The 70,459-nt window shown below is 41.7% G+C and overlaps 5 protein-coding genes across 7 annotated transcripts in view; 3 read left to right on the top strand and 2 right to left on the bottom strand.

Moving 5' to 3' along the window:
• LOC117480602 (ATP-dependent translocase ABCB1-like) overlaps window positions 1-6,796 on the top strand; it is an 11,211-nt gene extending 4,415 nt beyond the window's left edge. Inside the window, exons 2-10 of the mRNA XM_034127974.1 lie at window positions 1,658-1,741; window positions 1,847-2,050; window positions 2,171-2,271; window positions 2,391-2,531; window positions 3,453-3,609; window positions 3,717-3,914; window positions 4,435-4,641; window positions 5,218-5,364; window positions 5,791-6,796. Of these exons, the coding sequence (XP_033983865.1) occupies window positions 1,658-1,741; window positions 1,847-2,050; window positions 2,171-2,271; window positions 2,391-2,531; window positions 3,453-3,609; window positions 3,717-3,914; window positions 4,435-4,641; window positions 5,218-5,364; window positions 5,791-5,997 (1,446 nt within the window). The 3' untranslated portion in view covers window positions 5,998-6,796. The remainder of the gene's footprint in view (window positions 1-1,657; window positions 1,742-1,846; window positions 2,051-2,170; window positions 2,272-2,390; window positions 2,532-3,452; window positions 3,610-3,716; window positions 3,915-4,434; window positions 4,642-5,217; window positions 5,365-5,790) is intronic.
• Window positions 6,797-8,248: 1,452 nt separating this feature from the next.
• On the bottom strand, window positions 8,249-13,027 carry LOC117480600 (peroxisomal carnitine O-octanoyltransferase-like). Of its 2 annotated transcripts, XM_034127971.1 has the most exons (16): window positions 12,904-13,027; window positions 12,479-12,603; window positions 12,197-12,378; window positions 11,953-12,077; window positions 11,729-11,837; window positions 10,945-11,038; window positions 10,700-10,825; window positions 10,478-10,579; window positions 10,258-10,341; window positions 10,041-10,148; window positions 9,825-9,955; window positions 9,607-9,730; window positions 9,443-9,521; window positions 9,193-9,286; window positions 8,844-8,963; window positions 8,249-8,523 (listed from the first exon to the last, which is right to left on the bottom strand). In XM_034127971.1, the coding sequence occupies exons 1-16, from the start codon at window positions 13,016-13,018 to the stop codon at window positions 8,403-8,405; spliced, it is 1,839 nt and encodes a 612-aa protein (XP_033983862.1). In that variant the 5' UTR covers window positions 13,019-13,027; the 3' UTR covers window positions 8,249-8,402. The 2 variants fall into 2 exon arrangements, 1 of the variants encoding a protein (XP_033983862.1); XR_004555668.1 differs by lacking the exons at window positions 8,249-8,523; window positions 8,844-8,963 and having other exon boundaries at window positions 9,255-9,286; window positions 10,478-10,557.
• A 13,413-nt stretch (window positions 13,028-26,440) lies between these two features.
• LOC117480604 (ATP-dependent translocase ABCB1-like) lies at window positions 26,441-29,961 on the top strand. The gene is made up of 7 exons (XM_034127975.1): window positions 26,441-26,666; window positions 26,787-26,887; window positions 27,007-27,147; window positions 28,060-28,216; window positions 28,322-28,519; window positions 29,038-29,244; window positions 29,821-29,961. Exons 1-7 carry the CDS (start codon window positions 26,478-26,480, stop codon window positions 29,959-29,961), a joined length of 1,134 nt encoding a protein of 377 aa, XP_033983866.1. The 5' UTR covers window positions 26,441-26,477.
• Window positions 29,962-37,888: 7,927 nt separating this feature from the next.
• On the bottom strand, window positions 37,889-42,844 carry LOC117480601 (peroxisomal carnitine O-octanoyltransferase-like). 2 transcript variants are annotated; one of them, XM_034127972.1, is made up of 17 exons: window positions 42,825-42,843; window positions 42,543-42,666; window positions 42,118-42,242; window positions 41,836-42,017; window positions 41,592-41,716; window positions 41,367-41,475; window positions 40,583-40,676; window positions 40,338-40,463; window positions 40,116-40,217; window positions 39,896-39,979; window positions 39,679-39,786; window positions 39,463-39,593; window positions 39,245-39,368; window positions 39,081-39,159; window positions 38,831-38,924; window positions 38,482-38,601; window positions 37,889-38,163 (listed from the first exon to the last, which is right to left on the bottom strand). In XM_034127972.1, exons 2-17 carry the CDS (start codon window positions 42,655-42,657, stop codon window positions 38,043-38,045), a joined length of 1,839 nt encoding a protein of 612 aa, XP_033983863.1. In that variant the 5' UTR covers window positions 42,658-42,666; window positions 42,825-42,843; the 3' UTR covers window positions 37,889-38,042. The 2 variants fall into 2 exon arrangements, with proteins under 2 accessions (XP_033983863.1, XP_033983864.1); XM_034127973.1 differs by lacking the exons at window positions 37,889-38,163; window positions 38,482-38,601; window positions 38,831-38,924; window positions 39,081-39,159 and having other exon boundaries at window positions 39,321-39,368; window positions 40,116-40,195; window positions 42,825-42,844.
• A 16,973-nt stretch (window positions 42,845-59,817) lies between these two features.
• On the top strand, window positions 59,818-65,913 carry LOC117480506. The gene is made up of 15 exons (XM_034127851.1): window positions 59,818-59,899; window positions 60,222-60,312; window positions 60,467-60,774; window positions 60,900-60,965; window positions 61,143-61,241; window positions 61,418-61,516; window positions 61,636-61,748; window positions 61,853-62,020; window positions 62,116-62,205; window positions 62,365-62,493; window positions 63,266-63,430; window positions 64,294-64,410; window positions 64,500-64,611; window positions 64,977-65,044; window positions 65,144-65,913. The coding sequence occupies exons 2-15, from the start codon at window positions 60,224-60,226 to the stop codon at window positions 65,273-65,275; spliced, it is 1,755 nt and encodes a 584-aa protein (XP_033983742.1). The 5' UTR covers window positions 59,818-59,899; window positions 60,222-60,223; the 3' UTR covers window positions 65,276-65,913.
• Window positions 65,914-70,459: the final 4,546 nt, after the last annotated feature.

Genomic DNA, 70,459 nt, shown 5'->3' with positions numbered 1-70,459 from the left:
TGCCAAAGTCACCGCAGAGGTCATGATGAATCACATATTCAGGATCCATGGATTCCCTGATGACATTGTTTCCGACAGGGGTCCACAATTCATTTCCGTTTTCTGGAAGGAGTTTTGTCGACTCATAGGTGCCACCGTCAGCTTGTCATCAGGATATCATCCTCAGTCAAATGGACAGTCGGAGCGTCTGAACCAGGAACTAGAGACTACGCTACGTTGTCTCGTCTCCCGGAACCAGACTACCTGGAGTGACCACCTCGCATGGGTCGAGTTTGCCCACAATACTCTTCCTACGGCAGCCACAGGTCTCTCTCCATTCCATTGTGTCAATGGTTTCCAGCCTCCATTTTTCCCTAACAACGAGGAAGAGGTGAGGGTTCCATCGGCTCATGCCATGATCAGACGTTGTCGACGAGTTTGGGCTGGTGCTCGCCAGGCTCTTCTCCGAAGTTCAGCTCGGATGAAGGCTGTTGCAGACGTCCATCGCAGGGTCGCTCCCTCCTACAGACCAGGCCAAAATGTTTGGCTTTCCACTAAGGACTTACCACTCCATGTCGCCTCAAAGAAACTGGCTCCGAGATTTGTGGGTCCTTTCCCGGTGTCCAGAGTCATCAACCCGGTGTCTGTACGCTTGCAACTCCCCAGAACTATGAGAGTACATCCGACGTTTCACGTCAGTAAAATCAAGCCGGTGTGCGAGAGCACACTTGTTCCCGCCTCCAAGCCCCCTCCACCGCCCGAGTTCTTTGAAGGGGGTGAGGTTTACAAGGTCCGTAAGCTACTGGAGGTCCGTAATAGGGGGAGGGGGAAGCAATTCCTGGTAGACTGGAAGGGTTACGGTCCTGAGGCTAGAAGCTGGGTAGCTGCGTCATTTATCGTAGACAAGACGCTTATCCATGATTTTTACAATCATCCTGGGCCATCAGGAGTTGGCCCTAGAGGGGGGGGTACTGTTGTGCACCGACAGAAATGCTAGAGAGATGCATGTTATTTACGTTTGCTTTCTCTCATTCCAGGCTTCCTGATTATTTTCACCTGTGTCTCCTGTGCTCATCAATGTCAGCCCCGCCCCTGATTGGTCCCACCTGTGTCTAGTTACCCTGTGCTTATATTCCCCTGTCTCCCAAGTGTTCTTTGTCAGTTCGTATTGTCTCTTGCTATGGTCAGGTCTATGCTCTTTGTACTCTTGTAAAGTTTGATTCCTCACTACGTGAGCGCTTTCATTTTGTTCCTCTATTTTTGTCATCTCGGTTAGAGATTTGATAGTTACCTTTTTTGTTGTTCATTGCTGTATTTTGGAAAATAAAGTATCTTACTAATACTTTACCTCTGTCTCCCGGGTCGTGCAATTGGGTCCTACATCCTAAGTGTCTGAGTTCGTAACAAGCTTTGATGGGATAAAAACTAAAGTTTTATTTACAAAATGTATGCTAAACTGATTCCAGTATGCTTTAGTGTTTTAAGAATATTATGATGATTATGCGGAAAATATTGTCACCCACAAGTTTGTCCAGCACAATCGTGATACTTCCATATTATCCCAGGCCTAATTAAAACAATGTGGCACGTAAGACATTTCTGACTGCTGTTGTTTATTTAACGTTTTTAATTACGAGTTAATGTATAGTATTTATTTTTAATACACATTTGTTTAAAGGACCTTGGCTGGTTTGACAACCCCAAAAACAGTGTTGGAGCGCTCACTACGAGACTGGCCACAGACGCAGCCCAAGTGCAAGGGGTAAGTCTCAACAGCAAACACACATACACACTCACAAAGACTAGAACAATGAATCGTCCAAGAAAATCAGGGATCTTGTCGTCTGCTTTGTTCCCACCTGCTCAGGCTACAGGAGTGCGTATGGCCACGCTGGCCCAGAATCTCGCCAACATGGGCACCAGCATTATCATCTCCTTCGTGTACGGCTGGGAGCTGACGCTGCTCGTCCTGTCGGTGGTGCCCTTCATGGCGGTGGCCGGCGCTGTGGAGATGAAGGCGCTCACTGGACACGCTACTGAAGACAAGAAGGAGCTGGAGAAGTCTGGAAAGGTAGAGATTCAGTGTGTCACAGTTCCAAGTTGTAATGACTCTTGAGCACATTGTTTTAAATCACTAGCCTTTTGATATTCTTTAGAGTACATAACATGTTTTTATGATTTGTCTCTACAGATTGCTACAGAGGCCATTGACAATATCCGTACTGTTGTCTCCCTTAACAGAGAACCAAAGTTTGAGTCTTTGTATCAGGAAAACTTAGAAATACCATTCAGGTGTGTTAGATTAATTAAACCAAATATCCAACATGCCCAATGGATATATGAACACAATTCAATGTTTAGTAATATAATTGGATAAATTAAAGGAGTAATCTCTCTGATTCACTGTGCAGGAACTCCCAGAGAAATGCCCACGTGCACGGTCTCACCTTCTCCTTCAGCCAGGCCATGATCTACTTCGCCTACGCGGGCTGTTTCCGCTTTGGAGCTTGGCTTGTTGAGGAGAACAGAATGGATATTCAGGGAGTATTCCTATGAGTAAACAGACCAAGTGACCTTTTCTTGTCCCTTAATCATTAGATAAAGTTTAGTTGTTTTATATAGACTACTTGTGTTGGCGTGCAATTGTAGGTTACAGCAGATCAAAGCATTCCTGTTGGCCGGAGAAGATGTTTATATGGCTTTTAATCATTACCCCGGCCTGTAGTGTGCGAGGGGCCGCTGTGAGTGGGTTGGCTTGTACTGTAATCCAGATGACATTGTCACGCAAGACACCTGTACCTTTGGTGATGTAACAGTCACATGCGTGTTTAGGATGCTAACATGACTGTTACAAAGAGAGGAAGTCCAAAGGTCATTGCACCTTCAGCTTCTGAACATAAAACCATAAAACACAGAAACATTAACTCCTCACCCCCATACACCATGTTATGCAACCTTGTGCAGTGAGTTAAGTAAGTCAATTAATTTATAATGATGCACAAGACATCTATTATAAAATGTTGATAGTCTGGAAATGAGACAAAATATCTACAGCCACACAATCAGCCGTGTGATGCTTTTCTTAAACATAATGTTGTTTTGACCTAAAACATGCTAGTGTTTGCAGGTACTGTATATCATGTTCAGTTTAGCGTGTTAGCATGATAAATGAACTAATAAGCACTAAACACAAAGTGCAGCTGAGGCTGATGGGAATGTCATGATTAGTTTTGTGTCGTTTCATGTTCATTAACCAAAGTAATGGACAAAACTAAGAGAAAATGTATCTTAAACTTGAGAAAATGTCTTTATACATATTGGATGACTGCTGTGGAATTGGGTCATGATTTCTTAACTTCTGTTAGATATATTTAATATATCTATATGCGCTTGTAAAGCACTTTAAAAATGCTTGTCCTGTGACTGTGAAAATATGAATGATAAAACTAACGTGCATGGATTTTCTCTCCTAGTGTGGTTTCTGCTATTCTGTACGGAGCCATGGCTCTCGGAGAGGCCAACTCCTTCGCTCCAAACTACGCCAAGGCCAAAATCTCAGCTGCCCACCTCATGGCACTGATGGGCAGAGAGCCCGCCATTGATAATCTATCCCAGGCGGGAGAGTCACCGGTACATTTTAACACAAAGCCAAACCGAAAAAACAACACTCTTGTAATACCACTCTTTAGACAGATGCTAACATATCTCTCTTTTGTGTCATCTCTTTAAACCCCCAGGACACATTTGATGGTAATGTGCAATTTGACAGTGTTATGTTTAACTACCCGTCACGCCCTGATGTGCAAATCCTGCAAGGGCTGAATCTGAAGGTGAGGAAGGGAGAGACTCTGGCCTTGGTGGGGAGCAGTGGCTGTGGAAAGAGCACCACCATCCAGCTGCTGGAGAGGTTCTACGACCCCAGAGAGGGGAGAGTGGTAAGAAGACAAATAGACGTACATACTTTGTGCAACTGGCTCAACACCTTTATCTACTGCAACTTGTGTGTTTATGGCTACTTTACAGCACTGACATGATGAGAGGAAAATAAAAACTGTCTGAAGCTGGTGTAGCATGTGTGTTTTTATCTTTACTGCACCAGCCATTTCATTTTATCTTGATGGGATTCATTCCCGTTCATACTGACAGTCCTCTGAGAATGTGTATAATTTTATAACTAAATTCACATTTTTGTTGAAAATGAAAAGCTATTTTTTTACTACACTGAGAGAACCCTTTGCAAAACCTCTCTGTACCTGAGTATGATGATAATAAATATACTTTTATTCTAAAAGGCACACAGACATACTTGGCAACTATTTGATGACCAAAGTGGAGTATTCAGCAACTATAGATCCAAATTATCTTAGGATTTCTTGGATACCAAAAAAAAATCAGCATGTTATAGCCCCATCAATCCTTTTACAATAATGACTGCAAACTACTTTTCTCCTTCAGCTTCTGGACAATAAAAATGCACAAGAGCTGAACATCCATTGGTTGAGATCTCAGATAGGCATCGTGTCCCAGGAGCCCGTGCTGTTTGACTGCACGATAGCCGAAAACATCGCCTATGGAGACAACAGCCGCATTGCATCGCAGGCGGAGATAGAGGAAGCTGCCAAAGCGGCCAACATCCACAGCTTCATCGATAGCCTGCCACAGGTAACTGCTGAGGTTTCAGTGAGGAGATATGTCCAGACAAAGCCTGAAATTAAAGATATGTCGTTTTTGTATGAGCAGTTTTATAACTTCTCAAGGCCCTCTACTGGGCGTTTGGGAAATTGTTTCTCTAGTGGTACTTGTTTGGGCTATAGTATACTGTATGTGACCAGGTTTAGAGATATGCCGTCTGTCAATACATCTGATTTCTTCCTCCCTTTCTGAACAATGTCAGTTAATGGGATTTGTTTGTAGTGAATCTCACAGAATTTACATTACATCCATGTTTATTCAATTTAAACAAAATCAACAGAGAAATATGTGTAAACTCATATAAAAGTTTCTCAAAATTAATAAATAATGGATCAATATTTCACTTTTAATCTTAATTTAAATAATTGCCTCACAACTGTCTCTCTGTTGTTTTGGTATCAATTAAATTATTCTTTCTTGGAAATGACTCTACTGTAAGATAATGTTTAAGTATTTAAAATGGAAATATTTCAGCGAGGTGTTTGTTGGCTTTTGTCTTTATTTAGCATGTATAACGATGCACCTCTCTCTCTCTGTGTTGAGCAGAAGTACAACACTCAGGCCGGTGATAAGGGAACGCAGCTGTCAGGTGGTCAGAAGCAGCGTGTAGCCATAGCCCGAGCTATCCTCCGCAACCCCAAAGTGCTGCTTCTGGACGAGGCCACCTCCGCACTCGACACTGAGAGTGAGAAGGTAAGTGTTACGAGCACCAAGACCAATGAGCAAGAAAATGGGGAGAACTGGCGTTTTACCAGAAAGGTCCTTTTAGATACAGTAGATTGTGCCTGGGAGATGGGCAGCAAAGAAACGTTTCATATACACAAAATGACAGAACACATCACAAACAAAACGTAACAAAAAAAACAGACACAAACAATACAGGAATTGTACAGCAACAGTCTTAAGCTTAAAGTCGATTCATTAAATGTACTTAATCCACTCTGGAAATTAAGTGCAAGTTATTCAAAATTACATACAATTGAATGTGCATTATCCCTCCACGACACAGGAAGTATTAATAATTAAAATCAATAGAGAAAGATGGAACAAGCCACGCCTTTCTCCAAATGTTTTTCTATAAGTCCATGTGATCTCACTGTCATCATGCTGCTCTTCCAGGTGGTGCAGGAGGCGTTAGACGAGGCCAGTAAGGGCAGGACGTGCATCATTGTGGCCCACCGTCTGTCCACCATCCAAAACGCAGACCGCATTGCTGTCTTCAAGGGAGGAGTGGTGGTGGAAGAGGGGACACATCAACAGCTGCTTGCCAAAAAGGGATTCTACTTCATGCTGGTCACCACACAGATGGGACACGGGAGGAAATAAGAGGACATAGAGAGCAATACAACACTGATGTCTCCGGAAATATTCATGTTTCCCTGTCCTGCTTTAGTAGAGCAATGAATGTGATCATCAGACAAGTCAAAAAGCCAAGTCAAACTCCTGTATTACCGTTCATTAGCTGTCACTTCTAAGGGCCTTTTTCACAGGAGATATCATTTGATATGTGACAGTAGGAGATGTGCAGATGTTAATAAGACCACAGATACTTGTATTGTGCATGCTGGCTTACTGAATATTTTTAGTAACACCTGCTCTTCTACTATCACAAGTCAAAATGTCTGCTGTTTTTTCCCCCCAAGTTTGTGCCTTGAACACATGGACTCCTGTTTTCCTTTCTTTATAAAGGTGGACCTACTTGTTGCCAATACGCCTTAGCTGTTGATTTCTGGTGTCATCTTCTGTTAAGCGTTAAATACTACTGATGTAGAGAGATTAAAGATAGCGATACACTGGATTTATTATGCATGATAGGGCATTAAGTATACATCTGACACAGGGATCATCTTTACAAATGTTCTACAGGATATGTATTTGAGCGATTTTTTTTATAATTACTATGTTGATTGTCATGATGGAGAGTATCTTTTGTGTTAATAGTTGAATATAAGTGCCTAAAAAAAGAAAAATATTGTACACACAGGGCTGTTCAGAGTTTAATTTTTTATTGTCACACTTTGGTTGCAACCACAAGGAATCCTATTGTTTCTACAAATGCAAGGAAGGACTAACCTTCTTGTAAAACTTGCCTTTATGTAACTATTAAAGTTTTTTCATTCAGTAATTGAATCATCCACTTACTTCAACATCAGATTACAGTTCGCAACTGTAGTTGTCTAAACAACTACGCAACATTTCCAAGATCAAATACATTTATCATTTTGAATAATAAAACAAAAGTATTAAAAATGTTAATTATTAAAAGGTAGGGTAGGTAAGTTTGAGAAACCGGCTCGAGATCGCTAGAATTTGAAAATACACAACCGGAGAAAATCTGCCGCTTCCTTACAGAGCACATGACCAATGAGGGCACGAGATAAGTTTGTGCACAGATGGAAGGCTGACAGGCAGGTAGGCCATCCAGTTATTTTAGCCGGGCCGGCTAAAATGATTGGTCGTGCTTTTTACAGTATTACGGCTTCCACAGATGAACATTTTTTATGGATTTTTTGTCAAAGCACTTAAGATATTCATTGTTATCGGGATGTTAAGAGCATTCCATGGAATATAACAAAAAGTGTATCTCGAGCCGGTTTCTCAAACTTACCTACCCTACCTTTAAGCTAGTGTTCATTGTATGTTTAAATGAAGTACAATCTTATTCACATTTTGCTATTTCCAAAACCTTTGTCAACACAGACAGATTTGTTTTTAAATGCAGAGGAAATGAGGGGATGGAAATCACAGTTTTTTGGGCTCATTCACGTTTTACAGCAGCAATCCTAATATACATTCGTATTAACATTTAGCAATCTCAAGCGTGACGTACAGATAAAGGAAAGCTGCATAGTGTGTAGGCTTTTTGAGGTGCAGTGACCAAGCAAGTAAGGCAACCATAAGCAAACCAAAACTTTTCAACATCAATAGATCTGAAGGCCACTCTTAGTTTCCAAAAGTCAAACTGAAATTTGATGGTTTGATTAAAAAGTGGAAGCTAGCTAAATGGTACGTTACTTCCTGCATAGCTTGGTAGTGTTAGCCGTCTTTCCTACAGTATATAGGGTGAATGCAGCTAACAGCTTAACCATACCTGTGTTGCCCACTACAACTATCAACACTGTAATTCCTATCACGATTTTGATTGTAGGCAAACATCAAAACAAACAGTAAGACCATATTAACTGATTTCTTCTACAAAAATCATTTCAGTCCAACTTTTAAAGTTATGTGCTATTCTCTAGATTTTTACTAATCCATAACATGAAACAAATCAATTATATTTAACTTATAAAGTTATTTTTAATGAGTTAAATCGGAATGCATAATTGCAAAATAATTAAAGGACAACAACTAAAAGAAACAGAAGCTATTTTCTTCAATTGTCCATGGCTCACAGCATCTGGTAAATATTTACCCCCTGAAGAACCAACACCATAAAAAGGTCTTGAGCCATAGCATTAGCTTATCTTAAAAACGGATTAATACTGTCAGAATTTTAAATGAAACATTCTCCAAAAAATGTACACAAGAATCATAAGGATTTACACTAAAAATTATAAATCAGTACATGAACCAGAAAAGCTGATAAGATTTTATTGAATGCCCAAACCAGTGGCTATCAGCAGATCAGATTCATTAACTTTGCATTGATCCGTGCTCTGAACAAACATGACTATCGCTAGCTGTCAGCTATTACCAGTGTTGGTAAACCGTGAGGTCAATAAAGTTACTTATAGCTGAGATGTGGTGGCCAGGTGGAGCATCTCATGCATGGAGCTGGAGAAGTTGTTGAACAGAGTCGCAGCGTCTGTCTCACGGCAAGAGTTCCACGCCGAGACAGAGACCACGATCCTGGGGAGAAATAAGGCAGAGTGTGGGTATTATTGAAATCGCTGAAAATGCAGGGAGGCTACGCACAAATGTTCAACTTTTAAGGTAAAAACTATGTAAATAAACATATTCAGTTGAATGACAAAGATGCACATCATTAATATTTCTAAAACGTTTTTTCAAGAACTAGGAAAAGCAGTTTATAATTTAGCAAATAATCTAATTAATAAAACTAATTAATCTTGTGTTTTAAAAGGTTGCTAAAACATTACAGTTGGAGCAGAACGATTTTCAGAAGAAAAAACAGCATTATGGAAACATGCGTATAAGCCTTAACCCACCTGTCGTCTCTGATGCGATAGAAAAAGCCGTAGCCGTGGTGCACCATGGGAGCCACGGCCCCCATAACTGTGGTGTAGCCCACCAGGCTGGACGACAGCACGAAGTTACCACCTCCACCGCTGCATACACAAACACAAGTCAGACAGAAAGAACTCCCAAACAATACTGCAGTTTTTCCTTATTAGGACATTGTCAATGTGCTTTTCTTGCTACGACTATATAAAATATATGTTGTAAAAAATAATGGAATTTGGAGATGGGCATAGTGGGTCATCTCACTCCGTAAATTAAAAGAATAGGTTTTAAAAACAGCATAGACACACACAGACACAGCTTTACAGGTAGTACCTCAATGAGTAAAGGGGATCCATGAAGAGGTCTGGAGTGGGAAGTCCCTCCTCTCTGGCGATAAGATACAGCCCAAGAAGATGCCTGTCAAAACCTGGAAACATTGTCAGAAAATGACACAGATAAATATTTGAGACATAAGCGTCAGAAAACAACATGTGACCCTGATCATCCAAACATTAATACTCCAATTTATAAATAGGAGGAGATACCAAGACGCATTTTATCGTGACAGGAAAACTGAACTAACCTTGTCCATCCTGGGCTTCAACCATCAGGTTGTTGTGCGTATTGAAGGCTGCCAGCATGGCTTTGCTCCTGCTACCAGCCTGACAGAAAAATAAATGGATGTACCCTGTAAAATGAGCAAAAGCCTGATTTTGCCACAGTGCAGAGTTTCAGACGTGTACTTACATCACACGAGGGGTCCATCATGGCTTTACACCAGTTGACAGCCTCCTGGGTGCAGGGTCGCACCGTCTCCGTCCGGCCGTGGTAGAACTTGCGAGTCATTGCGGTCTCATAACAACTGCCCGGCCTGTGAAGGTTAAGGAGAGAAATGAAGGGCCTTTCACTTCTTGGACATCAAACATCAGTAAACACATGGTACTATTTTTTGTATCATCTTGTACCTTTTGTGCATTCGCTGGAAGGCCAACTGCTTTGCTAGTTGTACAAAAGTGTCTGGGTGCAGCTTCTTCTGTTTGATGGCATCTTTTCCAAACGCTGTGAAGGCGTAACACACAATCTGCAGGTCCTGTGCCTGAAAAACCACGACCCACACGGCTGTGACTAAGTGATTCTGCATCAGGCTTTTTCTACTACAGTTTGGTGTAATCCTGGCTCACCGTCTCCAGGTACTGCTGTTTGGCGTGGCGGATGTCACTCCGGACTTTTTCGTCCACAGTAAACACCAGCTCCTCAGGACGGTGCACGGCTCTGACTGCCTCTGATCCCTTCAAAAGCATAGACATCGTTATGTGGAGAGTTGACATATACATTTAAATTGAACCACCAAGAACTATTTAAATGGATGTAAAAAATAAAGTAATAGTCAATATTTACCTTCCATTTGCCTTCTGTAGCTTTGATTTGCTGGTCCAGATACCAACACATAGACACCAGCACCATGGCATCAAAAGGTGCATGCTGCAAAAAAACTATCAGTGTTATGAAATCTGTTTTTTCTTATCTTAATGATAATGAAATCTTTCACATACAGTATACATGTGTCATATAGTGTTTCTCAGATTTCCTTTAGCATGACACACGTATACAAACTCACATCACAAGTGGTTCCAAAGGTTCCATCTGCGAAGCTGAGTGAGTTGTACGATTTGTCGCCCCAGCGGATTGTGGGGTCGCCTGTAAGGGCCGCCGTGGTTATCTTTGTTCAGAATTTCAAAGTCACGCAATCAGAAACAACTCATTCCTTGAAAAGATATATATAAATTCTAGTGAACAATAGGTCATACAAAGTAAAAAATATACTTTGTGATGCTCTTACATTTGTGTAGTTCATTGGAGAGGAGTAGGGTTTTGTTTCATCCAGAGATAAGACGAACAGGCTGCTCTGGATGGTCTCCAGGATGTTGCTATTGTGTGGATCAATGCTTATTAGATGCTCCCTGGTCTGCAGAGAAAGATAAATACTGACAGTACTGACTCAACTATGCTTTTGTAATATAAGAACTGTTTTAGATCTCATTAACAAAGATGGACACCTAAATATTGAAATGTGAACACCCATACCTGCGCCCAGCGAGTCCTCTCTTCTGAGGTGAGGGCCGACACTCCGTCTCCCTCTGGTTCCCCCTCACAGCACTCTTTCACATAGCTCAGCTGCCTGTACATCAAATAAAACAAGGCAACATTGAGCCCTCTATGCTTCTCAATCACCTAATAGAGGCTCATAGTTTGATCAAATACCTTTTTAATACCACACAGAATGCAATTTTAAACATTTTAAACAAATAAAGCGTCATTAAATGTATTTTTTAATCCAATTATTTCAGTACTTCCCAGGAGTATATAGCATTAACCTTTCACAGCTAATTATGAATTATATGTTTATGGATTTTGATCAATGATATGATCAACTTGGAACCCGATAACCAGTACAAAATGGATAGATTCATTAAAGAACGAAAAATAATTACCCGGTTTTAATTAGTACAAGTTCTTGCTGGAATTAACACCGGTTTCCCTGTTAACACAATTAACACATGTTTCCCTGTTGCTTCTGTAATACAATTATTTTAAATTCCTGCTGCTCTGGGGCACAGTAAAAACTGTTATTTTTTCATATATATTTCTTACTAGGACAGTTAAGATTCTGACTAATGGTGAAAATGTATCCTCACATCTCTAAAAATAGAATCAAATGAATTCAAACTCAGTGGTAGGATGTTTACTGTTCCTCCATGTTTTATCAGAAGTACATTTAGCACTATCAGCAGCAGTTTGTTCATGGACGGACCTTTCAACCCTCCGTTGTTCTGTTAAATGTTGTTTGTACTTGTGTGTATATCACTACCTGAGTATTTCTGGAGGAGTGAGGATTTGTCCATCACACACTGCATCAAATGTGAACATCCGTCCACGACACATCACCACCACATGGGAAGGGCACGGCCCCTCACTCTCTGTGGCAAGGAAAAAAACGCACAAAAACAACGGTTATAATAAAAAGCTGAGAAATTGTGCTAAAGCTATCGGAGGTGTGTCTGAAGGCTCTAGATAAGATAAGATTATTTCTACCTGTCTTGAAGTAGTTACGGATGGTGTCCTTCTTCACTCCAGGTACTTTGCAGGTGCAGAACAGCATTCTGAACTGGTCCATATCTAACGGTAGTTTGCCGGCTTTCTGAGGATGCAGCCTCTCCCTAAAAGGAAAACAAAACAACACATTTCATAAATACCCCATTTCATATAAAAAAGACCAGCTTTTGATTAACAAAACACAAAAACACAGCTTGTAAAAATGTGTTTGAACAAGTCTTACGTGCGGATCAGGTTCCAGTACTGTAATGTGTGCCATGTGCTAATACTAGCCCTCTGCAGCTGAGATCCCTCTTCGGGGAGCCAGCAGTGCTCCAGGTAGGGCCCCGGGCCGGCAAAGTTCACATTCAGCTGAGATGGGATGCGAACCTCCAGATACGCAACATCTAACCACCATTCTTCCAGCTGAGGAATGTTATTTTTGTTTAAAAAACATATAAGTAAGGATGAGTAAAACATCTAAGACTGTAGCACCCAAAAAATAAATGACAGATTCATTACACACCCAATTCCTGTTTGTTCTGGCTTTCTGCAGTAGCTTTTGGTGCAGCTCTTGGCCAACACCCTCTTGAAATGTATTCACAATGTCCAACGTAGCCTTAAACTCTTCCTCAGATGCAAATGGACGAACTGATGGAGACATGGCAATACAAAATAAGTCAGGTAAGAGCCTCAGCTGCTGGTCATTGTGAACATTAGGCATTTTTTACTGTAAAAACTGAAGATTTCATGAGCTTGCGTACATTTTACAAAATGAGAACATATGCAACAATCATACACGCAAGCTAAAACATGTGTATGCTGTTATAATATTAAGAGTTTGACATGATTAAAACACCTCAAAGTTGCACATTTTCTTTTCAAATAGTGAGTAAATTCTGAAACAGAGGAACTTGTGACACAGCAGGTTGTTCAAAGTTACTATCCTACCTGCATTCAGGTACTTTGAGAGGCTGGTCTCCAGTGATGGGACCGGCAGGGATGGCAGGGCGTCTTGGTGCTGGAAGGTCGTCTCTGGGGGAGCCTTTGACAAATGATTATCCATTTCTTTTCCCTGGAAGGAATTATGAATGGATCAACAAAACAAACATCTGTAATAGTTGTGTCCTACATCAGAGGTTTCAGATTATCTACAACAGGGGTCGGCAACCCCTGGCACGCGTGCCAGCATTGGCACGCGGCACCGTAACCAGTGGCACACTAGGAATAAGTGGAATAAGTGTGCAAAATATTTAAATTGTATTTTCGGATCATGAACGAGACCGCCGCCAGAGCGCGTCTGCCCGTTACCTGCAAAAGGAAGCCATGCACGCAATGCAACCCCGCTCTCTTTAACTCCAGGTGACTTTCTGCCGCTTTCCTCCGTGGTGCAGGGCTGATCGTTTCACCACGGAGGAAAGCACTTCACAAATTGCAGTAACCATAAGGAGCTTTACAAATGCCGCAGTTTTTGCGTGGCTGTGTGTGTCTTTAGTTGAAAGCCCAGTGGCGATCTGCTCATCTCTCATTGAAATAATATGCTACAAAGGGGCGGACTGGCCATCTGTGTGTTGAACTTTCCTGTCGGCTCCCAGACCGTAGTCGAGGAGGGCAGAAGCAACAAGCTTCAGGTTCAATAACCCACTTTAGCTTAAATGACTGGAGAGAGGCGAGCTCTTCTTGGGAGGCCGTTGCATTTATTTAGCTGTTCTTCTGTTTCACAAAATACATCACATACCTCTGTTTTTCTGCTGCCTCGTTTCACTTCCAGAAACATACACACGCTCGCTCACTCTCGCTCTACCATCCACACACACTATTATTCTTATTATACATCCATGACACACACACATGCACACGCCACACCCCTCTCTCTCTCTCTTAAAGGGACAGCGATCTCATCTCATTCTGCATGACCCTAATATCATAACATGTGTGTTCTGGAGAATCACAGAACGGACGATCGTCCTTATTATTATGCCGTTTAAACCAAATATTTAAATGTATTTGTCAGGGGCGTCGCCTGGACCTGAAATAATTCGGGGCTTAGCCCACAGTGGCGGCGGCACTACAGTGGCATTTTTTACTGCAACACTCCCCACACACACACAATACACCCGCGACTGTTACTATGTGAACTTGTCCCTGTCTTCTGGCACAGTCCCACCCTGCCTCAAAACTGCCTCAGTCTCTCCAATCCTGAAGAAGCCTGGCTTGGACCCGGAGGACCTCAACAACCACCGGCCGATCTCAAACCTCCCATTCCTGAGCAAGATCTTGGAAAGAGCAGTTGCCACACAACTGCAACACCACATGACATTTCATGAGCTCTACGAACCCCTCCAGCCTGGCTTCAGACCCCATCACAGTACTGAGACTGCCCTCATTAAAATCACTAATGACCTCCTCATCGCATCTGATTCTGGCCTCATCAGTATTCTCATCCTCCTGGACCTCTCCGCTGCCTTTGACACAATATCCCATAGCATCCTCCTCAGCCGCCTGTCAGACTACCTTGGCCTCAGTCACACAGCTCTTGCCTGGTTCGAGTCCTACCTCTCTAACAGGACTCACTCAGTTTCCATCAGTGACTGCAGTTCCCCTCTGGCCCCAGTTAACCAAGGTGTACCTCAAGGCTCTGTGCTTGGACCCCTCCTATTCACCATCTACATGCTCCCACTTGGTCAAATCATCTGCCAACATGGTCTCAGCTTCCACTCGTATGCCGATGACACACAGCTCTATTTCTGCACCAAACCGTCCATACAGCTCCCACCTCTTTCCCTTGTCAACTGCCTCCAGGACATCAAAAACTGGATGTCATCAAACCTGCTAAAAATAAACAGCAACAAAACTGAGCTCATCATTGTGGCTCCCAAGGCGCAGCTCCAGAAGGTTGGTGACCTGCTTCTCACCATTGACGGCTGCTCCATCTCCCCGTCCACTGAAGTCCGCAACCTGGGAGTCATCCTGGACTCCACCCTCTCTTTCCAGGCGCATATCAAATCCATTACCAAATCCGCCTTCTACCATCTCAAAAACATTGCCAGACTCCGCCCCTCACTCTCTGACTCTGTGGCAGAAACACTCATACACGCCTTCATCACATCCCGTCTGGACTACTGTAATGGAGTCCTGTCCGGGGTTCCCAGCAAAACCCTGGCCAGGCTCCAATATGTCCAGAACTCTGCCGCCAGGCTTCTCACCCGCACTAAGCCATGGCAACATATCACCCCCACCCTCATCCACCTCCACTGGCTGCCGGTCAAGTCCCGGATTCACTATAAAACACTCCTCCTCACGTACAAGTCCCTCCATACCCTCGCCCCCCAGTACTTAACAGACCTCCTACATCCCTACACCCCGTCTCGGAGTCTGCGGTCCTCCGACACGGGCCTGCTCTCCATCCCCTGCTCTCGCCTTCGTACTGTGGGTGACAGGGCGTTCAGTGTTGCGGCCCCCACCCTCTGGAATGCACTTCCTCCTGAGATCCGGAACGCTGCCACACTGGACATCTTCAAATCCTCACTAAAAACACACCTGTTCACCATGGCCTTCGGACCCTAGTCCTTTCCTGGTCCCCTGGCTTCCTTTATTTTATTTTATTTTGTTCTTGTTTTGTTCGCTTACTAGACCGACTAGAAAACTGGGTGGGACTTTCGGCAACAGTTCTAAATTGGTTTGAGTCCTACTTAAAGGACAGAAAAAACTTTATTTCTATAGGTAAATACACATCTGAGTTGACAAATATGACATGTGGGGTACCTCAAGGCTCCATCTTGGGGCCTCTTCTCTTTAACATCTACATGCTACCACTGGCTCAGATAATGAAAAACAACAAAATAAGTTACCATAGCTATGCGGATGACACACAAATTTACGTAACAATTTCACCAGGAGATTATGCTCCAATTCAAACACTGAGTAAGTGCATTGAACAAATCAATGACTGGATGTGTCAGAACTTTCTCCAATTAAACAAAGATAAAACTGAGGTAATGGTTTTTGGAGCCAAGGCAGAACGTATAAAAGTTAGCGCTGAGCTTCAGTCTGCAATGTTCAAAACAACAGATAAAGCCAGAAATCTAGGTGTAGTCATGGACTCTGACCTGAGTTTCAACAGTCACATTAAAACAGTTACTAAATCAGCCTACTATCACCTAAAGAACATATCTAGGATTAAAGGACTAATGTCACAGCAGGATTTGGAAAAACTTGTCCATGCTTTTATCTTCAGTAGACTCGACTACTGCAATGGTGTCTTTACAGGCCTCACTAAAAAATCTATTAGAAAGCTGCAGCTAATTCAGAACGCCGCTGCTCGAGTCCTCACTAACACTAAGAAAGTGGATCACATCACTCCTGTTCTGAAGTCTTTACACTGGCTTCCTGTGTGTCAAAGAATAGATTTCAAAATATTGTTGCTGGTTTATAAAGCTTTGAATGGTTTAGGCCCAAAATACATGTCTGACCTCCTGCTAAATTATGAACCATCCAGAACCCTCAGGTCTTCAGGGACTGGTCAACTTTCTGTCCCCAGAGTCAGAACTAAACATGGTAAAGCAGCATTCAGTTATTATGCTCCGAATATCTGGAACAAACTCCCAGAAACCTGCAGGTCCGCTGCAACTCTTACTACTTTTAAATCCAGGCTGAAGACTTTTCTTTTTGCCGCTGCTTTTAATTGAACTATTCACATCTTAAACTGCACTGTAACTTTTAACTTTTATCCATGTATTTTTTCTTTAATGTTTATTTTATTATCTTTCCTTTTTAATGACTGATTTTAAATGCCATTTTTAAAATGTCTTCCATTTTTGTAAAGCACTTTGAATTACCTTGTGTTGAAAGGTGCTATATAAATAAACTTGCCTTGCCTTGCCTTGCCTTGTCTGTTTTGTTTTGTCTGTCCACCATGTACAGCAACCTTGGGTCCCGTGAAAGGCGCTTTATAAATTCCATTTATTATTATTATTATTGCCATAGTTTTTCATCAATATATTATAGGTCTCAGATTTATACAAAACATGTCTCTGAAGTGTTTGGCTCCAAATACCAAACAGATCATGCATTGTAGCATCCCATAATCCCCCTCTGTTTCAGCCAGGGTCGGCTCTAGAACAAATCGAATGGGGGGGAAATCATTTACCACGGGGGGGGGGCACACACTGCCGTCAACAACCAACACACAAACACCAACGCAACTTCAATTTCAAATAACATGCTGTAAAGTCTCTTGTTTTCACACACATTGCAGGGGTGTAGTGCTATTTTATAGCGCACCTATGACTTGTGCATACACGCACGGTTGTGGCACGACCACCAAAACAGAAACATATGGACATAGGCCACCATATAAAAAGTGTGCAAATGTATTTAGTATCCTATCCATGTGAACATGTTTTAGGTGGGGGGTGGACCTAACCTCCTCCAGGAGGGTCTGGGGGCATGCTCCCCCGAGAAGATTTTTTTTTAAATATTGAAGTTAAATGCATCAATCTGGTGCACTTTGAAAGCAAAATTAAGAGATCTATGGATATATCTCTCAACACCCATATCAAACAGAACTGTAAACAGATGTACTTTTTCTTTATGGATATTTTACTAATCACTCCCCTTTTAAACTGTATTCTTGTGTTACTGTCATATAGTATTTCATACCTGTTTTTCATTTATTCTCTTATTTTTTAATAACTATAATGTTCATATAAAGGTGTTCCTCGCAAATACTTGTTTACATAAATGGTGACCAAACCGTTTGAGACCCACTGAGATAACTTACACTAAAGTGAACTATCTAAACACTGAGAGAGTCCTTTAACTCACTGAGCTGACGTTATAAGATCCTCTCAGTCTGACAGGAGAGGACTCTCCTCCTTGGTGTAGAAACAGCTCTTTATATCCGTTAGCATAGCTAGCTAACCAGATGCTAACAACAACATTCCACGTTACCGCTCGCGCATTCACAAAATGCGCTCGTGCCACACACACACAGAGCCGAGCTTGAATGAAACACAGAGACCCAGAAGTACTTGTACTGTACTGTATATCATATTATTTTCGATGGCTTTACTGTATAATCAGTATAACAGATGAAAAGATCGCCACTGGGCTTTCATCTAAACACACAGCCACGTAATGATAACAAAACAAAGGTCGGGGGTCATTGGTCAAGCAACACACCAATCAGAGAGCAGCAGTGAGCACGCCTCAGGCTGTGTTTTATATTTGTATTCTTTATTTCTGATTTATTTCACACAAAAAAGTTTTAGTGGAAAAGTTTTCACTTATATGATTAAAAAAAAAAAAAAACGGCAAAGTGGCAAGGCTTGCCCGCCCTGCGTTGGGGGGGAACAGTGACTCATTTGGGGGGGGCATGGTCCGCGAATGACCCCCCCATGACGCCGACCCTGGTTTCAGCCCTGTTTCAAAAGTGCTGATTCTCTGTCTGTTACTTTAGATGAAAATAAGGAGCCACTCCCCAAGCCCCTCTGAGAGATATTTGGTTAAAAAAAAAACACAATGGTGCTCTAGGAGGAGATTCAGGTGATAAGGTGGGGGGGGGGGGGGCTAATGGTTACACAAGCCAAAAAATCGTTATGACATCATAAAGTGGCCAAAATCTGATAAAGTGCCATAAAGAAAGACTTCACCCCTTGTTGTCATATCCTATCTATTTGCTGCTTCTCTCATCCCTTTGTATAACCTTCCTTTTAGAATAACTGATCCAAGAGTATTATGAGTAGAATAAAGATGTACACTAAGCTGAAGGCTCGTGTGGTACAGATGTTTAGATCATGTATGTAAATTCTCTTCCATTCGTTCCTTTACCAAGTTTAAGCAGAACAGATTAACGTTACTTATCTACAACAATAGGCCAAAGGGACCCAGTATAGTTGTCAACTGTGTCATGTGCTGCATTTAAAGAGGTTTTTTTTTACTCTCTTCGACATCATGGGATATGTCTCTCCTGTGGGTTTTCAAAAGTTCACGTACTGCCTGCGTAGAATTAAAGAGGCCTGACACTAAGACCACAAAGCCCACAGAAAATGTGTGACATGAGAACAAGACGCTGCTGTTGTGGTTTGATTTGTTACTGTGTGTATTTGGTGACATTTGGTAAAGATTCACATGTGATAATGCTACGTGTCAGTGTCACCTCGAAGCATATAGGCACAATTAGTTCGTATCCCATGACCATACAAACTATTCTAGGCTACTTCATACTTCTTCACTTTCATAATGAAATGTTGTACTTCTTGCTTCCCTATTTTTGTACCTGTGTATAAATCAGTTACTTTGCTGACTACGATTCTACATAATATATACAGATATACATTTCTTATACACCACTGTAAACCAGTGATTGCCATTGTTTTTGGATTTTGGAGCACTTTGTCACCTTTCTCTAGAAGTGTTGTTATAAAAGTCAAAATATTTCTGCCAAGGACCATTGGACACAAAATACTTAACTGTAGCCGATTTAAATATTGAATTACAAGGATTGAATTACAAGGATAATGTTTATCCTATTATTACAAGGATAAACATGTTAGGAGACCCACAGGGGAAACATATTGTAGCTGTTTGTCACCCAAAGGAAACTCGCCCCCTAGAGTTTGGACCTATTTCTTCAGCCAACTGGTCCAGTGTTATTTTAGTTCTGCTCATGATTACTACGTTCATCCCTTTCTCAGCCAGCTGAGGGAAGCAATGTTGCAGTGATGAGCGGTTGGAGATATGAAAAATGTACAGTTGCCAGAAAAAAATTAGCAGATGTGCATAAAATAGTACATATCTTAAACTGCATAATGTTCTGGGTAGGACATAAATAGATACAACCTTTGTTACCAAGTGTTGAAAATAAAAGTATGTAAAAAACCAAAAATGCTACCACATCTTAACACAAAATGTTAAGATGTGTGTTTTCTCTTAGTTATTATGTTTAACTTTGGTGTCCTATACTACAACTTAGAGTAAAGAAATGATATGCAAAGACAAGCAGGGCTATTTAAAGAATCACTTACTGCAAATGGATATGCTCTTCCTATTCCCTCTGAAGCACCGGTCACCACTGAAACAGGGATGCAGGGTTTAGTGTAAGAAATGTATTAGTTGTCATATTCTCCTGCAGTTTCCATTCTTTCCATTCCTAACGCCATGTGCAATGTGAATCAGAGCTGCATTACACCGGCTCTCTTCCTCTACTGGCAGACAAATCCCAGGATTGTATTTGTGTTTGTTTACACCACCAACCCATCCTGTTCTAACAGGTTGTACTAATACAACATGTTCCTCAGTTCTGATAAGATATTTGCGGAGAACATAGAGGAACTGTTTGTTACTGAGTTCTTCTTTCCCATCACCTCCTGATTACAAAGATCATTGGCTCTTTTACTCTTTTCAGACATGAAGTAATGGGCATGGCATCATAACAGTGGAAACACAATGTGCTGTTTTCTTTGGGACCACTAGATGGGGCTCTCCTCCTTCAAGATGACTCAACTGAATTCAAGTCCCAATACATTATATCATATCTTTTGTATTTATAAGGTCTAATGCTTATTTTTTAAAAGCTTGGTTTTAAATATTTATCCCCCTCTACCATAAAACAACAATGTTATTTACCCAGGATATTCAAAATTCTAAATAATTACTCTGATTTTAGCACAAGTAGGCCAAATTGCTGTGTCCCTTTTGCTAATATTCCTCACCAAATTTAAGTTTTTGTTATTAATTCATTTTTATTGTTTAAAGTTTTTTTTAAAGTGTGTGTCCCCTGTTTGAATGTCCCCCCTGTTACTCTGATTTGAATCCCTCTGGACACGCCCTTTACTATTCGTATGACTCAGAGCCGTATAATATATATATAAAATTCTATTATACGGCTCTGGTATGACTCAAGAAGAAGGATACATTTTGAGTGGGAAAATCATCTTCAAGAAGCAGAGTGTATGCATTCTTCCTTCAACGTTTTTAAAAAAATGTTTTAAAGAACTTAACTGTTGCGGTAAAGCATAACATGTCCACGCTGTTATGCTCAGTTTTAATGGAAACTGATCATTTGTTTTACATTTAGAAAATATGGTGAATATATCTATCAAATATATGTTTCTGTTGCCACCAAGTGCTAGCTTGATTATCATCACGCATGTAGCAATAGCCAAGTTTAGCATAAAATGTCCACCCTGTTGCTATGTTTCACATTAACAGGGCGGACACAGTAACTGGGGATGTTAAAAAATAAATGTTTTAAACCATCCTGAGCTTGACCAAAAATATGTTTCTTATACTTTAACAAGCCATCATTCAGATTAAATTAAAAAACATGGACAATTATGTTTTTTCTTTTTGATTAACCTAGCTGAAATGGCACCGAATGCTAGGAATGCCTCATGTTTAAAATCAAAATACAGCACTGCAACATGGTAACACATGGTTAACTCATATTCACTATTGCTCATTTCATAATGTGATATACTATGGCCTAATGTTTTATGATGCTGTGAAATATTTAGTTGTATTTTGTAAACGGAGTTATACCAGATGTTAAGCCTTTATTTTATTTGGACCTTATAATTATTGAAAGTGAAGTTTAAGGAGGAAAATGCTAGATTCAGATTTGTTTTATTCATTTTGTTAGATTTATCAGCTTTTTATCTCTTTGAAATTAAAACAGACATGCCATTCACACATTATATCAGTGTATGTTATGTATAATTAATAAGAAGCAGCTCACACCTTTTATTGAACTTCTCACACTGGTGACACACAATTTCTTTCAGGACCCTGTACTGTCAGTGAAACCTCCTTTGTTTACAGACTCTTACTACCGGCTGGACAAATCTGGCTTCAAAATAAAAGTCAGCACTAAATTAGGCGCACATCAGAAAATGTATGTCATTGAAATATTAAACATAACAAAAGAGAGTATTTTTCATAAATTGAACAGTTTTAGTTTTTTTGTATGATAACTATTGTAAGTGTAAGTGACGTGCCGTGTGGTCATTGGGAGGCACATGACAGTAGGCCTACCATATTTACACACATATGAACCCGAAATTGGTTGGGCGACCTTATGTGTCATGTTTATGAGTATCCTTTACAACACATGCACATGCCTTCAGGTAAGTTAAGTAGTCGATTCACGTTTTGTAGGAAAATACAGCTCCACTATTCACACTCAAAAACATTTGCATGGTTTTGGGCCTACCTTGATTTAAAAACGGGGCCCCCGTATCTTTCTGGACGAATATGTCACCGATTTGTTGAAGAAGTCCAATGAGGTTTTACAAATCTCTCCGACTAAATAGTACTCATTACCGTGGATGTTTTGTTAGAACTAGCTAACGTGGAGGGAGAGCTTTTATTCTGAAGGTTCAATCCGGAAGCTCTATCATTTTGACTTGACGCAGGTTTGTGTGCAGCCCCTCCTTCAGCTGAGCAGCGTGAGTTGCTCGGAGGTGACGGAGACAGCCAGCTGAGCAGCATCCATTAACAACAATCACATTTCACTCTCGATTACACTGACTAAGCCCAAGATTTTAGAAATACACACCAAACATTTTTCTGTTTTTGGTATTTTATTTCAATTCTCTATTCATGTATACCTGCATATCAAAAATGTTATTTTTTATTACCCTCATTGGTAATTTAAAGAGTGTCCCTCCAGGAATATAATTCAAGTAAATATTTATTCTATTGCTTATTGCATGACTATTTTAAAATATGTCAATGCCTTCATGGATGATTAGCTGGTTCATAATATAGCATGGCTGACAGATGAGTAGATGGATGCTGAGGTGTGCTCACACATGTCGCCTGCCTGTGTCTCTCCCTCCTCTATGTGTCAGTTCATGTTAAAAAGCGCTCTGAGTATTGATCTGTGGTCCTCTCAGAGCTGTTGGCACATGTCAGTTACTGACTGAGAGTCCCTGTGGTGCGCTTGAGACAGAAGAGCAGAAAAGGTCAGACAATAGGGAAGATATGGAGCTGAACTTCTTTTCTTTTTTTAGCACCAAGAAAGTGTAAGGGTTCAGAAATAATAATGATCATGCACCACCTGGTATCTGCTCAGTTTACAGAAGAACATTTTCAGGTATCAGGAAAGTGTCAGATGTGATTTTTCCTACCTCCATTAAAGTAACTCAAAACAGATGCAAAGGAAGAGTAATTAGAGGCAGGAACACTCTGGTTGTTCCTGCCTCCGCACCAGGCATCATCTCGCTAAATGGCACTAGTAGAGGAGGGAGAAGAGGCAGAGAAGTGATGTCAGATTGGCAAAAGGAATGAATCGAAGATGAAATATTAGTAGTTTTAAAGAAAGACCTGCACAAAATAGAAGCAAGAAAACAACTTCTTACATATTCTTTCCCTCGTTTGTTTTCCCCTGAAGCAGCTTTACTGTTGTCAAAATCCTCTTCTTCCAGACTGAGAGACAGAATCCTAAAGACCTGAAATGATTTGCATAATTCGACTGGCAGATTGATGAATCATTTTAGTCATTCTTAAACAAAATGGCAAACATTTACTGGTTTTATTCTAAAATGTTGATATTTCATTTTCAGTATGATACACTTTATATTCTTGGGTTTATGACTGATGGTTTCTCCAGATTGTGAGTTTTAGGCAAATGTTTGTGGTGCTGTGATAAATCTCCCTGATCTCCCCTGTCTGTAAAGCCTTCTCCGCTGAAATGGACACTTTCTTTATAATGTTGCCTCACTCAGCTTTTCCTCCATGTGTGGTGAAGTCAGCCTTAGCTGCAGACCCCAATTAACCTTACAACTAATCTTGTTGATGTAGCTTTTCAATAGACATGTTGACATGTCACAGCAGGAATAGCAAAGGTGTAATCAATAACATTAATAACTTCAATCCATTTAGGTTAGCCAGTTTCAAGATCTTGGAATGGTACAGAAAATAGGCATCATTAATTATATTTGTTGTGCTTTTCCTTCAATGACAAAATGTCTGCTGTGAAAACAACTTTTAGAAGTTGATTATTTATGGTACTGTGCTGGAAGAAGATAGTTTTATATTTTGGTGTTAATCATAATATCAATCATCTCTCAGTTTTATTCAAGTGTTCCAGTATTATTCATCTTATTCATGTTTGGACCTGTGTTCAAAATGTTTTCTGTGAAAAAGACCTCCAATAAGGACATTTGTTTGTGGGGTAAGGGTGAAAAGCAACCTCAGCAGTAACATTTAAATGCAGCGTTAAACATCTGTGTGGGCGGACAGTCGCTGATGATCCTTTGACAGTCTGACTCTAAATGAACTGCTTTATTCAGTTGATCCAAAGGAGAAATCGATGAGTTTGACCCAGGTTTGACCCATCTTAAGCCAATTTACAAAATGTTACCAGGCCTATTGGTTAGTGGTATTTATTGTAATTTAAATGTCTCTGTAAAGCATTTTGGTCAACATCTGTGGTTTCTTGAAATGTGATCTATAAATACATTTGACCGGACTGTTGCAACCGTCTTCATAGATATACAATTTCTAAGACCAATATGTGTAATGTGGAGTATAGTGGAGTACATTTTATGCTGTTCTTCAAGTTTGCCTAGAATTTGAATTGCAACAGCAAACATGTACAACACATTTTACATTGGTTTTTCCTGTTATAGTTGATTTCATATTTCAGGTTTTCAGAGGTTGTCAATGTACCAAAATGTTTTCTGTGTGAATGTTAAATAAAAGTATTAGCTGAGAGAGTAAATGCAATTTACTTAACACAGGAAATTAGGTCTGTGTAAATTCCTTTTGAAGATAAAGGTTGTTTTTCAAAAGTGACTGAAATATACATGATATTTAATTAAAACCTGCCCTAAATCATGGAAATAAGATGAAATCTTCTTCTTCAAAGGAAGCCTCTGTGGTCACCCTGCTGCTTAGCAACGAGATAGGGAGAGATGAAGTCAGATTATTTAGCTGACGTTAAGGGCTACTTTCATTTGGCAGATTTTGTACCACACACACACACACACACACACACACACACACACACACACACACACACACACACACACACACACACACACACACACACACACACACACACACACACTTTATCGTGATGATAGTGTTGCAGTATAAACACATGCAGGTGCTGTGACAGACGTTTTTGCTATGTCCAGTTTTTCACGTTTTCTGACTGTAAACGTTCACAGGGCTTCTGTTTTGGGAAATCTGGAGAGATCCTGACTCTTAAACTGAGACTCGGGGCCTTCAAAGCCATGATGAGACAGGTGAGTGTAAATAACAGAAATCTGAGACCTGCACAAAGACCTGTGCTTAATTATTAATAAAACAGAGTCTCACCTCTTTCTCTCCCCTGTGCTATATCTCTTTCTGGGCTGAGCTTCATCACAAATTCAATTATTAATAAACAATAACCAAGTCAAGAAGTATAAAGCTACATCGTTTTAATTCAATAAGTTGATTGTGTTTTTAGGAAAGGACAGACTCAAACATTTTGCTTTCTTAACATTATGTATCTTTTATTTACACAGGGGAAAAACTATGAATTATAATTTCCTTTGATTGTTTTTTAATATATTTGTTTCACTTAAAATGTTGTTTTCTTAAAAATGATATATCGTAGCTTTGTTGTGCACCGACAGAAATGCTAGAGAGATGCATGTTATTTACGTTTGCTTTCTCTCATTCCAGGCTTCCTGATTATTTTCACCTGTGTCTCCTGTGCTCATCAATGTCAGCCCCGCCCCTGATTGGTCCCACCTGTGTCTAGTTACCCTGTGCTTATATTCCCCTGTCTCCCAAGTGTTCTTTGTCAGTTCGTATTGTCTCTTGCTATGGTCAGGTCTATGCTCTTTGTACTCTTGTAAAGTTTGATTCCTCACTACGTGAGCGCTTTCATTTTGTTCCTCTATTTTTGTCATCTCGGTTAGAGATTTGATAGTTACCTTTTTTGTTGTTCATTGCTGTATTTTGGAAAATAAAGTATCTTACTAATACTTTACCTCTGTCTCCCGGGTCGTGCAATTGGGTCCTACATCCTAAGTGTCTGAGTTCGTAACAAGCTTTGATGGGATAAAAACTAAAGTTTTATTTACAAAATGTATGCTAAACTGATTCCAGTATGCTTTAGTGTTTTAAGAATATTATGATGATTATGCGGAAAATATTGTCACCCACAAGTTTGTCCAGCACAATCGTGATACTTCCATATTATCCCAGGCCTAATTAAAACAATGTGGCACGTAAGACATTTCTGACTGCTGTTGTTTATTTAACGTTTTTAATTACGAGTTAATGTATAGTGTTTATTTTTAATACACATTTGTTTAAAGGAACTTGGCTGGTTTGACAACCCCAAAAACAGTGTTGGAGCGCTCACTACGAGACTGGCCACAGACGCAGCCCAAGTGCAAGTGGTAAGTCTCAACAGCAAACACACATACACACTCACAAAGACTAGAACAATGAATCGTCCAAGAAAATCAGGGATCTTGTCGTCTGCTTTGTTCCCACCTGCTCAGGCTACAGGAGTGCGTATGGCCACGCTGGCCCAGAATCTCGCCAACATGGGCACCAGCATTATCATCTCCTTCGTGTACGGCTGGGAGCTGACGCTGCTCGTCCTGTCGGTGGTGCCCTTCATGGCGGTGGCCGGCGCTGTGGAGATGAAGGCGCTCACTGGACACGCTACTGAAGACAAGAAGGAGCTGGAGAAGTCTGGAAAGGTAGAGATTCAGTGTGTCACAGTTCCAAGTTGTAATGACTCTTGAGCACATTGTTTTAAATCACTAGCCTTTTGATATTCTTTAGAGTACATAACATGTTTTTATGATTTGTCTCTACAGATTGCTACAGAGGCCATTGACAATATCCGTACTGTTGTCTCCCTTAACAGAGAACCAAAGTTTGAGTCTTTGTATCAGGAAAACTTAGAAATACCATTCAGGTGTGTTAGATTAATTAAACCAAATATCCAACATGCCCAATGGATATATGAACACAATTCAATGTTTAGTAATATAATTGGATAAATTAAAGGAGTAATCTCTCTGATTCACTGTGCAGGAACTCCCAGAGAAATGCCCACGTGCACGGTCTCACCTTCTCCTTCAGCCAGGCCATGATCTACTTCGCCTACGCGGGCTGTTTCCGCTTTGGAGCTTGGCTTGTTGAGGAGAACAGAATGGATATTCAGGGAGTATTCCTGTGAGTAAACAGACCAAGTGACCTTTTCTTGTCCCTTAATCATTAGATAAAGTTTAGTTGTTTTATATAGACTACTTGTGTTGGCGTGCAATTGTAGGTTACAGCAGATCAAAGCATTCCTGTTGGCCGGAGAAGATGTTTATATGGCTTTTAATCATTACCCCGGCCTGTAGTGTGCGAGGGGCCGCTGTGAGTGGGTTGGCTTGTACTGTAATCCAGATGACATTGTCACGCAAGACACCTGTACCTTTGGTGATGTAACAGTCACATGTGTGTTTAGGATGCTAACATGACTGTTACAAAGAGAGGAAGTCCAAAGGTCATTGCACCTTCAGCTTCTGAACATAAAACCATAAAACACAGAAACATTAACTCCTCACCCCCATACACCATGTTATGCAACCTTGTGCAGTGAGTTAAGTAAGTCAATTAATTTATAATGATGCACAAGACATCTATTATAAAATGTTGATAGTCTGGAAATGAGACAAAATATCTACAGCCACACAATCAGCCGTGTGATGCTTTTCTTAAACATAACGTTGTTTTGACCTAAAACATGCTAGTGTTTGCAGGTACTGTATATCATGTTCAGTTTAGCGTGTTAGCATGATAAATGAACTAATAAGCACTAAACACAAAGTGCAGCTGAGGCTGATGGGAATGTCATGATTAGTTTTGTGTCGTTTCATGTTCATTAACCAAAGTAATGGACAAAACTAAGAGAAAATGTATCTTAAACTTGAGAAAATGTCTTTATACATATTGGATGACTGCTGTGGAATTGGGTCATGATTTCTTAACTTCTGTTAGATATATCTATATGCGCTTGTAAAGCACTTTAAAAATGCTTGTCCTGTGACTGTGAAAATATGAATGATAAAACTAACGTGCATGGATTTTCTCTCCTAGTGTGGTTTCTGCTATTCTGTACGGAGCCATGGCTCTCGGAGAGGCCAACTCCTTCGCTCCAAACTACGCCAAGGCCAAAATCTCAGCTGCCCACCTCATGGCACTGATGGGCAGAGAGCCCGCCATTGATAATCTATCCCAGGCGGGAGAGTCACCGGTACATTTTAACACAAAGCCAAACCGAAAAAACAACACTCTTGTAATACCACTCTTTAGACAGATGCTAACATATCTCTCTTGTGTCATCTCTTTAAACCCCCAGGACACATTTGATGGTAATGTGCAATTTGACAGTGTTATGTTTAACTACCCGTCACGCCCTGATGTGCAAATCCTGCAAGGGCTGAATCTGAAGGTGAGGAAGGGAGAGACTCTGGCCTTGGTGGGGAGCAGTGGCTGTGGAAAGAGCACCACCATCCAGCTGCTGGAGAGGTTCTACGACCCCAGAGAGGGGAGAGTGGTAAGAAGACAAATAGACGTACATACTTTGTGCAACTGGGTTAACACCTTTATCTACTGCAACTTGTGTGTTTATGGCTACTTTACAGCACTGACATGATGAGAGGAAAATAAAAACTGTCTGAAGCTGGTGTAGCATGTGTGTTTTTATCTTTACTGCACCAGCCATTTCATTTTATCTTGATGGGATTCATTCCCGTTCATACTGACAGTCCTCTGAGAATGTGTATAATTTTATAACTAAATTCACATTTTTGTTGAAAATGAAAAGCTATTTTTTTACTACACAGAGAACCCTTTGCAAAACCTCTCTGTACCTGAGTATGATGATAATAAATATACTTTTATTCTAAAAGGCACACGGACATACTTGGCAACTATTTGATGACCAAAGTGGAGTATTCAGCAACTATAGATCCAAATTATCTTAGGATTTCTTGGATACCAAAGAAAAATCAGCATGTTATAGCCCCATCAATCCTTTTACAATAATGACTGCAAACTACTTTTCTCCTTCAGCTTCTGGACAATAAAAATGCACAAGAGCTGAACATCCATTGGTTGAGATCTCAGATAGGCATCGTGTCCCAAGAGCCCGTGCTGTTTGACTGCACGATAGCCGAAAACATCGCCTATGGAGACAACAGCCGCATTGCATCGCAGGCGGAGATAGAGGAAGCTGCCAAAGCGGCCAACATCCACAGCTTCATCGATAGCCTGCCACAGGTAACTGCTGAGGTTTCAGTGAGGAGATATGTCCAGACAAAGCCTGAAATTAAAGATATGTCGTTTTTGTATGAGCAGTTTTATAACTTCTCAAGGCCCTCTACTGGGCGTTTGGGAAATTGTTTCTCTAGTGGTACTTGTTTGGGCTATAGTATACTGTATGTGACCAGGTTTAGAGATATGCCGTCTGTCAATACATCTGATTTCTTCCTCCCTTTCTGAACAATGTCAGTTAATGGGATTTGTTTGTAGTGAATCTCACAGAATTTACATTACATCCATGTTTATTCAATTTAAACAAAATCAACAGAGAAATATGTGTAAACTCATATAAAAGTTTCTCAAAATTAATAAATAATGGATCAATATTTCACTTTTAATCTTAATTTAAATAATTGCCTCACAACTGTCTCTCTGTTGTTTTGGTATCAATTAAATTATTCTTTCTTGGAAATGACTCTACTGTAAGATAATGTTTAAGTATTTAAAATGGAAATATTTCAGCGAGGTGTTTGTTGGCTTTTGTCTTTATTTAGCATGTATAACGATGCACCTCTCTCTCTCTGTGTTGAGCAGAAGTACAACACTCAGGCCGGTGATAAGGGAACGCAGCTGTCAGGTGGTCAGAAGCAGCGTGTAGCCATAGCCCGAGCTATCCTCCGCAACCCCAAAGTGCTGCTTCTGGACGAGGCCACCTCCGCACTCGACACAGAGTGAGAAGGTAAGTGTTACGAGCACCAAGACCAATGAGCAAGAAAATGGGGAGAACTGGCGTTTTACCAGAAAGGTCCTTTTAGATACAGTAGATTGTGCCTGGGAGATGGGCAGCAAAGAAACGTTTCATATACACAAAATGACAGAACACATCACAAACAAACGTAACAAAAAAACAGACACAAACAATACAGGAATTGTACAGCAACATTCTTAAGCTTAAAGTCGATTCATTAAATGTACTTAATCCACTCTGGAAATTAAGTGCAAGTTATTCAAAATTACATACAATTGAATGTGCATTATCCCTCCACGACACAGGAAGTATTAATAATTAAAATCAATAGAGAAAGATGAAACAAGCCACGCCTTTCTCCAAATGTTTTTCTATAAGTCCATGTGATCTCACTGTCATCATGCTGCTCTTCCAGGTGGTGCAGGAGGCGTTAGACGAGGCCAGTAAGGGCAGGACGTGCATCATTGTGGCTCACCGTCTGTCCACCATCCAAAACGCAGACCGCATTGCTGTCTTCAAGGGAGGAGTGGTGGTGGAAGAGGGGACACATCAACAGCTGCTTGCCAAAAAGGGATTCTACTTCATGCTGGTCACCACACAGATGGGACACGGGAGGAAATAAGAGGACATAGAGAGCAATACAACACTGATGTCTCCAGAAATATTCATGTTTCCCTGTCCTGCTTTAGTAGAGCAATGAATGTGATCATCAGACAAGTCAAAAAGCCAAGTCAAACTCCTGTATTACCGTTCATTAGCTGTCACTTCTAAGGGCCTTTTTCACAGGAGATATCATTTGATATGTGACAGTAGGAGATGTGCAGATGTTAATAAGACCACAGATACTTGTATTGTGCATGCTGGCTTACTGAATATTTTTAGTAACACCTGCTCTTCTACTATCACAAGTCAAAATGTCTGCTGTTTTTTCCCCCCAAGTTTGTGCCTTGAACACATGGACTCCTGTTTTCCTTTCTTTATAAAAGGTGGACCTACTTGTTGCCAATACGCCTTAGCTGTTGATTTCTGGTGTCATCTTCTGTTAAGCGTTAAATACTACTGATGTAGAGAGATTAAAGATAGCGATACACTGGATTTATTATGCATGATAGGGCATTAAGTATACATCTGACACAGGGATCATCTTTACAAATGTTCTACAGGATATGTATTTGAGCGATTTTTTTTATAATTACTATGTTGATTGTCATGATGGAGAGTATCTTTTGTGTTAATAGTTGAATATAAGTGCCTAAAAAAAGAAAAATATTGTACACACAGGGCTGTTCAGAGTTTAATTTTTTATTGTCACACTTTGGTTGCAACCACAAGGAATCCATTTGTTTCTACAAATGCAAGGAAGGACTAACCTTCTTGTAAAACTTGCCTTTATGTAACTATTAAAGTTTTTTCATTCAGTAATTGAATCATCCACTTACTTCAACATCAGATTACAGTTCGCAACTGTAGTTGTCTAAACAACTACGCAACATTTCCAAGATCAAATACATTTATCATTTTGAATAATAAAACAAAAGTATTAAAAATGTGTAAGGGACTGAGAGGCAGAGTAGTGGGAGGCACCTACATTCCCAATAGGTGGCTCCACCCGCTGCCAATTAGCAGTATTGGGACCAGGTGTGGAGACCTCACACCTGGTGCTAATCACTCCCTCAAGGGAGACAAAGCACACAGAGTTGCTCAGTGGTGTGTGGCACATGGAGGGAGCAGGAGGCTCCCAGCGTGAGGAAACATTTTTGTAAGCTGGTAAGTCGGTTAGCGGCCCGGCTACGTTAGCCTTTGTTTAGTTAAAGGTATTTTTGAGTTTGTTAGCAATAAAGCCTCTTTTTGGATTTGAACACTGCCTCTGTCGTGATTGCTGCACTACCACTTTTCTCTTTATCTGCCCTGTCCTGTTACACTGGTGGAGAATGCGGGCATAAAGACTCTATTGGTGGTGTTGCAGTCAGAACAATTTTCTTTTTACGTTTTCAAGATGGAGGATGTACTAAAGGAGTTGGTGCATATTTCTACTGAGCAGCAGACTCTGCAACGGCAGATGATACAGGAGCAGCAGAAACAGAATGCACTTCTCCACATGGAGGTCCAAAAATGCCTTACAGCAGCCTCTCCTGTCCAGAGGGAAGCAACCATGCAGCCTAACCCAGGTCAATTCATCCCCAAAATGACAGAGAGTGATGAGATAGAGGCCTACTTAACGGCCTTTGAGCGCACAGCTGAAAGAGAGGGCTGGCCAAGGGACTCCTGGGCTGATCTGGTTGGACCGTTCCTCCTGGGTCCCGGCACAGCAAGCTTACTTCGACCTCCCTCCGGACCAAGCAAAGGATTACGTCGTCTTGAAGAAGGAAATCCTGGCGAGGTATGGCTACAGCTTAGCAGCAAGAGCCCAGCGGTTCCATGAATGGAAATACAAGCCAGAGTTGTCAGCCAGGGCCCAGATGTATGACCTAGGCCGGGTAACCAGAGCCTGGCTGACATGCAACCCCGAAAAGTTAAGTGTTTTAGAGAGGATAATGATGGACAAATATATTCGGTCTCTGCCCTATGAGATCAAGAAAATGACAAGCCAGCAGAATCCAGCCGGTCTGGATGAGTTGGTTAACGTAGTGGAGAGCCACGTGGTCACAGCGGACCTGCTTAAGTCCACACGACCAGACACCGAGTGGGGCCGGAAAGTCAGTGGGGAAGTATCACGGACTAGACGGGCACGAGAACCGCGATGGGAACCAGAAGAGGTAAGGCGACGACAGTCCTACCTGCCAGAGGGCCAACCGCGTTGCTACCAGTGTGGGGAGACAGGCCATATTGCCCGGGACTGCCCAGGGAAGGATGAGCTAATGCCGACCGCCAACTCATCTGGTGCAAGGCCCTGCCACCTTCTTGACTCTTGCTGGGTACAGGAAAGCTCCCTGGCTCAAATGATACCAGTCAAAGTAAATGGAAAAGATGCAGAGGCGCTAGTGGACTCAGGAAGTGTGGTAACCCTCATTCAACCCCACCTCCTCGACCATTTGCCATCTGAAGAGACTGTGCCCGTCTCCTGTGTCCATGGGGACACTAAATTATACCCCACTTGCCTCATCCACCTTACCACAGTTAAAGGCAGCTGTGAGATGAAAGTGGGGGTGGTTCCTTCCCTACCAGTCCCAGTCTTGGTGGGGCGAGACTGCCCACTATACAAGCGCCTGCGGCACCAGAAGGAGGTGAGTCCCAAAAAGCACAAGCGTGCCAAAGGAAAACGAGAGAGAGGACAAACTGCCACCCAGGGTACTTCTCCTCAGCAGTTCCCCAACGTTGTGTGTGCTGTGCCGGAGGAGCAGAGAGGCAACCAATTTTCCAGTGCAGACGAGGCAAATGATAACCCTTTTGTTGCTTTCCCTGGAGACCTAAGCACAGGTCATGAGGAGGGGGAAGTCTCATTGCTTCCAAGTTTGAAGGGCCAGTTCGGGACCGCCCAGATGGAAGACCCCAATCTGTTGCATGCACGCAGCAATGTTACGGAAATAGAGGGAAAACCAGTTCCAGGAGTGGGTGAGCTTACATGTCCTCATTTCCTAATAAAAAATAATCTGTTATACTATGCCAAAGAGGTTGAAGGTCAGCGAAGAGACTTGTTGGTTGTCCCAAAACAATATGTGTCCACAGTGTTGCATCTGGCTCACAGCCATGTCCTAGGGGCCCACCTAGGGGTTGAGAAGACAAGGCAGCGGATTGGGAGCCGGTTCCACTGGCCAGGGGTGGTAAGGGCTATAGAGGATTATTGTCGCACCTGTGTTGAATGTCAAAAGATGAGTCCCAAGCCACACTTTAAAAGTCCCCTAATACCTCTACCGATAATCGATGTACCGTTTTCTCGCATTGCCATGGACTTAGTGGGGCCGCTGGTGAAGTCTGCCAGGGGACATCAGTATATTCTTGTGATCCTTGACTATGCAACCAGGTACCCGGAGGCCATTCCCTTGAGGAACATGACAACGAGAGTGATTGCACGGGAGCTGCTTCACCTGTTCAGTCGAGTTGGGATTCCTAAAGAGATGCTAACAGACCAAGGCACTCCCTTCATGTCCAAGATAATGAAGGATATCTGCAGGCTCTTCAAGGTAAAGCAGCTTCGTACATCTGTCTACCATCCGCAGACAGACGGATTGGTAGAACGCTTTAACAAGACGTTGAAATCCATGTTAAAGAAGGTTGTTGACAAGGATGGTCGTAACTGGGACCAGCTTCTGCCCTATGTCCTGTTTTCAATCAGGGAAGTTCCACAGGCTTCAACCGGTTTCTCCCCCTTCGAGCTGCTGTATGGCCGACAGCCCAGAGGACTTCTCGACATCGCGAAGGAAGCCTGGGAGGAGCAACCAAGCCCCCATCGGAGCCTGATTGAGCATGTAGAGACGATGCAGACGCATATGAAAGATGTTTGGCCCATGGTCAGAGAGCACATGGCTCAAGCCCAAGAAGCCCAGAGGAAAGTGTATAACAGAGGTGCCCAACCACGTGAGTTCCTGCCCGGGGATAACGTGCTTCTCCTGGTCCCCACCACAGAACACAGATTCCTGGCATCGTGGCAAGGTCCCTATGAAGTGACAGAGAAGGTGGGACCAGTCAACTACAAGGTACGCCAACCTGGCCGTCGCAAACCATCCCAAATATACCATGTTAACCTGTTAAAGAAATGGTATGCCCGAGAGGCACTGTTGTGTTCTTGTTCCCTGTTTGTATCCCCTTCTCCAGACCATGAGGTGGCCGAAGTTGAATACGGTCCAGGGCTATCCAAAGCTCAGTTACAGCAAACCAAGGAACTGGTTCAGCAGAGTTTGGATGTGTTCTCACTACGACCTGGACGCACAACGATGGTGGAACATCAAATCCACACAGAGCCTGGCCAAAAGGTAAAGATGCGACCCTACCGGGTGCCGGAGGCAAGACGGGCGGCCATTGAGCAAGAAGTGCAGAAAATGCTGGCTATGGGGGTGATTGAAGAATCTCACAGTGAGTGGACCAGCCCTGTCGTTCTGGTTCCTAAGCCAGACAAAACCAACAGGTTTTGTAATGATTTCAGAGAATTGAATGAAATCTCCAAGTTTGATGCGTATCCTATGCCCAGGATAGATGAGCTAATTGATCGGCTTGGGGAAGCCAGGTATATCAGCACTCTGGACTTGACGAAAGGGTATTGGCAGGTCCCACTTGAAGCTGCCTCAAGAGAGAAGACGGCCTTCGCCACCCCCACAGGGCTGTACCAGTACACTGTGCTTCCCTTCGGGCTTCATGGAGCACCAGCCACGTTCCAGAGACTGATGGACAAGGTTCTGAGGCCACATCGTGAGTATGCAGCTGCCTATTTGGATGACGTTGTTATCCACAGTGACTCATGGGATAGCCATCTCATAAGGCTTGCAGCAGTGCTGGAATCTCTCCGCAGGGCGGGCTTGACAGCTAATCCAAGAAAATGCAAGCTTGGACTAGAGGAAGCCGAATACCTGGGCTTCACCATTGGGCGGGGCAACGTTAGACCACAAGAAAGGAAGGTTCAGGCGATCCAGGACTGGCCACGGCCGTCAACAAAGAAACAGGTGAAAACATTCTTGGGTCTGACGTCCTATTATTGCCGTTTCATCCCAAACTTCTCCACAGTAGCCTCTCCCCTTACAGACCTGACCAGAGACTCACAGCCGCTAATGGTCAAGTGGACAGGAGAGGCTGAACACGCCTTTGAGGAACTTAAGAGGGCTCTCTGCGCACGGCCGGTGTTGGTGACCCCAGACTTCAGCCGGGGGATGATTGTGCAGACGGATGCGTCAGAGGTGGGCATAGGAGCAGTACTATCCCAGGAGGTTCACGGTGAGGAACACCCCGTCATGTACATCAGCCGGAAGCTGAACACAAGGGAACAAGTGTATGCTACTGTGGAGAAAGAAGGCCTAGCAATAAAATGGGCGCTTGAGCGCCTCCGGTATTACCTCTTGGGACGTCACTTCACTCTGGTAACTGATCATGCCCCACTGATCTGGATGGCAAATAAAAAAGACACAAACGCTAAAGTAGGAAGGTGGTTTGTCTCACTACAGGAGTTTAACTTCTCTATCATCCACAGAGCCGGAGCCAAGCATGGGAATGCAGATGCCCTGTCCCGTAGAGATGCCCTGTGGACCATGGTCACCTCTCCTAGGCCAGAACTGAAGGGGGGGGGTGTGTAAGGGACTGAGAGGCAGAGTAGTGGGAGGCACCTACATTCCCAATAGGTGGCTCCACCCGCTGCCAATTAGCAGTATTGGGACCAGGTGTGGAGACCTCACACCTGGTGCTAATCACTCCCTCAAGGGAGACAAAGCACACAGAGTTGCTCAGTGGTGTGTGGCACATGGAGAGAGCAGGAGGCTCCCAGCGTGAGGAAACATTTTTGTAAGCTGGTAAGTCGGTTAGCGGCCCGGCTACGTTAGCCTTTGTTTAGTTAAAGGTATTTTTGAGTTTGTTAGCAATAAAGCCTCTTTTTGGATTTGAACACTGCCTCTGTCGTGATTGCTGCACTACCACTTTTCTCTTTATCTGCCCTGTCCTGTTACAAATGTTAATTATTAAAAGGTAGGGTAGGTAAGTTTGAGAAACCGGCTCGAGATCGCTAGAATTTGAAAATACACAACCGGAGAAAATCTGCCGCTTCCTTACAGAGCACATGACCAATGAGGGCACGAGATAAGTTTGTGCACAGATGGAAGGCTGACAGGCAGGTAGGCCATCCAGTTATTTTAGCCGGGTCGGCTAAAATGATTGGTCGTGCTTTTTACAGTATTACGGCTTCCACAGATGAACATTTTTTATGGATTTTTTGTCAAAGCACTTCAGATATTCATTGTTATCGGGATGTTAAGAGCATTCCATGGAATATAACAAAAAGTGTATCTCGAGCCGGTTTCTCAAACTTACCTACCCCACCTTTAAGCTAGTGTTCATTGTATGTTTAAATGAAGTACAATCTTATTCACATTTTGCCATTTCCAAAACCTTTGTCAACACAGACAGATTTGTTTTTAAATGCAGAGGAAATGAGGGGATGGAAATCACAGTTTTTTGGGCTCATTCACGTTTTACAGCAGCAATCCTAATATACATTCGTATTAACATTTAGCAATCTCAAGCGTGACGTACAGATAAAGGAAAGCTGCATAGTGTGTAGGCTTTTTGAGGTGCAGTGACCAAGCAAGTAAGGCAACCATAAGCAAACCAAAACTTTTCAACATCAATAGATCTGAAGGCCACTCTTAGTTTCCAAAAGTCAAACTGAAATTTGATGGTTTGATTAAAAAGTGGAAGCTAGCTAAATGGTACGTTACTTCCTGCATAGCTTGGTAGTGTTAGCCGTCTTTCCTACAGTATATAGGGTGAATGCAGCTAACAGCTTAACCATACCTGTGTTGCCCACTACAACTATCAACACTGTAATTCCTATCACGATTTTGATTGTAGGCAAACATCAAAACAAACAGTAAGACCATATTAACTGATTTCTTCTACAAAAATAATTTCAGTCCAACTTTTAAAGTTATGTGCTATTCTCTAGATTTTTACTAATCCATAACATGAAACAAATCAATTATATTTAACTTATAAAGTTATTTTTAATGAGTTAAATCGGAATGCATAATTGCAAAATAATTAAAGGACAACAACTAAAAGAAACAGAAGCTATTTTCTTCAATTGTCCATGGCTCACAGCGTCTGGTAAATATTTACCCCCTGAAGAACCAACACCATAAAAAGGTCTTGAGCCATAGCATTAGCTTATCTTAAAAACGGATTAATACTGTCAGAATTTTAAATGAAACATTCTCCAAAAAATGTACACAAGAATCATAAAGATTTACACTAAAAATTATAAATCAGTACATGAACCAGAAAAGCTGATAAGATTTTATTGAATGCCCAAACCAGTGGCTATCAGCAGATCAGATTCATTAACTTTGCATTGATCCGTGCTCTGAACAAACATGACTATCGCTAGCTGTCAGCTATTACCAGTGTTGGTAAACCGTGAGGTCAATAAAGTTACTTATAGCTGAGATGTGGTGGCCAGGTGGAGCATCTCATGCATGGAGCTGGAGAAGTTGTTGAACAGAGTCGCAGCGTCTGTCTCACGGCAAGAGTTCCACGCCGAGACAGAGACCACGATCCTGGGGAGAAATAAGGCAGAGTGTGGGTATTATTGAAATCGCTGAAAATGCAGGGAGGCTACGCACAAATGTTCAACTTTTAAGGTAAAAACGATGTAAATAAACATTCAGTTGAATGACAAAGATGCACATCATTAATATTTCTAAAACGTTTTTTCAAGAACTAGGAAAAGCAGTTTATAATTTAGCAAATAATCTAATTAATAAAACTAATTAATCTTGTGTTTTAAAAGGTTGCTAAAACATTACAGTTGGAGCAGAACGATTTTCAGAAGAAAAAACAGCATTATGGAAACATGCGTATAAGCCTTAACCCACCTGTCGTCTCTGATGCGATAGAAAAAGCCGTAGCCGTGGTGCACCATGGGAGCCACGGCCCCCAGAACTGTGGTGTAGCCCACCAGGCTGGACGACAGCACGAAGTTACCACCTCCACCGCTGCATACACAAACACAAGTCAGACAGAAAGAACTCCCAAACAATACTGCAGTTTTTCCTTATTAGGACATTGTCAATGTGCTTTTCTTGCTACGACTATATAAAATATATGTTGTAAAAAATAATGGAATTTGGAGATGGGCATAGTGGGTCATCTCACTCTGTAAATTAAAAGAATAGGTTTTAAAAACAGCATAGACACACACAGACACAGCTTTACAGGTAGTACCTCAATGAGTAAAGGGGATCCATGAAGAGGTCTGGAGTGGGAAGTCCCTCCTCTCTGGCGATAAGATACAGCCCAAGAAGATGCCTGTCAAAACCTGGAAACATTGTCAGAAAATGACACAGATAAATATTTGAGACATAAGCGTCAGAAAACAACATGTGACCCTGATCATCCAAACATTAATACTCCAATTTATAAATAGGAGGAGATACCAAGACGCATTTTATCGTGACAGGAAAACTGAACTAACCTTGTCCATCCTGGGCTTCAACCATCAGGTTGTTGTGCGTATTGAAGGCTGCCAGCATGGCTTTGCTCCTGCTACCAGCCTGACAGAAAAATAAATGGATGTACCCTGTAAAATGAGCAAAAGCCTGATTTTGCCACAGTGCAGAGTTTCAGACGTGTACTTACATCACACGAGGGGTCCATCATGGCTTTACACCAGTTGACAGCCTCCTGGGTGCAGGGTCGCACCGTCTCCGTCCGGCCATGGTAGAACTTGCGAGTCATTGCGGTCTCATAACAACTGCCCGGCCTGTGAAGGTTAAGGAGAGAAATGAAGGGCCTTTCACTTCTTGGACATCAAACATCAGTAAACACATGGTACTATTTTTTGTATCATCTTGTACCTTTTGTGCATTCGCTGGAAGGCCAACTGCTTTGCTAGTTGTACAAAAGTGTCTGGGTGCAGCTTCTTCTGTTTGATGGCATCTTTTCCAAACGCTGTGAAGGCGTAACACACAATCTGCAGGTCCTGTGCCTGAAAAACCACGACCCACACGGCTGTGACTAAGTGATTCTGCATCAGGCTTTTTCTACTACAGTTTGGTGTAATCCTGGCTCACCGTCTCCAGGTACTGCTGTTTGGCGTGGCGGATGTCACTCTGGACTTTTTCGTCCACAGTAAACACCAGCTCCTCAGGACGGTGCACGGCTCTGACTGCCTCTGATCCCTTCAAAAGCATAGACATCGTTATGTGGAGAGTTGACATATACATTTAAATTGAACCACCAAGAACTATTTAAATGGATGTAAAAAATAAAGTAATAGTCAATATTTACCTTCCATTTGCCTTCTGTAGCTTTGATTTGCTGGTCCAGATACCAACACATAGACACCAGCACCATGGCATCAAAAGGTGCATGCTGCAAAAAAACTATCAGTGTTATGAAATCTGTTTTTTCTTATCTTAATGATAATGAAATCTTTCACATACAGTATACATGTGTCATATAGTGTTTCTCAGATTTCCTTTAGCATGACACACGTATACAAACTCACATCACAAGTGGTTCCAAAGGTTCCATCTGCGAAGCTGAGTGAGTTGTACGATTTGTCGCCCCAGCGGATTGTGGGGTCGCCTGTAAGGGCCGCCCTGGTTATCTTTGTTCAGAATTTCAAAGTCACGCAATCAGAAACAACTCATTCCTTGAAAAGATATATATAAATTCTAGTGAACAATAGGTCATACAAAGTAAAAAATATACTTTGTGATGCTCTTACATTTGTGTAGTTCATTGGAGAGGAGTAGGGTTTTGTTTCATCCAGAGATAAGACGAACAGGCTGCTCTGGATGGTCTCCAGGATGTTGCTATTGTGTGGATCAATGCTTATTAGATGCTCCCTGGTCTGCAGAGAAAGATAAATACTGACAGTACTGACTCAACTATGCTTTTGTAATATAAGAACTGTTTTAGATCTCATTAACAAAGATGGACACCTAAATATTGAAATGTGAACACCCATACCTGCGCCCAGCGAGTCCTCTCTTCTGAGGTGAGGGCCGACACTCCGTCTCCCTCTGGTTCCCCCTCACAGCACTCTTTCACATAGCTCAGCTGCCTGTACATCAAATAAAACAAGGCAACATTGAGCCCTCTATGCTTCTCAATCACCTAATAGAGGCTCATAGTTTGATCAAATACCTTTTTAATACCACACAGAATGCAATTTTAAACATTTTAAACAAATAAAGCGTCATTAAATGTATTTTTTAATCCAATTATTTCAGTACTTCCCAGGAGTATATAGCATTAACCTTTCACAGCTAATTATGAATTATATGTTTATGGATTTTGATCAATGATATGATCAACTTGGAACCCGATAACCAGTACAAAATGGATAGATTCATTAAAGAACGAAAAATAATTACCCGGTTTTAATTAGTACAAGTTCTTGCTGGAATTAACACCGGTTTCCCTGTTAACACAATTAACACATGTTTCCCTGTTGCTTCTGTAATACAATTATTTTAAATTCCTGCTGCTCTGGGGCACAGTAAAAACTGTTATTTTTTCATATATATTTCTTACTAGGACAGTTAAGATTCTGACTAATGGTGAAAATGTATCCTCACATCTCTAAAAATAGAATCAAATGAATTCAAACTCAGTGGTAGGATGTGTACTGTTCCTCCATGTTTTATCAGAAGTACATTTAGCACTATCAGCAGCAGTTTGTTCATGGACGGACCTTTCAACCCTCCGTTGTTCTGTTAAATGTTGTTTGTACTTGTGTGTATATCACTACCTGAGTATTTCTGGAGGAGTGAGGATTTGTCCATCACACACTGCATCAAATGTGAACATCCGTCCACGACACATCACCACCACATGGGAAGGGCACGGCCCCTCACTCTCTGTGGCAAGGAAAAAAAACGCACAAAAACAACGGTTATAATAAAAAGCTGAGAAATTGTGCTAAAGCTATCGGAGGTGTGTCTGAAGGCTCTAGATAAGATAAGATTATTTCTACCTGTCTTGAAGTAGTTACGGATGGTGTCCTTCTTCACTCCAGGTACTTTGCAGGTGCAGAACAGCATTCTGAACTGGTCCATATCTAACGGTAATTTGCCGGCTTTCTGAGGATGCAGCCTCTCCCTAAAAGGAAAACAAAACAACACATTTCATAAATACCCCATTTCATATAAAAAAGACCAGCTTTTGATTAACAAAACACAAAAACACAGCTTGTAAAAATGTGTTTGAACAAGTCTTACGTGCGGATCAGGTTCCAGTACTGTAATGTGTGCCATGTGCTAATACTAGCCCTCTGCAGCTGAGATCCCTCTTCGGGGAGCCAGCAGTGCTCCAGGTAGGGCCCCGGGCCGGCAAAGTTCACATTCAGCTGAGATGGGATGCGAACCTCCAGATACGCAACATCTAACCACCATTCTTCCAGCTGAGGAATGTTATTTTTGTTTAAAAAACATATAAGTAAGGATGAGTAAAACATCTAAGACTGTAGCACCCAAAAAATAAATGACAGATTCATTACACACCCAATTCCTGTTTGTTCTGGCTTTCTGCAGTAGCTTTTGGTGCAGCTCTTGGCCAACACCCTCTTGAAATGTATTCACAATGTCCAACGTAGCCTTAAACTCTTCCTCAGATGCAAATGGACGAACTGATGGAGACATGGCAATACAAAATAAGTCAGGTAAGAGCCTCAGCTGCTGGTCATTGTGAACATTAGGCATTTTTTACTGTAAAAACTGAAGATTTCATGAGCTTGCGTACATTTTACAAAATGAGAACATATGCAACAATCATACACGCAAGCTAAAACATGTGTATGCTGTTATAATATTAAGAGTTTGACATGATTAAAACACCTCAAAGTTGCACATTTTCTTTTCAAATAGTGAGTAAATTCTGAAACAGAGGAACTTGTGACACAGCAGGTTGTTCAAAGTTACTATCCTACCTGCATTCAGGTACTTTGAGAGGCTGGTCTCCAGTGATGGGACCGGCAGGGATGGCAGGGCGTCTTGGTGCTGGAAGGTCGTCTCTGGGGGAGCCTTTGACAAATGATTATCCATTTCTTCTCCCTGGAAGGAATTAAGAATGGATCAACAAAACAAACATCTGTAATAGTTGTGTCCTACATCAGAGGTTTCAGATTATCTACAACAGGGGTCGGCAACCCCTGGCACGCGTGCCAGCATTTATTTAGCTGTTCTTCTGTTTCACAAAATACATCACAGACCTCTGTTTTTCTGCTGCCTCGTTTCACTTCCAGAAACATACACACGCTCGCTCACTCTCGCTCTACCATCCACACACACTATTATTCTTATTATACATCCATGACACACACACATGCACACGCCACACCCCTCTCTCTCTCTCTCTTAAAGGGACAGCGATCTCATCTCACTCTGCATGACCCTAATATCATAACATGTGTGTTCTGGAGAATCACAGAACGGACGATCGTCCTTATTATTACGCCGTTTAAACCAAATATTTAAATGTGTTTGTCAGGGGCGTCGCCTGGACCTGAAATAATTCGGGGCTTAGCCCACAGTGGCGGCGGCACTACAGTGGCATTTTTTACTGCAACACTCCCCACACACACACAATACACCCGCGACTGTTACTATGTGAACTTGTCCCTGTCTTCTGGCACAGTCCCACCCTGCCTCAAAACTGCCTCAGTCTCTCCAATCCTGAAGAAGCCTGGCTTGGACCCGGAGGACCTCAACAACCACCGGCCGATCTCAAACCTCCCATTCCTGAGCAAGATCTTGGAAAGAGCAGTTGCCACACAACTGCAACACCACATGACATTTCATGAGCTCTACGAACCCCTCCAGCCTGGCTTCAGACCCCATCACAGTACTGAGACTGCCCTCATTAAAATCACTAATGACCTCCTCATCGCATCTGATTCTGGCCTCATCAGTATTCTCATCCTCCTGGACCTCTCCGCTGCCTTTGACACAATATCCCATAGCATCCTCCTCAGCCGCCTGTCAGACTACCTTGGCCTCAGTCACACAGCTCTTGCCTGGTTCGAGTCCTACCTCTCTAACAGGACTCACTCAGTTTCCATCAGTGACTGCAGTTCCCCTCTGGCCCCAGTTAACCAAGGTGTACCTCAAGGCTCTGTGCTTGGACCCCTCCTATTCACCATCTACATGCTCCCACTTGGTCAAATCATCTGCCAACATGGTCTCAGCTTCCACTCGTATGCCGATGACACACAGCTCTATTTCTGCACTAAACCGTCCACACAGCTCCCACCTCTTTCCCTTGTCAACTGCCTCCAGGACATCAAAAACTGGATGTCATCAAACCTGCTAAAAATAAACAGCAACAAAACTGAGCTCATCATTGTGGCTCCCAAGGCGCAGCTCCAGAAGGTTGGTGACCTGCTTCTCACCATTGACGGCTGCTCCATCTCCCCGTCCACTGAAGTCCGCAACCTGGGAGTCATCCTGGACTCCACCCTCTCTTTCCAGGCGCATATCAAATCCATTACCAAATCCGCCTTCTACCATCTCAAAAACATTGCCAGACTCCGCCCCTCACTCTCTGACTCTGTGGCAGAAACACTCATACACGCCTTCATCACATCCCGTCTGGACTACTGTAATGGAGTCCTGTCCGGGGTTCCCAGCAAAACCCTGGCCAGGCTCCAATATGTCCAGAACTCTGCCGCCAGGCTTCTCACCCGCACTAAGCCATGGCAACATATCACCCCCACCCTCATCCACCTCCACTGGCTGCCGGTCAAGTCCCGGATTCACTATAAAACACTCCTCCTCACGTACAAGTCCCTCCATACCCTCGCCCGCAGTACTTAACAGACCTCCTACATCCCTACACCCCGTCTCGGAGTCTGCGGTCCTCCGACACGGGCCTGCTCTCCATCCCCCGCTCTCGCCTTCGTACTGTGGGTAACAGGGCGTTCAGTGTTGCGGCCCCCACCCTGTGGAATGCACTTCCTCCTGAGATCCGGAACGCTGCCACACTGGACATCTTCAAATCCTCACTAAAAACGCACCTGTTCACCATGGCCTTCGGACCCTAGTCCTTTCCTGGTCCCCTGGCTTCCTTTATTTTATTTTATTTTGTTCTTGTTTTGTTCGCTTGTCTGTTTTGTTTTGTCTGTCCACCATGTACAGCGACCTTGGGTCCCGTGAAAGGCGCTTTATAAATTCCATTTATTATTATTATTATTGCCATAGTTTTTCATCAATATATTATAGGTCTCAGATTTATACAAAACATGTCTCTGAAGTGTTTGGCTCCAAATACCAAACAGATCATGCATTGTAGCATCCCATAATCCCCTCTGTTTCAGCCAGGGTCGGCTCTAGAACAAATCGAATGGGGGGGAAATAATTTACCACGGGGGGGGGGCACACACTGCCGTCAACAACCAACACACAAACACCAACGCAACTTCAATTTCAAATAACATGCTGTAAAGTCTCTTGTTTTCACACACATTGCAGGGGTGTAGTGCTATTTTATAGCGCACCTATGACTTGTGCATACACGCACGGTTGTGGCACGACCACCAAAACAGAAACATATGGACATAGGCCACCATATAAAAAGTGTGCAAATGTATTTAGTATCCTATCCATGTGAACATGTTTTAGGTGGGGGGTGGACCTAACCTCCTCCAGGAGGGTCTGGGGGCATGCTCCCCCGGGAAGATTTTTTTTTAAATATTGAAGTTAAATGCATCAATCTGGTGCACTTTGAAAGCAAAATTAAGAGATCTATGGATACATCTCTCAACACCCATATCAAACAGAACTGTAAACAGATGTACTTTTTCTTTATGGATATTTTACTAATCACTCCCCTTTTAAACTGTATTCTTGTGTTACTGTCATATAGTATTTCATACCTGTTTTTCATTTATTCTCTTATTTTTTAATAACTATAATGTTCATATAAAGGTGTTCCTCGCAAATACTTGTTTACATAAATGGTGACCAAACCGTTTGAGACCCACTGAGATAACTTACACTAAAGTGAACTATCTAAACACTGAGAGAGTCCTTTACCTCACTGAGCTGACGTTATAAGATCCTCTCAGTCTGACAGGAGAGGACTCTCCTCCACCTTGGTGTAGAAACAGCTCTTTATATCCGTTAGCATAGCTAGCTAACCAGATGCTAACAACAACATTCCACGTTACCGCTCGCGCATTCACAAAATGCGCTCGTGCCACACACACACACAGAGCCGAGCTTGAATGAAACACAGAGACCCAGAAGTACTTGTACTGTACTGTATATCATATTATTTTCGATGGCTTTACTGTATAATCAGTATAACAGATGAAAAGATCGCCACTGGGCTTTCATCTAAACACACAGCCACGTAATGATAACAAAACAAAGGTCGGGGGTCATTGGTCAAGCAACACACCAATCAGAGAGCAGCAGTGAGCACGCCTCAGGCTGTGTTTTATATTTGTATTCTTTATTTCTGATTTATTTCACACAAAAAAGTTTTAGTGGAAAAGTTTTCACTTATATGATTAAAAAAAAAAGAAAACGGCAAAGTGGCAAGGCTTGCCCGCCCTGCGTTGGGGGGGAACAGTGACTCATTTGGGGGGGGCATGGTCCGCGAATGACCCCCCCATGACGCCGACCCTGGTTTCAGCCCTGTTTCAAAAGTGCTTATTCTCTGTCTGTTACTTTAGATGAAAATAAGGAGCCACTCCCCAAGCCCCTCTGATACCCCTTTCACACCGGCGCTTTTCCAGCTCCTGCTGGGAGCCTGAGCCTGAAAAGCGCCGGTTTTTCCTGTTCACACCGCAGCGGCGGCGCGTCATAGCTCCGGAATGGGGTTCACTTCCAGCTCCAAAAAATTGTCGGTCCAGAGGCAAGAGCTTCGGAGCTATGACGCGGCGTCGCTTACGTCTCTTACGTCGAGGCGTGCAGGAAACCTTACTTTGACCATCCGTTCGCTGTTATTGATCATTGTGGAGATACATGGGCTGTACAGGTTGTCATGTCCGACTATCACAAGTAGAATCATAATGAAAAATACGCCGGTAAAATGTGCCTATAGAAAACGGCTTAGCAAGTAGTCAGTTTAGCTTCGGTTGCTATGCTAACATCACCCATGTTATACCAGAGAAACTTTCATAACAGCGTTGTGATGCCAAACAGCATCAATTCAGACTGACACACATTCACTTAAGGGGAACTGGGGATATGTATCAGCTGCTTGTGTGACAGTCAGACAGTGAATACTTTAGAGCCGTGTGAGCTAACCCGGAGCTAACGGGACAATAAACTCCCGTGGAAGTGCAGCCACTGCAGCGGTCGGTAAATGCCGCTGAAACACATTAATAAACAATGAACCACGGCACTCTGGAGAAAAGTATAAGGTTGGAGAAGTCGTTATTTAATTTAATCTGGCTTCGTATGATTAAAAGCAACACGACCCGATGCAGTCCCCGGCCCGTTGTTGTTGTGGGAGAAAATCAGCGACGTAAACTGTGACGTCATGACGCAGCAGCGGCAGCTCTGGGCAGTGTGAACAGAGCGGGAGCTGAAAAGGGAAACGGGAGCTGAACCAGAAAAGCTCTCGCGAGGAGCTAGAAAGTGAAAAGCGCCGGTGTGAAAGCCGCATGAGAGATATTTGGTTAAAAAAAAAACACAATGGTGCTCTAGGAGGAGATTCAGGTGATAAGGTGGGGGGGGGGGGGTTACCTTGGTTGGTTATTGGCTAATGGTTACACAAGCCAAAAAATCGTTATGACATCATAAAGTGGCCAAAATCTGATCAGCTCTTTTTCAGACAGGTTTTTATATAAATGTATCAGGACAAAAAGTGAGCTAATCTTTTTTCCTGAACCTTTCAGAATCTCTTTACACAGAGGGGACACATGTTTATGTATAAAAGACATGAACAAGTGGATTTTGCATAATAGGTCCCCTTAAAGTCTAACAAAACAAATTTTTTTATTTCTGGCTTTCTCCTTTGTATACTTTGTTATCTCCACATAATTTCACAAACTGGTCCAATGAAAAATGACCAGAACTGAGTCCACACTGAGTCCACACAATGGAGATTCACCATGGCTACCTGTTGCTGTTCTACCTGAGAGACGCAAGAAGAAGACAAAGCGAGGATGCCGGGCCGGGTTGCTGGTCAGACTGAGAAAACGTGAGAATCGGCCCCCTCTTCCGAGTATTCTTCTGGCTAATGTTCAATCCATTGAAAATAAGCTAGATGAACTCAGAAGCCGGATTGCTTTTCAACGGGACATTAAGAACTGTAACGTGTTAATTCTCACTGAGACTTGGCTCAACCCCGCTATCCCGGACTCCGCTATTGTCCCTGATGGATTCTCTATTTTTCGTCAGGACCGGACTGCAAACTCGGGGAAAAGTAAGGGAGGCGGTGTGTGTGTAATGACTAACAACAACTGGTGCTCAGATGTGAAGATTATTTCATCGGACTGTTCCGCACAGCTAGAGCACCTCATGATCTCATGTCGGGCCTTCCATCTGCCGAGGGAATTCACATCTGTTGTGATAACAGCAGTGTATATCCCGCCGCAGCCACTCGCCGACAACAACACGGCACTCGATCAGCTGTTTGGGTTTATTGATAAAACCGAGACTTCACGGCCAGATGCGGCGTTCATTGTGGCCGGAGATTTCAACACCGCCAACATGAAGAAGGTTTTGCCAAAATATTACCAACACATCAACTTCCCGACGCGCGGGGGAAACATACTGGACCATGTTTATTCCCCTTTCCGGAATGGATATAAGGCTCTCCCTCGCCCTCCCTTCGGCAAATCAGACCATATCTCACTACTGTTGTTGCCTGCTTACAAGCAGAAACTTAAAAGGGACAGACCGATAACAAGGACAGTACAACGATGGAGCGAGGAGTCAGATTCAGCACTGCAGGATTGCTTTGCATCTACGGATTGGAGTGTGTTTGAGGACAATAACATCAACACACACACGGACACTGTCATCTGCTACATTGGGAAATGCATCGATGACGTGGTACCGAAGGTTTCTGTACGGACATTCCCAAATCAAAAGCCCTGGGTAAACGGTGAGGTGCGCGGCAAACTGAAAGCGCGCACTCTCGCGCACACAGCGGGAGATTTGGAGGAGTACAGGAAGTCTAGGTATGATCTCCGGAGAGCAATAAAAAATGCAAAGAGACAGTACAAAGAGAAGGTGGAATCTGACTTCAAAGGCTGTAACACTAGGAATATGTGGGCGGGACTAAGGACAATGACTGACTACAAAGGAGCAGCGGGGGGTGCTGCGGGAGTGTCTGCGTGCGCATCTCTCCCAGATGAGCTAAACAGTTTTTTTGCACGCTTTGAGAGCAGCCAGGCTGTGGAGGTACAGAGGGACCAGGAGCTACACTGCCCTTTTGTTTTAAATAGGGCAGATGTGTGTAAATCCTTTAAAAGGGTTAACCCACACAAGGCTCCTGGACCTGATGGCATCCCTGGCCGTGTTCTCAGGGTGTGTGCAGTTCAGCTGGCAGAGGTGTTCACAGACATCTTCAACAGGTCCCTGCTGCAGTCTGTAGTCCCCACATGTCTTAAACACTCCACCATCATTCCTGTCCCCAAAAAGACAATCATCACCTGCCCCAACGACTACCGCCCAGTAGCACTCACCTCCATCATAATGAAGTGCTTTGAGCGGTTAGTCAAATTATTCATCACCTCCTCCCTCCCTGAATCTCTGGACCCCCTGCAGTTTGCCTACAGAGCAAACAGGTCCACAGACGACGCCATAGCCCTCACCCTCCACACTGCCCTCTCACACCTGGACCCGAAGAACAGGAACACATATGTGAGAATGCTGTTCATTGACTACAGTTCAGCATTCAACACCATTGTGCCCTCCAAGCTGGCCATCAAGCTCAGAGACCTCGGGCTCAACAGCGCCCTCTGCGACTGGATCCTGAACTTCCTGACGGGCAGACCCCAGGCAGTGCGGGTGGGAAACATCACATCCTCCACCCTGATTCTTAACACCGGTGCCCCTCAAGGCTGCGTGCTCAGCCCTCTCCTCTACTCCCTGTTCACCCACGACTGCGTGGCCACACACAGCTCCAACACCATCGTGAAGTTTGCTGATGACACGACCGTCATCGGCCAGATCACAGACGATGACGAGACGGCATACAGAGAGGAGGTCGAAAACCTGACATCTTGGTGCCAGGAGAACAACCTCCATCTCAACATCAGCAAAACAAAGGAGCTGATTGTGGATTACAGGAAGCAGCAGGGAGAGGGACACGCCCCCATCGCCATCAATGGGACTACGGTGGAGAGAGTCAAAAGCTTCAGGTTCCTTGGGGTCCACATCACTGAGGACCTGACATGGTCTCTTCACACCACCACCATCACCAAGAAAGCTCGACAGCGGCTCTTCTTCCTCCGCAGGCTGAGGAGGTTCAAAATGGATTCCAGGATACTCTGCAACTTCTACAGGTGCACGATAGAGAGTATCCTCACTGGCAGCATGACGGCCTGGTACGGCAGCTGCACCGACCTCGATCGTAAGGCTTTACAGAGGGTGGTGAAAACTGCACAGCACATCACCAGGACGGAGCTGCCATCCATGGAGGACCTTTACTCCCAGCGGCTCAGGAAGAAATCACTACGGATTATCAAAGACCCCCATCACCCCAGCCACAAACTGTTCTTTCTGTTGCCGTCTGGCAGACGTTACCGCAGCATCCGGGCAAGGACAAGAAGATTCGGAGACAGTTTCTTCCCGCGGGCAGTGAGACTGTTAAAAAATTGAACTGTTGAAACAACTTCAAACATTCAACTGCTACTCAGTAGTATGTATCTAATACCTAATATATATATATCATTCCAATAACTTGTATATAGACTCATACTGCACTATTCCACATCATAACTTTATTTCATTTTTATAACTATTATTATTTTTGTATTGCTCTTGCTCTTATTGTTATTATGTTATGTTATTATGTTGCATTGTTGGAGAAGCCTGTGACATAAGATTTTCAACTGCATAATTACTCTGTAGCTATGTCAGATTGACAATAAAGAACCTTGAACCTTGAACCTTGAACACCATATGACGTTACAAGCAAACATAATTTATTCACCTAAACTTCAAAACAAATATGGAAATTAGAAATGAAAGCAAATCATGGAGGTGTGAGGTCTGTGTTATTAAATCAAACTGAAAAGTAATGAACATTTCCGACAGATGTCTTGTACTTGTTAGTTCATTTTAAATGATGGCTGTTCATAAATTGTTCATTGTTCAGACAATTGTTGCAGCTCCATCTATCTCAACCCCCAACCTTTTTCTATGGTTTAATTTTAAAACTAGTTTGTGGCCAAAAGTAAAATTACATTTTCTCCTCCAAAACATATATACAGTTTTAGAAGAAAGACTTACACAAGTGAAGTCTCATTGTGTGTCAAAGGTCAAGTAGGACAAGTCATCCTCAGTCAGGCAAAAGACGTCATCTAATTGCTTCATAAAATCCTGGGTTTGTTAACCTTAAAAGGTCTCAAAGTTTAATAATCCACATTTCAATCACTGGTTGAACTCTGGCATTGTTTTGATAAAGTGCCATAAAGAAAGACTTCAACCCTTGTTGTCATATCCTATCTATTTGCTGCTTCTCTCATCCCTTTGTATAACCTTCCTTTTAGAATAACTGATCCAAGAGTATTATGAGTAGAATAAAGATGTACACTAAGCTGAAGGCTCGTGTGGTACAGATGTTTAGATCATGTATGTAAATTCCCTTCCATTCGTTCCTTTACCAAGTTTAAGCAGAACAGATTAACGTTACTTATCTACAACAATAGGCCAAAGGGACCCAGTATAGTTGTCAACTGTGTCATGTGCTGCATTTAAAGAGGTTTTTTTTTACTCTCTTCGACATCATGGGAAATGTCTCTCCTGTGGGTTTTCAAAAGTTCACGTACTGCCTGCGTAGGATTAAAGAGGCCTGACACTAAGACCACAAAGCCCACAGAAAATGTGTGACATGAGAACAAGACGCTGCTGTTGTGGTTTGATTTGTTACTGTGTGTATTTGGTGACATTTGGTAAAGATTCACATGTGATAATGCTACGTGTCAGTGTCACCTCGAAGCATATAGGCACAATTAGTTCGTATCCCATGACCATACAAACTATTCTAGGCTACTTCATACTTCTTCACTTTCATAATGAAATGTTGTACTTCTTGCTTCCCTATTTTTGTACCTGTGTATAAATCAGTTACTTTGCTGACTACGATTCTACATAATATATACAGATATACATTTCTTATACACAACTGTAAACCAGTGATTGCCATTGTTTTTGGATTTTGGAGCACTTTGTCACCTTTCTCTAGAAGTGTTGTTATAAAAGTCAAAATATTTCTGCCAAGGACCATTGGACACAAAATACTTAACTGTAGCCGATTTAAATATTGAATTACAAGGATTGAATTACAAGGATAATGTTTATCCTATTATTACAAGGATAAACATGTTAGGAGACCCACAGGGGAAACATACTGTAGCTGTTTGTCGCCCAAAGGAAACTCGCCCCCTAGAGTTTGGACCTATTTCTTCAGCCAACTGGTCCAGTGTTATTTTAGTTCTGCTCATGATTACTACGTTCATCCCTTTCTCAGCCAGCTGAGGGAAGCAATGTTGCAGTGATGAGCGGTTGGAGATATGAAAAATGTACAGTTGTCAGAAAAAAATTAGCAGATGTGCATAAAATAGTACATATCTTAAACTGCATAATGTTCTGGGTAGGACATAAATAGATACAACCTTTGTTACCAAGTGTTGAAAATAAAAGTATGTAAAAAACAAAAAATGCTACCACATCTTAACACAAAATGTTAAGATGTGTGTTTTCTCTTAGTTATTATGTTTAACTTTGGTGTCCTATACTACAACTTAGAGTAAAGAAATGATATGCAAAGACAAGCAGGGCTATTTAAAGAATCACTTACTGCAAATGGATATGCTCTTCCTATTCCCTCTGAAGCACCGGTCACCACTGAAACAGGGATGCAGGGTTTAGTGTAAGAAATGTATTAGTTGTCATATTCTCCTGCAGTTTCCATTCTTTCCATTCCTAACGCCATGTGCAATGTGAATCAGAGCTGCATTACACCGGCTCTCTTCCTCTGCTGGCAGACAAATCCCAGGATTGTATTTGTGTTTGTTTACACCACCAACCCATCCTGTTCTAACAGGTTGTACTAATACAACATGTTGTATATATTGCGGAGAACATAGAGGAACTGTTTGTTACTGAGTTCTTCTTTCCCATCACCTCCTGACCCCTGACCCTGATTACAAAGATCATTGGCTCTTTTACTCTTTTCAGACATGAAGTAATGGGCATGGCATCATAACAGTGGAAACACAATGTGCTGTTTTCTTTGGGACCACTAGATGGGGCTCTCCTCCTTCAAGATGACTCAACTGAATTCAAGTCCCAATACATTATATCATGTCTTTTGTATTTATAAGGTCTAATGCTTATTTTTTAAAAGCTTGGTTTTAAATATTTATCCCCCTCTACCATAAAACAACAATGTTATTTACCCAGGATATTCAAAATTCTAAATAATTACTCTGATTTTAGCACAAGTAGGCCAAATTGCTGTGTCCCTTTTGCTAATATTCCTCACCAAATTTAAGTTTTTGTTATTAATTCATTTTTATTGTTTAAAGTTTTTTTTAAAGTGTGTGTCCCCTGTTTGAATGTCCCCCCTGTTACTCTGATTTGAATCCCTCTGGACACGCCCCTTTACTATTCGTATGACTCAGAGCCGTATAATAGATATATATATATATATATATAAATAAGCATGTAAACATCGTGGACCTAACCTCCTCTAGGGGGGGGGGGGTCCGGGGGCAAAATATTGAAGTTAAAAGCATCAATCTGGTGCACTTTGAGAGCAACATTAAGAGATCTATGGATACATCTCTCAACACCCATATGAAATAGAACTGTAAACAGATTTTTCTTTATGGATATTTTACTAATCACTCCCCTTTTAAACTGTATTCTTGTTTTGTCATATAGTATTTCATAACTGTTTTTCATGTATTCTCTCTGGCTGTCCATTTCATAATGTTTACATAGAAACTAGCTGTCAATAGGAATATCATTCAGAAGAATTATAATTTCATGCAAAAATCTGTCACAAAAAGAGGTTGCACATTTAAATTCAGGTGTTGTTATGGCAACGTCAGTGGCCAAACAGCCACATTTACTGATGCAAATACGTTCAAACATGCTGTCGACACGTAAAGCAGTGGCAACTATGCCACCATTTCAGCTGACTTTTTCTCATAAATACTGTCACATAACATCCATATGTTTCAGTGCTAGGTTGATGCTTAGCTAAGCTAACTATGAAACACTTTAACTGACAGGAGGACTCAGAATCAACTGTGTACTGTAAGGTAGCTTCTAGCTTCATGTCGAACAGTAAGTCAACTTTTTCCAGAGAGCTTTCTTTGAAATCACCAGGTAACGTTAAAAAACATTACATTTAGATTGTATGACAAAGTGTTTATTTAATATATCTGGCTAGCTATAGCTACTTGCTAACGGTTTAGCTTACCCCCGCGATTCAAAGTAATGTCAACGTAGCTGTAATTTATGCTTTGCTTACATGTTCGCATAACTTGGAAGTTTACTGACATTTACATACCTTGTTCACCTGGCTCAAGTGCTGGCTCTGGGGTTGTTGTGTGACCCACCACTTGAGAATTGTCGTCTTTTTTAAGAAAAAATGTTCTTATGTCCATCTTCAAAAACTCTGAGTCCGACTGACAGTTTATTTTAAACATTGTCACAGCTCACAGGATAGGTACCTGTCAGCCAATAAGACAGATGTTTATTTCCATTCAACTCTCTGGTTGGTCTGGTGTCTTGCCTCTGTCCTCAATCCTGCCGTCCTCTCTAGTGTCATGATGAGGTTCAGGTAAAGCACGGTTAATGTATTATATTATTGACTCAATAATATAATACATGACATTGAGAGTAGGCAATCTAGGCACATTAACACAATTAATTAAACATACTTATCACGGCGACGGTCTAGGCCTACTGAGATATTTTTTTTTTCTTTTTTTGCTAGGGGGCCCTAAGCGGCCGCTTATGTCGCTTAATGGGTCGGGCCGGCTCTGGTTGACAATAACGGATGTAGCCTTAAGAATGACAATGATGAAGGCTGAGCTTAGTCATTTATAATCATTCACCATAAATTACACCAACGATCAAGTCAGAAATCAGAAGTCCAACAGCAAACAGTCAAATAGCATAGTATTTGCAGTGCAATTGCAAAGCAAACATCATAAATCACTAGAGGGCAAACTGTGCAGTGTATCTTTTTAGAAGCAAAGCATTAGACTTTTTAAACTGCAAGGATATAACCTCCTGGGAGGCTGCTGCTTCTTGTTGACAAGGCTTTTTCAATATAGATGAAAAATAAACATAACTATTTCATAAGAGTTATTTTGCCAAGGTGTTATGAAAGAGTAGGATGACCTAACCCTAGCTCTAAAGAGGTTGCAGATTGACACAATGCTTTGAAGAGAAATTAACTGTGTGCCCTGTGAGTAGTGTTTGTCTTTAGTATGTAGTAAGTATGTTTGCCATGGTGTAATGAAATAATGTGTGTGTGTGTGTGTGTGTGTGTGTGTGTGTGTGTGGGTGTGTGTGTGTGGTGTGTGTGTGTGTGTGTGTGTGTGTGTGTGTGTGTGTGTGTGTGTGTGTGTGTGTGTGTGTTTGTGTATCACTACTGGCTTTTAACCAAAAAAAAGCAAATCTTTAAAGGTCCCATGTCATGGCCATTTCTACTGATCATAATTCCATTGTTGAGGTCTACTAAAATTGATTTATATTGTGCAATTTTCCAAAATCTCATTGGTTTCTCATACAGCTTCTCTGTATAGTATGTGTATTCACACTATGAGCCCAGTGGCCGTCTGCGAGACAGCGAGACACAGCGAAACCAGCCCGAACACACACACCCGCAGCCTGGCTGGGAGTTTGTGTGTGTGCTCACACACCGACTCATAGCCTCGCCGCGTCCCGCCGTCTCACCCCTAGATTCCACCGGGTCCGTCTGCGCCGCGTCACGGCTGTGCCGCGGTTTTGGTCCGACCTCTTCCAGCGTCATAACCCACCGGGCGCGTTTCAGAAGCGGAGCGTATTGCGTGCCGGCTCGCAGTTTCTGTTGATTTGGGCATATTTCCTGGACAGGCTACTTTGTGCAGACAAAGTTAATAATAATTGTAATATTCCAGTTATAAACAACATGAATCAAAGATGTGTTGCTGTATTTTAGTGGTAAAAAAAATCATAATTATTCTATATATATAATTTACACAGTGCCTGTAAACCAGAGGAGAATGCTGGCATTTCTCCTCCTACTTGAAAGACTACGGAGGGATAGGGCCTGAAAATTAGTTTATTTTGGGGATTGACTGGATGCTCTGACCGGTCGCATCGAAAATAGACTTGCATCGGAGCCCAGAGTCCGCGGATTGATCAATTTGGACCAATCCACGGACTTAACGTAACGGCTCCACGGACGTAACGGCTCCACGGACGTAACGTAACGGCTCCACGGATTGGTCCATTTTGACCAATCCACGGAGGGGTTGTCGTTACGTCACTTGGTTCCCGGAAGAAAAAAATTGAAAAAGAAAATCTCCAACGAGGCGTTCTGGGGCAGGTCTTTTCTGTGTTAGAGTTTTACTCGCTACAGGGTGTACTTTGAGAGTTTGTTACCCTGCAGACCGTTTACATGCAGAAAAACCTTCATAACACACAAGTGGACGGGTAATAACCGTAAAAGCATGACATGGGGCCTTTAACAGAGGCACGATGATCCTCAGGCACTACTTTCAAACAAAGCACCAACCCAATACAAATTAAGATGCTGTACCATGTATTGCTATATATTGAGGATAAAAAAAGGAACTGAAGAAGTAGCGGAAAAAAGATGGGGAGAAATAAAATTGGCTTCTCTTTAACACGACAAGGAAGAAGAAATGGAATTCTCTGTTACAAGATGCTGTATATAAGATGTAAACGGTATTGCTTACTCTTACTTGTCCCATCAGGGGAGAGTTTAAATGTCTTGACTGCAGGCATAACCTTTTTTTCATCACAATTTATTACAAGAATAAGAGAAGCACTTCGGAGAGCTCAGACCAGGAAAGTTTTAGCTTTATACAAATGTATTTACCACTTATTCACAGGGATGATCAATTCTGTTTCTGATTGGCAGCACATTCCTGGGTATAACTCTGTGAGAGATTTAGTGTGGCAAGATATGGAGTCAGTCCACTTTTTCAGAGTTACACATGCAAATTGGTTTGTGTTAGCACCGCTGCCAAACTCCTGTTGCACATAATGAAGTCAGAGACGAGCCGTGTCTCATTTTTATGACTCAAAGTTATACCTGCACTGACAGAAAACACTCTGCCCCAACTTGATGGGATGAGAATTGCAATTCAGCTGCACTTCTAGGTCAGGTCATGCAGAATGAATACAGTAAGGGAAATTCAGCACAGTCAATGTTTAAATATGTGATTCAGCCTTTTTTGCATTCCCCCTGCAAGCTTGAAATCTTGTATAAGTCATGACACATCTGCAAAAGGTTCTCACAACCCTGTTTTTTGTTTGCCTGTGATTAAAAGAATATTTTTGAAAGAGAAAACTGTCTTTTGATTACAATTGGAATAAAGCAAATCCACTTTAAGAAAGTTAAGGCTTTTATTTGATAACGCAATTGTATTTATGTTATTCTTTAGAAAATAACAGGCTACACTGAAAAAGATGTGTGCTTCGCTATCTTTCTGTATTTGTCTTCGGCCCACTCTTACTGAAGCCTTATATCACAGCATAGCACAGCAATACATTTTAAAAGCACACTTTTCTAACATAAATGGTCTTTCACTCACCATACACAATCATACATATTCAATACTCTATGTCCTCAACCTATGTAGGATCTAAACACACATGCATCCCTCCACACACACATGTGAAAGCTATCCATCCCCATTACAAACATTGACACATATCCAGCACCAGTCAATGTCCTGCTCACACAGATCAATAAGCTGTGCTTCAGGCTGTGCTTACATACCACCGAGTGTCACTAGAGCAGAAAACTCCCCAACCTGCTTACATAATCTCATTTCAATTGACATGGCTAGCAACATGTACTGTATGCACATGTGTGTCCGTGTCAACTTGAAAATCAACTTCACCATTAAATCGCTTTTTTTCATGGCTATCTGTGTCAACAGGATGGTAGCTGAGAGCCCTCCCTGACAGGTGGTCTCTGTGTGGCACACAGGTGTGTTTAGACTGTAAGGTTGAGCCCATTTTGAGCAGAAATCTTTGACCTTCGTGTCGTTAATTCTTGCATGCTGCTGCAGCCGACTGTATGGCTGTTGCAGTAAGTGATGTATCAATAAGGAAAAGGGGTGTGCGGGTCCAATGCCCAACAGTTACAGCTCATAGTTTAACTTCATCTATAAAACATTCATATCTGTTTTCAATTGAGCTTGAGGAGAGTCCCTAGGTATACTTTATTTATGATGCTGGCAACAGCAGTGTGCCGGCGCTGAAAAATGAATGAGACATTTGGAAAGACCTTCCTGTGAATCAGCATTTCCCCTCCTCCAGAGCCCTATAATATCTATACGGCGCTGCCCTCCTCCATTCACCGTAAAACAGGACAAGGACAGCAAATAAGCAGTTAGGCTTTTCTGTGAGTGTCTCAAATACACATACAGTATAACAGCAGCATCCCCCAGTTCATCAAGGTCTCAGCAGCAGCTCTCTGTGTTGAATTTCAATGTAGTAGATTTTGTGGCGAGATGCCTGGATGCTGGCAGGTCCTTCCCTGGAGGGCCAGTGCAGACTGATGGATATGCTGGAGGCACTTTCCCCTCAAAGGTGTTTATGCGAAACGCTGTGACTGAACAACAGGGAGAAGAACCATGTACATCCCAAGGCATAGCTTCCTGCTGTAGCCAACCAGCATATTACTGGAGGCAACTTCAGCACGTAGAGAGTAATGCTGACAGCTAAGCTTGTACCGTTTTACCTGAACTACTTCATAGTTGCCTGCAGGGAATTTTTTTTTCTCTCACAGGTCAGGCCAAAGGAAGTGTCTTTGCATTAATAGCTATAGTCATATTGGGCTTTCATTACTATTACTAACAGGCCAATGTGGCGGTGCTTTTTCTGACAATGGAATGGGGGGGAAAAAAATCACAATTTGGGTAAAACTGCTCACAACAGATGGGGGTAGAATTTAATTTGAAAGTCTTGACTTTGATGTGAGCAATTGTTTCTTTTCAAATGTAAATGTGTTTACATTTTTATATAATTTGATTGTGGACATGCTGTGCTGATTTTTCACATGTGGTGCTTCTTAAGATTAATGTAAAAGGAAGGGAAATGGTAAAAATAAGAAATGTGGTCACAAAAATGTTTATAAAACCTCTCACCAAATCACTCTCACTTCTTGTTAAGAGGGGTAGTGCAAGCTGTATGTGCTTATCAGCCAAAAAGATCAGAATACTTTTTTTCAAGACAATTGTTCATGGTGATGTCACTAAAAACACATGATCACAAATAACCTCACACGAAAGTTAGTTTATCATATTATTAAGATGTGCAAATAAAAAGTAATGGTCTTTCTTCACACACTGTTATGTGATCATGAGTATTTTTGTACCAATGCCTTCAGACAGCCTTCTGGGTGCAACACCTCCCATTAAACACATGGGGGCAGCAGCGCTCCACTGACAGGAGTGAGCTACTACACGTGTAATTTCGTTATTAAATTCATATTCATTTATTGTTTCCATAGTTTTAAAGAATCTACTTGATTTCATTTAGTCATTCATGGTGTAGATAGTTGGTGTTTCAATGTTTTCATATGCCTTTATTTAAAGCTCTTTGAATTTGCCTTAACAAATCACGTGATTCATAATGGAATGTGTGTGCGTAAATTACATTGGCAAGCACATGCAGTCACGTGTGAGAATGACGTATAGTTCTAGTTAATTGTGACGTATTTAGAATTTGAAAACACCAAAGGTAATTCTAGGGTTCTGGAAGGAAAGTGAAGTTCCATTTCATCTTCTGAACCCTAAACAGGCAGCAGACAGGACAGAAAGTTATATTAATCCTAGATATATAGATAGATATTCATTTATCTCCGACTACATTTACAGCCAGACTTCTTCATCAAACAGTATTACTTATTATCATTATTATCATTGCTTATTAGCACAAAGGCCAGACCATATTTATGTGGCTTCCCACTGAGTGGTCAACATTTTACTATACTAAATAGTTTAAAGGGTCAAAATAAGTAAATTAATATATGATAGCTTTTCCGTAGAAGCAGCTTTTCATCCTGTTTAGATATTGTGTTATTTTCTATCATTGGAACCTTTGAAAAAGCACATTTACAGCTAATAGTAGTTTAACAGTGGTGTTAACTTAAACCAAGGGCAACTACAATATTTGGAGAAGTTGTTTACAGTAGTAAAAGCTCTTTTGTTGGTTTACAGTCATGTCACGGAGAAGCTCACGATTAGACTCCCAAGGATACTACAACAATGATGGACTACCAATCATTTGCTACAAGGAACACCTGAACAGGTAAGCTAAGGTTTGTGTGAGTGTGTGTGTGTGTGTGTGTGTGTGTGTGTGTGTGTGTGTGTGTGTGCGCGCGCGTGTGTGTGTGTGTGTGTCTACAATTTTCATTATAGATCTTCAGACCTTTAACTTTTTATTTTATTTAAATTACATTCAGGACTGTTAACAGCAGATGTTTGAGGATCTCTTCATGCAGTAGTAGAGCAGAGTCCACAAGATACCTAGAAAGACACAAAACCAGCACCAGAAACATAAATAATAACATAATAACAAACATGGACAAGAACAGAAAGAGTTACAAAGACAGCAAGCAAATTAGTGACTATGACAGCAACGAAATGAGCGACTCCTACAGAAACGATGTCAACAACACAAGTAGTAACAGACACAGAAACAGCAGGTTCTCCACTATATTCAACCAAAATATGTTTGGCTTTCTCTTCTTCATACTCGTCCTGTATTTTGGTAAGTGTAACAAACAACTCTATCAACTTTAGTTCCTCAGCTTTTTACTTTTATATTTTCTGTCTTTTGAAGAACAAATGTCTCTGACCTGTTTCTTCTATTCTTTGTGTCTCTCCATCTACCAGGATTTGCATGCAGAGAAGAGTTTCTCAGATTAAACAAAGACACAATGACCAACTTCAAGGGTCAAGGTAAGACATTAAAATCATATTTATCATTTTCATTAGCAAACAAACTAGTGACAGTGACAGCAACACAATTAGCAACAGAAACATTGACAGCTTCTTAAACACTTTCATATTGTCTATCTTTTGAAAATCGTGAAAAAAAACGGTTTCTTTTATGCTTTGTTTCCCTCCATCCTTTAGTAAACACATTGAGTGAAGAGATTCTCACATTAAACAAAGTCCTGAACTCCCTGCAACCGGTGGCGGACACTATGCCCAACTTCGCTCTGGAGAGTCAAGGTAAGACATTAAAATCATATGTATCATTTTCATTAGCAAACAAACTAGTGACAGTGACAGCAACACAATTAGCAACAGAAACATTGACAGCTTCTTAAACACTTTCATATTGTCTATCTTTTGAAAATCGTGAAAAAAACGGTTTCTTTTATGCTTTGTTTCCCTCCATCCTTTAGTAAACACATTAAGTGAAGAGATTCTCAGATTAAACAAAGTCCTGAACTCCCTGCAACCGGTGGCGGACACTATGCCCAACTTCGCTCTGGAGAGTCAACGTAAGACATTTAAATCATATGTATCATTTTCATCTGTTAGATTGTAATATCCAAACATATTTTTAACTTTGAGAACGATTGTATCTCACTCACTTTGTGCGTGTGTTTTTTCTGTGCAGAGGCAAGAGTTTTACTTGATCAGTCTTCACAAACGTACTCCAAACGAAGAAGCTGCGCCTATCTTTTTGGAATGTTTTGTAAACGACCTGTACACCCAAGGACAGTCCTTCAGGTAGGATCTACAAACACCAAAACAAATGGCAAATTATAGAAAGGTTTGGGATTTTTAAGCAACCTACCATCTCAACTCTATTTTTATACTCTTTCTTCACTCAGGGAGGCTCACCCCCCGGACGGTGCTGGCCCTTTGAAGGTGGGCGGGGGCATTTATTCATTGCCCTGTCACACCCAGTCTACATCAGCCATGTGACACTAGGTCACATTTCAAAGAACTTGTCCCCAACTGGCATCATTCCTAGCGCCCCAAAGACGTTTTCTGTCTATGTAAGTCACAAATGTATCATTGTTACATTACAGATGTTCAGTTTAAGTGGGAACAATAAGGTGTTCAACTGTGTCTCTATATTCCTCTCTTGCAGGGCATGAATACTTTAGATGACAAAGGAACCTATCTAGGAACCTTTCTGTATGATCAGGACGGGGACGCAACACAAACTTTTGAGCTACCTGTGAGTATTACACTATGCAATACACACATGTCCATTCTTCTTTTTCACACACAAGCTAAAATATTAAAGGAGTAACAGTTTTGTCATTAAATAATTTGTTTCCCATACTGTCAGTTTTTACTCAACAAGCTGTTTCTGCTCTTTTCTCACATCTCTTAGGATCATGGAAAAGTTGTCTTCAAATACGTGAAACTACAAGTTGAGAGCAACTGGGGTCACCCCGACTACACCTGTCTGTACAACTTCAGAGTTCACGGAAAGCTGGCAGAAGTTACAGACGGGAAGGAGGCAGGCAGGGACGGGGAGGAGGAGGAGGAGGAGGGAGGAGGAGGAGGAGGAGGAGGAGGAGGAGGAGGAGGAGAGGACCAGAGGAGGAGGAGGAGGAGGAGGACCACAGGAGGAGGAGAGGAGGAACACAGGAGGAGGAGAGCAGGAGGAGGAGGAGGAGGAGGAGGAGGAGGAGGAGGAGGAGGAGGAGGAGGAGAGGAACCAGAGAGGAGGAGAGGAGGAACAGAGGAGGAGGAGGATGAGGAGGAGGAGGAGGAGAGAGGAGAGGAGGAGGAGGAGAGGGAGAGAGAGGAGAGGAGAGAGGGAGAGAGAGGAGGAGGAGGAGGATGATGAGGAGAGGAGTTAGGATGATGATTATTCTTATTATATTAGTACCATATTATTATAGTATTATAACATATATATTATTATATTTTATTATTATTTATTATATTATTATTATATTATTATTATATACTGCATATACATTAACATAAATACACCTACAGTTATTTGTGTTTGTTTAGTTACACATTATTAATCAAGAAAATACAATCATTTTTTAAATAAATGATTCAAAATAATGATTGTATTTTGACGCTTTCCGATACCGAGAAAAGAAGAAGACGCTTTCCGATTGTTGATACCGGAAGTGAAATACATTCATATCCGGTGTTAACTATGCGGACGTTAGGCAGCTAACTATTGCTAGTAAGAACAGAGAAAGAAAGCTTCATTCGCCTTTAAAGCGTATATCACAACTATTTCGGTCACCACGAATGGCCGTCCTCAGATCCCCATCACCGTCCGGGCTCCTCCGGCCGCCGCCATCCCGGCCGCCCCGCGGGGGAAGAAGCGTCCCGCGAGCCCGGCGGCTGGTTCCGCTCAGCCGGTCCCCGGGAGCAGCAAGAAGAAGAAAGGGCAGCTGACAGCCACACCAGCGGCGACACAGACACAGGTACAGTGCTACCGTCTGCATGTGAAGCGTGCATCATTGTGCGAAACTCAGAGATCTATATAACGTTTTCTGTGTGCAAGGGAATTCAAAGTAGCTAAGATGCAATGCAAGGGTTTCAAATACTGACAGAGGTGGGAGAAGTACTCCGATCAGAGTTTTACTGTCACAAGTAAAAGTCCCGCAGTTAAAATATAACTCAAGTAAAAGTAAAAAAATATTAGCATCAAAATATACGAAGTACTCATTATGCAGATTAGTCCATTTCAGGATACAATTATGTGTTTATTATATTTGAAATCATTAGTTCAAATCTGCAAAGTAACTAAAGATATTAAATACATGTGTCAGAGTAAAGGCACACAATTTACCTCTGTAGTGGAGTAGAAGTACAAAGTAGCATACAATGTAAATACTCAGGTAAAGTACAAGTATCACAAAATTGTACTTTGCCAGAATCTACCCAAATGTACCCACCTCTGAATACTGAATTCTCTACCGACACTTGAACCCTCATCGAAAACAAAGAAAAAAGCAGCATATTTTAACGCCAAAGATTTGTTTGTATTGTTTCCTGATAACTGCCTTTAAATGGTTGATCAAAGAAAAAAGAGTTGCTAATTAATTCTCTGTTATGTTTACTACTACTGTTTGAACAAATCATGTTTTTAATAAAAAGATAGCCAAAAAGCAAATATGTACATAAGTGCTGTGTAGTAACAGCTAGAAAGCAATGTCATTAAATTGTATCTTTAAGATTCATGTAAGTGTTTAAAAGTTAAAGTTAAAATAAAATATTTTTAATTCTGTGTTGTTTCTGTTGTTGTTACTCTTGTTGTCTGATGTCCTCTTTCATGCTTCATCAGATAACAGCAGCAGAGTCGGTGGCGGAGGTGAAGGCAGTGGGAACAGTTGAAATCGCTCCAAATGTTCTCTCAGAGTCAACAGCGAAGCCTCCACCGTTCAAAGACCCCGCCTTCGTGGTGAGTGTCCGCGTCCATGTGGGTTTAAGTTCATCTGCTGCTGAGGGCTCTTCCCTCACTGTCTCTGCCCCCTCTCTTAATCTCTGCAGCATTCTGGGATTGGTGGAGCAGCAGCGGGTAAAAAGAACCGGACCTGGAAAAATCTCAAACAGATTCTGGCTTTGGAGCGGACTTTACCCTGGAAGCTTGATGATCCCAACTGTATGTTTTTATATCTTATAATTTCATGTTGCACACTTTTATCAAAAGTACACTACCAGTCAAAAGTTTGGACAAATCTTCTCATTCAAAGTTTTTTATTAACTAGATAATTCCATATGTGTTCTTTCATAGTTTTGATGTCTTCAGTATTAATGTACAACGTAGAACAACATTAAAATAAACAAAAAGCCATTGAATGAGAAGGTGTGTCCAAACTTTTGACTGGTTCTGTACATGAAACTGAATCTTTTTTGTGGTGTGGTGGTTTTGAAAAAAAGTCAAAGCTGTGCTATATTATTACATAAATTACGAAACTGCACAGAAAAGTCTACAAGTAATTAAATGTAAGACCTCTGTGTTCACAGACTACAGCATTGAGGCCCCTCCCTCCTTGAAGCCAACCAAGAAATACTCTGACATCTCTGGACTCCCTGTGAGTTATCACTTTACTAAAATACTCACTTTACGATAAACAAAATCACTTTTAAATCTTCTCTGAAGCACACACTGAATACGCTCTCTTTTTCCTCAGGCAAACTACACAGACCCTCAGACAAAGCTCCGCTTCACGTCCTCTGAGGAGTTCTCCTACATCCGCCTCCTCCCCACTGATGTAGTGACCGGATACCTGGCCCTTCGAAAGGCAACATGCATCGTCCCCTGACAGCCGAGCAAGACTTGAAGAGTGAAATACATTTAAACCCGAGCTGAACTCATGTTTGTGTTTGAGCTGTCGGGCCTGCAAGGAACCAATGAGAGCGCTGTCTCCACAGAGAGGACACGGAGAAGTGCACTTCTTAAATGAACAGATGGTGCCACCAAACATTTGCACAGCTGTTTTAGGAAAGGCTTTAACTTATTATTCAGAGTTACTGTGTGACAAATAAATGCAACAAATAGTATACTTTATTTGAATGCTTATTCTCTTTACGAGACATGTTTGTTGTCTGTAGCTGGATATCATAATTTCACTGTGAGAGAATGTATGACAAGTGTTATCTTTAATGATATTTGTTCCCGATACATTTGAAAGCTTGATGTGGATTTGCTCCTGCTAAATCACATGGAATTACAGGATGCTGTGCGCCCCCTTGTGGTAGAACATTCAGGGGGGTAACAATAAAAAAAGCTGTTGGAAGAAGTTTGCCCATTTTAGAATGATTGTTACTTTTTACAAGTAGCTCATTGAACCTTACTTGAATACGTTTGATTTCAGTTTATCTCTTATTCATCTGTGTTTTCTAATATGTTTTGTATGAATAAATATTTCTAAGTGATACATTTAGAAAAATCGATGTCTGTTCCAATCTCAATGTTGCTTTTATGACAGCCTTTAATAACATTGGTTTGACAATGATATCAAACACTCCTCTGTGTTAAGGGCCACATCTACTGCTGTACATTTGTTTAAAACGCAGTGGCCTGCATCTATGTAAACTATGAACATGTAGCAGGCTAAGCCAAACCTTAATGAGCCAAGAGTCACCAAGCAGTCCTAATTCACATGTGTCATATGTAAATGTAAATTAGTTCCACATGGTTCTAATTCCCCGGCTGCGTTTGATGGATGATTTGCTCTCCGACTGGTACAGTGAGGATGTCTCATTAATCACACATGGCAGGCATCCAGGATAATTTCCATGGTACATTTTACGCTATTTTCACACACTTGATGAATGAGGACCATTGTATTACACATGTGAGCCATCCCTATAATGCTAACGAAGAATAAAAGAGCCGGCACAATTATCGAGGATCATTCATCTGAAAGTACAAGCCTTGACTGCAAAACTTTATACCCAGGTTTATTGCCATAAATATGATGATGTATTATCAGTAAAAAATTCTACGTGACACAGACACATTGGATTAACCTTGAGCAGCGTTTTTATTCCGTTGAACACAACTTTTGATCACAAATCAAAAAAGGTAAAATGTAATTATTGTAATATTTTTGAAACCGGATGTTGTTTACTTTCTCTTTTCTGGCTGAAAGCTCCGCAAATTCGGGGTCGTACAGTGATGACACTACATGTATGGAATATGTGGAGTCTCAGCTTTAATCGGATATCTTGTTTGTGCAGTTACGATAAGTAATAAGGGCATTTTGAGAGTGAGTGCTGTGCAAAACTCCGTTAGCATTAGTTAGCATTTTTTCGCAAAATGCTAATTCTAAGGCTTGGTATTACTCTTGTGTTTCTTTTAGCTAAAAATGGTTCATATCTTCAGTTAGCTGAGATTATTACCGTTAATCTGGTGCTACACATTAATAGTTTCATAAATTTAAGAAGCCCTGAGACATTATCTAAAAAAAAAAAAGTGTTTATTTTCAAAGTGATGGGGATGAAATGGCTCTATAGTCACTAAATGTGTTTCATTCACACACTCAAAATGGCATGTTTACTGCCAAGGAAACAGGAATTACAGGAATTAATCTAATCTCTTTGTTTTTCCACATTTCTTTTCATAGTGATGGAGATGAGGATGCAATGGCTTCACCACTGCCTACTTTCACCCAGACCACACCTGCCACACCTGCCTCACCATCACATTCCTCCAGAAAGAGATCTGCACCAGTATTGGCCACTCAGCCTGCATCCAAAAAGCACTCACTTACCATCGTCTGGTTTCTACCAGCTTTCTGCAGCGTCAGATGCATCTGTAAACCAAAGGAAGCGTGGCCGAGGTGGGGCTCCCGCTCCTCAGCCAGGAAAAGGAAAAGCATCAGATAAATGTGTAAAACGCAGGAAGCGTGGCCAAGGTTCTTCCTCTTCCAGAATGACAGAAGAAGAACTCGGGTGGCACAACAGAGAGGAGAATGACCAAACACCAGAGCCACTGAATTTCACACCAGCCAGGGTCCCAGGCCCAGCGCTCGACCCCACTGTAGCATGGTCTCCCCTCTCCATTTTCAGACTTTTTTTTAGCGCTTCAGTGGTTCATACAATCATTTCCAACACGAACGCCAACGCCCTGAAAAGACTGCAGGCTGGAAAGAAGCATGTTTGGAAAATGCTGACTGTGAGGGATTTCTATGTTTTCCTGTCCATTATAATTTTCTCAGGCCTCGTCACCGTTCCCAACCGATCGGACTACTGGAGGAAGAAATGGCCATACTGTATAACTTCAATTTCCCAGGTGATTCCACAAGGAGCTGCACAAGATGACGAGTGACCCCAGCAGGACAAAGCCACACACACAGAAGACTTTCAGGGAGCAGCTTGCTGCAGAAATGTTGGAATTTGGAACACCTCCACCCCCCCACCACCACTCACATGCAGGCCCAAGTTTTATGGGAAAGATGTCCGGATCAGGAAGAACTGCAGGAACTGCCATGATGCTGGCAAAAAGAAGGTGAAGACAGCTGTGTACTGCAGGAAGTGTGAGGTCCCTCTGTGCTTCACTTCCAAAAAAAATTGTTACGAGGAATGGCATGCTAAATTGTAAAGTTTTAAATAAATCTGCTCCAGTTGGAGTCAAACTTCATTTTGTATATTTTTTTTATTTTTTTATTTTTTTTTACAACAGTTGTATTTGGATGGAATGAATACCTATAGTGATAATTCAAAGTAATAAAATGATTTTTACAGTGAAAAAGGTCAAATGGAACTGATGGTTCCCAAATTACCCAGAGGTGAGTCCGCCTGGACTTTATTTTTCTAAATCTCTCTAAAAAGGTCAAATTTATCTTGTTTTGCATCAATCTTGATACAGGGTACTTATTATATTTTGTACTTTGGATTCCTAAAGCTTTTAGTCTACTAACCCATCATCCAAGGGTGGTTTTCACTATCTGTAATGGGGTTTTTTTAGGCGGAGATAGAATTTACATGTTTTTACTATGTTCCATATGAATTTATTTTAAAATAAAAACATCTATATTGATTTCTGACACTTCTTCATCCAACTCACAGATGTAACCTTGCTTTGAGAAAAAAGATTATTAATTTCCCCCTTTTAGAAGTGAAGATATAGTCTTTGTTGTGTAAGTGGCATTTTCGAGCCTGAAAGCTGAAAAACAGGCTCAGGGCTTAACAGGTTAAAACAATACTTTAAAGCCTATTTAAAAGTAGCTGTATCCTTCCCCTTGTTAACTAGAGTTTCTAAACAGGGGTTAAGAAAAGTTGATCCTGAATCCAACATCTCTGCGATGCTTTTATAGTTTAAATATTCTATCCATTTATCTCCTGAACACCAGTCTGTGTTAACCAGAGCTACTTCATATTCCCAAGATCTTATCAGGTCATTGGATAGTAAAATCTTTATAGTGCAAGGTAGTTTCATATCTAAATTATTTGGGAAACTTCAGCTTCAAAAACCTTGTTAAAGGTTAAAGGAAATATACCTGTGTGTTGAAATATGTACACTAAAACCCCAAAACACTGCTGAGACTTGTGAAACAGGTCAATTCGAGAGGGGAAATAACTCTCACCTGTTTTTATTGGTCACTACTTTCAAACAAAGCACCAACCCAATACAAATTAAGATGCTGTACCATGTATTGCTATATATTGAGGATAAAAAAAGGAACTGAAGAAGTAGCGGAAAAAAGATGGGGAGAAATAAAATTGGCTTCTCTTTAACACGACAAGGAAGAGAAATTGAATTCTCTGTTACAAGATGCTTGTATATAAGATGTAACGGTATTGCTTACTCTTACACTGTCCCATCAGGGGAGAGTTTTAAATGTCTTGACTGCAGGCATAACCTTTTTTTCATCACAATTTATTACAAGAATAAGAGAAGCACTTCGGAGAGCTCAGACCAGGAAAGTTTTAGCTTTATACAAATGTATAAGGTGGGGGGGGGGGGGGTGGGTTACCTTGGTTAGTTATTGGCTAATGGTTACACAAGCCAAAAAAATCGTTATGACATCATAAAGTGGCCAAAATCTGATCAGCTCATTTTCAGACAGGTTTTTATATAAATGGATCAGTGACAAAAGTGAGCTAATCTTTTTTCCTGAACCTTTCAGAATCTCTTTACACAGAGGGGACACAATGTTTATGTATAAAAGACATGAACAAGTGGATTTTGCATAATAGGTTCCCTTAAAGTCTAACAAAACAAAACTTTTTTTATTTCTGGCTTTCTCCTTTGTATACTTTGTTATCTCCACATAATTTCACAAAACTGGTCCAATGAAAAATGACCAGAACTGAGTCCACACCATATGACGTTACAAGCAAACATAATTTATTCACCTAACTTCAAAACAAATATGGAAATTAGAAATGAAAGCAAATCATGGAGGTGTGAGGTCTGTGTTATTAAATCAAACTGAAAGTAATGAACATTTTCCGACAGATGTCTTGTACTTGTTAGTTCATTTTAAATGATGGCTGTTCATAAATTGTTCATTGTTCAGACAATTGTTGCAGCTCCATCTATCTCAACCCCCACCTTTTTCTATGGTTTAATTTTTAAAACTAGTTTGTGGCCAAAAGTAAATTACATTTTCTCCTCCAAAACATATATACAGTTTTAGAAGAAAGACTTACACAAGTGAAGTCTCATTGTGTATCAAAGGTCAAGTAGGACAAGTCATCCTCAGTCAGGCAAAAGACGTCATCTAATTGCTTCATAAAATCCTGGGTTTGTTAACCTTAAAAGGTCTCAAAGTTTAATAATCCGCATTTCAATCACTGGTTGAACTCTGGCATTGTTTTGATAAAGTGCCATAAAGAAAGACTTCACCCCTTGTTGTCATATCCTATCTATTTGCTGCTTCTCTCATCCCTTTGTATAACCTTCCTTTTAGAATAACTGATCCAAGAGTATTATGAGTAGAATAAAGATGTACACTAAGCTGAAGGCTCGTGTGGTACAGATGTTTAGATCATGTATG

This window comes from Trematomus bernacchii, unplaced genomic scaffold, assembly GCF_902827165.1.
Source record: "Trematomus bernacchii unplaced genomic scaffold, fTreBer1.1, whole genome shotgun sequence".
Lineage (NCBI taxonomy): Eukaryota > Metazoa > Chordata > Actinopteri > Perciformes > Nototheniidae > Trematomus > Trematomus bernacchii.
Note: the sequence above shows the minus strand (reverse complement) of the source record. Positions and strands in the feature narration are given on the sequence as shown.

What these genes read in the sequence shown, in the direction of transcription:
- LOC117480600 (XM_034127971.1), bottom strand. Translation starts at nt 13,018, where the DNA reads ATGGATAATCATTTGTCAAAGGCTCCCCCAGAGACGACCTTCCAGCAC. An exon ending in AGAGGACTCGCTGGGCGCAG is followed by an intron (nt 10,826 to 10,944) that starts GTATGGGTGTTC and finishes CTTTCTCTGCAG; the next exon opens with ACCAGGGAGCATCTAATAAG. An exon ending in GATCCCCTTTACTCATTGAG is followed by an intron (nt 8,964 to 9,192) that starts GTACTACCTGTA and finishes TTGTGTATGCAG; the next exon opens with CGGTGGAGGTGGTAACTTCG.
- LOC117480604 (XM_034127975.1), top strand. Translation starts at nt 26,478, where the DNA reads ATGGCCACGCTGGCCCAGAATCTCGCCAACATGGGCACCAGCATTATC. An exon ending in AGCTGGAGAAGTCTGGAAAG is followed by an intron (nt 26,667 to 26,786) that starts GTAGAGATTCAG and finishes TTGTCTCTACAG; the next exon opens with ATTGCTACAGAGGCCATTGA. An exon ending in GATATTCAGGGAGTATTCCT is followed by an intron (nt 27,148 to 28,059) that starts GTGAGTAAACAG and finishes TTTCTCTCCTAG; the next exon opens with TGTGGTTTCTGCTATTCTGT.
- LOC117480601 (XM_034127972.1), bottom strand. Translation starts at nt 42,657, where the DNA reads ATGGATAATCATTTGTCAAAGGCTCCCCCAGAGACGACCTTCCAGCAC. An exon ending in AACAGCAGTACCTGGAGACG is followed by an intron (nt 39,594 to 39,678) that starts GTGAGCCAGGAT and finishes GTGGTTTTTCAG; the next exon opens with GCACAGGACCTGCAGATTGT. An exon ending in TATCGCATCAGAGACGACAG is followed by an intron (nt 38,164 to 38,481) that starts GTGGGTTAAGGC and finishes ATTTCTCCCCAG; the next exon opens with GATCGTGGTCTCTGTCTCGG.
- LOC117480506 (XM_034127851.1), top strand. Translation starts at nt 60,224, where the DNA reads ATGTCACGGAGAAGCTCACGATTAGACTCCCAAGGATACTACAACAAT. An exon ending in CACAAACTTTTGAGCTACCT is followed by an intron (nt 62,206 to 62,364) that starts GTGAGTATTACA and finishes CACATCTCTTAG; the next exon opens with GATCATGGAAAAGTTGTCTT. An exon ending in CTGACATCTCTGGACTCCCT is followed by an intron (nt 65,045 to 65,143) that starts GTGAGTTATCAC and finishes CTTTTTCCTCAG; the next exon opens with GCAAACTACACAGACCCTCA.